Here is a 72,089-nt window from a genome sequence, read left to right on the forward strand (position 1 = left end):
ACAGCCAGAAGATTACATCAATCTGAATAGCAGTTACATGTACATGAAAGTGAGGGTGTTAGAAGCGGACAATACCAATCCAGAAGACGACAATAAAGTAGCCACCGTTAACAATTTCATGAATTCCTTGTTCAGCGAGGTAGATTTGTACTTAAAAAAACAAACTGGTCAGCAACAGCATGTATATTTACCCTTACCGAGCGAGTCATGGAAAACAATTTAACATACGGAAAGAAACCAAAACCACACATATGGATGCCTGCGTGGTATGGAAACCTTACAGAGCAGGCAAATTCAACGATATGGAAAGTCTAAATAAATGATTCGTCAAACATAGACTCAAACTGATTGAAGAGGGTAGTTTAGAACTGATGAATCATTTGCATTGGGACACGTGCTTGCAAGAGAAGTATTTGCTGAAATCCCTGGATGGATGTCTGAGACTGAATCTTAACAGTACCGCGTATTTGATGATGCTACCACTTACAAAACCATCATCGATGAAGCCAGACGCTACGTACGACGTGTGGAAGTGTTACATAAAGTGGAAAACAACATCAGTCACACTTTGAATAGAAATACCACCAAGTATCCGACACGACCATGGAAGTGAAGACTTCCACCATTCTCAAGGGTCAGCTATCCATGATCGAAGATCATCTATTCCATGGACAGTTACCCAAGCGTTTAGTCGTTGGTATGGTTGGCAATGCAGCCTTCAACGAAACCACCAAGGAAATTCAGTTTGAGTTTCAGTATTACAACGTGTCCAAGATCGAAGACAGTCGTGATGCAGAGGCCTGGAGAACCAGAATTTTCGTACCTGACTTGTTATTAATAATGATGAAGATGAAGACAAAAATAAGAAGACCAATTACTTGAGATCGTGCTTATCCCTGTACGGAACCGCCGGACATTAATCGACCAACACCACTGACGGCATTACGTACGAGGATTATGCAGAAGGTTATGCTTTGTGGGCTTTTGATTTCACTCTTGACCAAGAGAGCGACGAGAGACATTTCCACCCTATAAAATCCGGCTAGATTCATGTGGAACTTCAGTTTAAAGTACCGCTTAAGGAGACAGTGAACATCATCATGTATGCTGAATTTGATAATACCATATAAATCAACAGTTTGAGACAAGTCATTCTAGACGATTAGAAGCTATGGAAGACTGTTGTCCCTCTTTGAATAGTAAAGAATCTATGGCAATGGATGGCAGGATACCATGGAAGTAGTGTCACGGAATTAAATTATTTTGCTTATTGAATACATGTACTCCGGTTTCGTTTTTTGTGTACATCGATACCAGAGGTTGATTTATGTATGTCGTGTCGTATTTTGAAATACTGAATTCGGTTCATCCCATGCCGCACGTGCGAAGTGCTCTCGATGGCATGAACCGATTGTCTACAATGCACAGGCTGTGTATAAATACCTCATCGATGTATATTTATTTACAATACGGAAGAGTCTTGTCAGCCAGCAGCCTGCTTCAAGGACATGTACTACTTCAGATGTAACGGTATGTAGGTTTATTAATTTCTAATCTATCAGTTATAACTACTGTATTACCACGTTTACTTTTGAATGTTTGCTGTGTAGCTTTGGTGTACACAGTATAATGCACATATTTCTATTCTCGTTTTCGACTCAGCAAGGGATTTATATTAGTAATGTAAATATACAATTTTTAAGAACTGTTTAATATAATAGGATTTTTATAGAGCAAGTTTAGGTTTATTTTTGAACCTGTCATTTTGTAATTATTGTGCTGATAATGTAAGCTATATAACTTTCCGTGTATAACGTCATTACGTTATTATACCCGTGTAATGCATAGTGCACGGTATTGGATATATTTTCAGCTGTCTGTGATCAGAGTGTCTGTGTCTGGAGTGACCAGAATGTCTCTGTCTGTGTCTGTGTCTGGAGTGACCAGGGTGTCTAATATCCGGGGTGTCCGGAATGTATGTGTCTGGAGTGACCAGAGTCTATCATGTCCGGGGTGTCCGGAGTGTCTAATGTCCGTAGTGTCCGCAGTGTATAATATCCAGGGTGTCCAGATGGTCTAATGTCTGGAGTATTCCGAGTGTTCGAAGTATTCCGAGTGTCCGGAGTATGTAGCGGCTGTGAAGCTTAACTATAGCAGCCGTGGAGCTGAAACAAAGTGTACTGATGACCGAGTGTATCTCCGTCCATGTAATTTGTTAGCCGTGGGCTTATTTTGGGGTTCGTAAATCCCAGTGTATCTTTCAGGACAGTAAAGATAAGCTATATATCTGTCCCTCTTTTTTATCACTATAATTTCGCTATCTGAGTGAATGCATTTTACTACATGAGTAAAATTGTACATCCTTTAATACCTGAGTAAACTATATCCTTTGTTTTCATTATCAAATCGTTGCGAACCATTTATCACTTGTCTTTGTATTTGCTAAATTAATTTATTTGTATTTTTCATCATTACTTCTGTGTTCTTATGTTAATTAAATCCAATATTTGTAATATATATGCAAGCACATATTCATAATTAATTGCCCATACAAGACATCCATTATTAAACATTGTATTTATATAATCGTCAAAAGTGTTATGTTGTGAATCCGAAAATCACACCCGGTTATCAAGTAGAACCCAAAGACAAAGACGAAAAGGACGTAGTGATGCAGTCCAGATGGCCAGAACAGGAATAACATTTAGTCTCCTGTTTTGCCAAACACCTGACGGAATAAAATACGAAATTGATCAAGAACGATTGATGTGGATGTCAAAACGATCATCTCAGTCAAATTAAAAGCAAGAATATATGATGCTGAGTCAAGAAGAAACATTGGATAACTATCTGGATGAAGCTTGGAGTCTGATCTCCGAAAAAGCAGTGTTACATCAGTGGTATAAAAACGTGTCTGAGCATTCCTCTCCTTCACCGATGGCTTTAGAGATCCATCACATCAAAGCTCTCTTAGCTCAGAGTGCGGAGACAAAGAGAAGAAACGGATAATTTTCAGACACTTTCAAGCAAACATTCTATGAAAGAAAACGAAAACAAAACAACACAAAAAATCGATCGTACACTGCTTCTTTGAAAACTGTTATATGTGCTAAAAATAAACTGCCTCATTGCAAACCTCCATACCATCAAGCTTATTTCATCATCACGGACGGCAATCATCTCCCAGGAACCCACTGCGTATCCGTCTACATTTCCCGTGATGGTTGAGCGGAGTATTTTGATTTCGTATGGATTGCCACATTTGGAAAACATCGTTGACTTTATGAGAAGAAATGCCTTGACGACACGATTCAATAATGTGAAATTACAAGGTACATATTCCAAGGTGTGTATACAATATTGTGCGTATTCTTTCATCAACACAATCAATGATATTCTTTTGAACACTGAGTGGCTTATTGTGATCACAACTCTTCTAGAAACGATGACAAATTAGATCGAAATGTTTGTGACCATTATGGTTATATTTTGTCTTTAGCTAGAAAACGCTGTGTACATCACTGGCCCAATGACTTGCATCAGTGGAAGTCTAGATTAACTTCACAACGTTGTCATCATTCTCATAAACTTTGTTATCTGAAAAATGTGTTTGTTTTATTGTTAAGTCTTAATTATTGGTAGTGGGTTGTTTGAATAAAAATAAAAATGCTGTTTTAATTTTTTATCATGATATATGCTCTTTGACTCCTCTCTATCCCTTTCCTTGTAATTAAACCATCATAGCGTTCCGACTCTAAACGTTGTAGGGATATTTTATATCTCGTCCGCGCACGAACTGTATACCGTGAGGCAGTCTCAAGTCTGACCATCCATTGTTGACTCATCCTCCAATTAAGATGTGTGCAATACTATCCGAGCTGAACGAAGCTTACGTGAATTTATATCGTGTCAGGCATTGCCAGATACCGAAGTCTGAAGATATAGAAAATGTCCGAATATTGAACGTGACCGAAGACCTGATAGAAGAGCTCTTCAGATAGGAAATCTAGCAGGAGCAAGAAGAGTGGACTGGATTGTACAGACTTCACAAGCAAAGAGAATAGAGAGAACAGCAGAAGGAGCAACAGCAGGAGCCAGACCAAGGATTTGTTGACTGCCGTGTAGACATGAAAGAGTTCTCCTTCTCTATCCGGAGAAGCTGACCTATCCTTTGGGAAAGCCTGTCGCCAGACTGGGACACAATCTTAGACGATAAAATATTGCCATAACCTCCCGTCAACAAAGTCATTCTTTTTTTAGGTCTACTCCAATACTCTACAAAAGTGATACTAATTAATTTGCAAATTGTATGTGAGCAAGTTAAAACATAGAAGTGTTACCATAAGCACTTTGCTTCTTCGTTTTATGTTGAAATAGAAATGTATCTACAAGCACTTCGTTTCCATAGCTTATCAAATTGTATTTTCTTATGCAGTTAGTGACTGTAATTAAACCGTGAGTGTATGTTTCCTTTTCGTCCGCTCTTCCCATTTCTTGTGATAATATGGGCAATGTAAGTTTTATTGTCAGGGGATGTTTCCTTTACGTCCGCGATTCACATTTATAAGGAGAAATCGTTCGTCAGTCTGGATACCCACTGGAATCGCCGATGTTTTTTGTGGTGCCCTGCCTGGGAGGTGCCAGTACTAAGCTGGTGCATCTGAAATTTTGAAGAAAACAAAAACAGCCCTTTTCGGGCTAACCAAATCAAGTTGCCAACTTCAGTGAGTGTTGAGTAGTGTGTCTGTAAACACTCACTAATCTACTGGCGTGATTGTATGTATGTGTGTGTGTTTGCATGAGCTCGCGTACGCTTGTGTGGATAGCAGAGTGTGTGTTTGTATGAGTGTGCATACGTTTGTATAGATAATAGATTTGGGGGATTGTAAGCGTTCGCGTGAATAGTAGATATTGCGGTTTTCCTCCTTCCCGTGTGTCAATAGTACATATTTTTTATTCTGAATAGTAAATAATAGGTTTTTTTCGCGTGTGTGGATAGTATATTTTGGGGTTTATGATTGTATATTCTGGGTTTGTATGCGTTAGCGTACGTTCGTATGTATAGAAAATTTGTGGGTTTTTTCTCCTTCCTGTGTGGGGATATTATATATATGGTATTGTTTTTCCTCTTCTTATATGTAGATAGTATATATTAGGTGAAGTGCGTGTAAGGGATTGTTTCCTTCATGTCCGTGCTTGTAGTAAATATATCTTAGTGGTCGGCATTTGGCTACCTCAGCGTTCACTAGTCAACACCTTTGGAAACATGAATTTGTTAAACAACTTGAAATACAGTTTGTACTCGATGGTGGATGCAGCCTATGTAATTGAAAGGTTAGAACATGACTGGAGGTATCCAGTTACCAAAGACTTTGCGACAAGACAATTGACCAGCTTGAAAGTCACCAGGGATCTAATGAAAGGCAAGATAGAGGAGAAAGTGAATAAATTAAGAGGCTTCATTCAGCTTATCTATGCGAGACTGGTAACACTGAATCCGGTCCGTGATAATGTAATGAAAGTGAGGTGCTTTTAACAAGACACTGAATTTCACAGAGTGTTCGTTTGTAAAGTGAGAGCTATTTCAATTAAAGAAAGGGAGGAAAAACAATAAGAAAGGTGCTGGAAGAAGATATGAAAAAGATTAAAGAAAACTGTTCTAAAGAAAGTAAGGACAAAGACAACGGAAGGACAAAATGGGAGTTTGAACAAATGAACGATAACTGGATGAAGGTGCAAGAACCGTTAGATCGACTGAACATCCTGAATGGATACCAGACGATGACAAGATTACAATTAAGACATTTATCTGGTAATGATAGCAATATTTAGCTTCATGTGTTCCATTAAATATAGTGTGAATGTTTTTTGCCTATGTATGTTTTAATTATACTTCATACACATTATGAATAATTTATCTTAGAAAATTATTTAATAAATGATTTATTTTAGAAATATCCCTGCTGAAGTACAGTGAGGCAGTACATATTAGAGGGGAGATCAGTTTTACATGCCGTCCATGCAGAGAATTGAAGAGGGTATAATTTGAAGCAACTAAAATATAAGAAATCATGTTTACCACGTATGACCATGATAGTGGAAGGTGAAGACAAAGATGAACCCAACTTTGTTGTATATATAAACAAGTAAAAATATAGTTGATTAACTTCTCATAAAATTCGCGGAGTTTATCCAGAAATGCTGCTGACAAATCGTAAAACTAATTTCGTCATGATGAGCGTTTATTGAGGCAAATTTTGCATTTAATAAATATACCTTATTCATTTACAACAGGTTCTAGTGAACATTGCTGTATCAGATAAAGACCAGGACGAGCCAGTAGACACGCCTTTTTGGGGGTTAAGTAAGTGTTTAAACTTCATAAGTCAATACGAGGAATGGATGATTTTATTGTCATTTGCAATAAGGTAAACAACAGTAAATTGGCGTTGGTGTGGTTTTGATGTTATATATATACGTATGGGATGCCAACATCCTGAAAAGATGAAGATATTTATCAGAGACAGCCAGTAAATATAACAGTATTGACCGAAGAGAAGAGAACGTATTTATTGAAGCTGTGACATTACGGAATGTGCATAAAAAACGGCTGCTCTCCTGAAAATAGTAGGTCTGATTTGGTCTTACAAAGGAATATATGTACTTAACACATTGACATATTTTAGAAAATTACGAAAACTATAATTTATCGCATATATTGGAGAGAAATGTTGATATTTTAGCAAAACTAAAGTATGTATGTAATGTACATGAGTAAATGTATAGCTTGGTGTTATTGTACATCATAAAACATATATTTGTTTCCATTAAGTGTGATAATTAATAGAAATAAACAAAACATATGGTTATTTAGCATTCAGTGTCTCCAATATTTAAATCAATGTTATCGATTTTCCAAACATTAAGCATTATTTTCATTTTCTTTGAAATTTTATTTTGTGTTATGTAGACTCAAGCGAAATATTGAAAATTCGTGATGAATAAAGTCATCAGCATTTATAAATATTCATACACACATACTTATATACATACACAAAACAGTTGGTTTATTTGTAATTTTAAAGATAAAAGAAGTGAAACATTTGTCAATTTTTTGTGATACTATACACTGCATATTATAAAAGTAATTATCTATCAATATTACGATAATCTAAACTATCCAAGTCTTTATGATAATATAACAAAATGGTTGACAATTTGGTATCTGAAGAATACGTATTGATTGAACATCTGATCTCTCTAGAATATATTTTCACAATAAACCCCCCAAGTGTTATTGCTTGTGCAAATGTCCGTACTGAGGCCGCCATTTTCTTTACAGCTTTCATTCGATTTTGGTGATAGCATGGTTCCGTCAGACAACCAGCCGCATCGGCATTCGTCGTAACCACGAGCCACTGCGTCCTCAATAGTTTTCCTTGAAGCAATCGTTAAGCTGGCATCTGTGCATATCTTTATCGCATTATCGAAAGAAAATGGTGTACAGTCGATCGGTGCGGGAACAAATCGAGTTGTATTTGCTGCAAATAACAAATTTGAATCGGATCAAGTTGTTCTCAATGCCAAAATGGATTGCATCTTCATAAAAAGAGATATGCATAAAAGTGTATAATATTAGCTGTATATTCTGTGGTGAAGACAACATATAAATTAAAAATGATCCCTAGTGGGCACGGAAAACTGATTCAGTTCTCAAAGTCTGTAATATTAATGTTTTGCCAGATTACAATAGTTTTTGGTAGGCCTGGCAATACAAATCAGTGTATAATGTACTCGAGAAGAAACTTAAAAAAGAACATTGACATATTTCGCAGTTGGATCTTGAGAAAGAACTTCTGTGAACGTGTCTACTATCAAACTGTGGTCCGGTGAAATATCGTCCATGACATTTCTATAGTAAATGAGACATGACGGCTGTAATATGAAAATCATGTCAGCTTCAACTTTAGATAATATTATCCACACGTTTGCTACTTCCGTAAACAGGTACGTTATGACTTTCTTCCGGTTATTATTTTCATCCAATCGGGTACCTTCAATATGTTTTCGTTTAATACAGCGTTTAATGTTTCACCTCAAAGGGGTTGGTTCATGTCTTTGACCTGGAGTCAAATATTATTTTGACAATACGTGGTCATACTCAACAGCAGTGTTTGCAAGAAAAGTTGTGAAAACGCATAATCGACTCACTGTAACCCTTTTTAAGATATCAAACATGTTGTTTCACCTTCAATTCAATTTTTACAATTTTAATGAGACGTTGACCAAAAAACTGTACTTATGGTTTCTTAACCTTGAATAAAGCTATAATCTTGTACTTCTACCATTGGAAGACGAGATGTATCAATCATACATTGATGTGCTCTAATTTATTGCAGATTGGTTTTGGAAGACCTCCGGTATTAATTGCGCTGTTGACCATAATACATTAAACATAATTGATTGTGATATGGTAAGATGTTGTTTTCAGTCAATAGTTAATACAAAAATGGATGCTGTAAATAAAAGTATCTTAAGTTTGCACAACATAGAAATTATTATCAATATTTAGATGGGAAAAAGATAATACAACAAACGCGCAACCAAACAAACAAAATTTGAAAAAGGACATTTCATTCGTCAGGACTGGCTGACGAAACTGGTGAGGCGCGGTTGAGCATGGTTTTTACGGTTAATTTCCACCGGAAACTACCTTCTGTTACATATTGTATCTACTAAAGCTAGTAAAAAGATTTGAAGTAGTTAACTGACCGGAGTGATTGGCTTTGAACAGCATTTGTGTAGCATGGGGCTAACTTTACATTCCCTGTTAATTATTGTTTTTATTTTGATGAATTCTCAGAAGAAAGGTAGGTTTCATTAGCATATTGCTTCCATAATGTTACACTTTGGATGGAAGAGTACTTGAGATTGGCAATTTTATCAGTGTTATACATATTATCGACACTTAAACAGCATGTGTAGATGAGAAATTGGGTTGTGAAGAACAATAACTTTGAACATTTGCGTACTTGGAATAGACTTGGGGAGAGGGATCAGAAATTAAAGAGAGGATACTATAGAAGGTATGGTTAGACAAAGGTGCAAGCACAAACAAAGAAGGGCATTTAAGAATTTAAAGCTCGAATTAGACAATCACCTGGGACAAAGAAAACAAATAACGGTGTAATGTTCATATAGTTAAAATACAAAAATATGGAGAGGGAACACGAAGGGATTTTTATTTTTTACACATTACTACTGATACGAAATAAGAGAGTAATATGAGCAAGCAAATGATACAAAATTTACATCCGTGTAATGAGGATAGAGTTAATATGGCCAATTATATGCGCAGATTTGGATAATATGGTAATGTTTTCAAATGGAACAAAGATATATTCTGTTTAAGTCTTGTCCTGTTACTAATGTGCAAAGCTAAATGAACGTGACAAATTCCACTTTCAAAAAGATGCATGATTAAAGAGATTTCAGTAATGCTGCAATGTTTCCGGAACCAAACGTTTAAATATGGTACATCTAAGAAAGAAACAAAACACTCCCAACGTGTTAGCAGGACTGTAAATTATTTATAAATATGGACTAAGTTTACTAAGCTCTAGAGAACCACATCAGGTTTTTATAGGCTTTTTCCTCAGATACATGTTGCTAAACAATTCTAGGGATTTGCACCTGCTTCGGAAGGAGGAATCCTGCAAATAAATATTTGACATGAACACTGAAGCAGATTATTCAGACGAGCGTCACGAGCGTCAGGATCACTAAAAACATGATTGGGTTTTCAATAGTATAAAAACCAGAGGCTTGAAAGCCAAAAAAATTAGAAAGAATTGTTTGCTTTGAATTCAACTTGATATCAGAAAACGAAGCCCCTTTCTTAACCTCAACCACACAAGCACTATATATGGCAAAATCAATACAGGACTTAGCAAATCAAATGTCAAAAGACTCCCATATGTATCAGATTGTCGTGCTCCTATTCTTCAAATATTCAAAACTAGGTCACAGGCGAGAATGCGCGCGTGTGGGGGGTATTAGTGTCTGTAATTGGATTTTAACGTAGCTTTAAAGACATTTCAGTCATATAACTACAATGTCTGCAGTGTGACAATTTATTGTGCTGTCTAACACTGAGGCCTCATGCCGCAGACATAAAGAATGATATCCCACCCAGTCACATTATCCCGACACTAGGCTCACCTCTTCATGCTGAGCGCCACGCGAGGCCGCGGTTAGTTCCACTTTTTGTAAGTCATTGGTATGATTCTGCCGGGGATCGAACCAGCATACTCCCGTATCCGAGACCGACGTTCTAACCACTAGGCAACCGGACAGATGGCGAGAACGTAGAAACAGTCACTAATCAAATGTATTGTTAGGAAACCGGGAGCAATATATCGCTAATTTAGTTTATCATGGTGCATGGACAAGACGTGCACGTGAGCGTGACCGCGGAATAAATATTATCTGGCATTCATAAACATCCCTTTGATGTTTGAAATGTTAATGCACGACATAAATATTATAGATGGAATTTTCCTTGTATGACAATATACATTATTCCATGTGGTGGTTCCCCAGTTAAACATGTTATATGTACTTGGAGTGGTGCATTAGTCCATTATAAGGTACGATTTAGCAATAGGAAATACATCTAGGTGAATATTGGCCGAAATTATCTACCCTTGCGTAACAAGCGACTTGAGAGGATTGTGTAGTTAGTATGAATATGCCAGAAGTAAGTGTAAGAAAAGTCGAATAACGAACGTATCATTAAACAAAATACCTTTAAAATGTATGCCCTATTTAAGGTGACAGATCTTGCTATTTTCGACAACATATTTCCTGTTACACATCATAAGAAATATCAAAACTTTATTCTTGGGGATTGCGCAACTAAGAATCTTGAATCCGCATTCTTGCTAGCATGTTGCCAGTCCCAGCATGATAGAGGTATCTGAGTAGCTTCTCAATGACTGTGGTGCCGAAATTTATAAGGGTGTTTATCAGGAAAACGTCGAGCACAACAGTTATCAAACAATGTAAGTTTGGGATTCTCGTCGTTCAAACAGTTATGCTGCAGGACAATTCATGGTATTGCACCGATCCTGCGCCAATAATAGTATGGTAATGCCGCGGACGAGGACGTAAAAGCAACATTACATTGTCCACATCGACTAAGCATTATAGAGCACGTGTCGGAAGGCACAAGACGCTTCACTGCGGCTGGGCTCTATGTTTACAAACTATTACAAATGCAGAACGCGAAATAGGAAATTTAAATTAATTGTACGGGTGCCTGATTTTCTACCTACTAGCAGAAACACCTTATACATCCATAAGAAATGGCTCTATGAAGTGAAACAAGTCAAATCCAAATGAATTACACAATAGACAAGATTTATATATTTAGAAAATGTTTAAAAGGATATATGAAAAGGAATGGGTAAATGATATTGACACAGTTATTCGACTCATCATATAAGATGATTATTGAAAGCGAAATGGGTGGCGAGTAATGAGGACCCAAGTTCGGATATGTTTCTATAGTACAAATGGCGTGTAGAAACAATAAAAAGATAAGGTCTAAAATTATAATAAACTTTGGAGCAACAAATCTCTGAGATTTTTCATTATGTATCCGTATTTGCCTACGGAGAGTATAGGCCACACTGCGCTAGTAAATTATGAACTAAATTTAAGCACACCAGAGAAGATCCGAATTAATTGCTATCCAATACATTTTAATACACGTGCTATAGTCAACACTGAAGTACGTAATGAGTGCACCTTGATTTGATAGTACCCTTAGACTCCTCGTATTCTTACCCAGTAATACAAGTTCGAAAATGGAAACAATAAACCGAAATTAGATCTCACCAAAGGATATTCGCAAGTGCTTCTCCCTGATGCCTGCATTTTAACTGCAATCACAGCTAATGTGATATAAAATACTTTCAGGTACTGCTATTTGGTTTGATGAGAGTTATCTCATCGAGCTGTCGTCATATGCGCAAGTTGGTAAAATGCACGGAAAATGTAGATTATTTCGTTGCTATATTTTTTGGAATACGCTTATGTACCACAAGCATATCACGATATTAATTAACTAGCTCGACAACCTCCCCAAAGGCCAATTTAACAGCAAGAAAAGCCAAGTGTAGTAGTACATATTCTAATTTGGGATGATCATGCGATCCAGTAAGTTGATCAGAGCATTATAACAATTAACTGGACAAATAATAATAAGGCAATTATATACATTTTTAGACTATTTCTAGATTATTGTTTGTTAAGGGAATGCTTTCGAATTATGTTTCTATTGTTAGCCCGTAGACAGACCAGATACGAAAATGGCAGCTTATAAATAAGGAAAGGAAAAGCACAAAACAATTCATTGTTAATAATCAATGGTCAGTCCTTTGTTCAAGAAAACATATTAGTTTCCTGCAGATTTTGAATAGCTGGACAATTATTATTAGACATATCCCTGATAATTTGTTCCGATCTTTGTCAGATGTTGCAAAGCTCTTTACCTCATGTGTCAATAATATATAATCAAGCACTTTGTTGGAATTACCAAGCATACTTTACCCAAGAGATTTAACAATATATGGGCACGGTATGAGTGGCTGTTGCCATCAGTGATTAACACAGAATCAAATATATAACATTCTCTATAACGATTGCACAAATTTGCCCACAAAAGCAGATGATTAATTTTAATAGCATGGGAAAACCTTTTATTTGCTTACCATACATATGGATAATCACTTAAGTAAGAAGCAATAACACTCCTGATATCAAACAACACAATTATTAAATTTAAAATTAGCAATATTAATAAGCTCTCCTTCTGATTCATATTGATAATTCAACTACAGTATACAGCCGTATCTCTTCCAGGATAATTTATGTTTACCTTTATTAAGAAAGGTTCATCATTCTAAAGTTATATACAATTCTTAATTTATAAGAATTTTAAATTTGACATTTTATTGACATAATATATCCATCATTTTCGTCAGGACGCTTTAGATAGTTCTATGCAAATAATGCCCCAGCGGAAAAGACCAGGACTCTACGTTCTATTTGAAATAATGTTAAAATCAATGATTACCACAGAAAAGTCCTCTATATTTGTCAACAGTGCCCAACGGACAAGCATTACATTTGGAAAGTAATTCATCATAATACTCGTTCGACCCGCAGCACCTGTCATTCCCTCTGAGTGACACAGAGTCGTAAACATTCCGATTCCTTGTTTGCTCCACTGCATACAGATTCCTGCACAAAATAATTCAATTTTCATAATTTTAGCATCGATAAAAACATATTGCAGATTGTATTGATAGAAATGAAGTCAACAATATGCGATGGAAGTTTAAGCATGAGCTGATGTCATTTTTAACCGCTTTTAATTGTTATGTTAGCATACAAAAATTTTTCAATTAGATTGTCAAAATTTATTACTGACTTGCCAGAATGTAATGTGTTAATATACTTAAAATCCAAAATAATGTACTGTCTTGTGGGGAAGAAATAATTTTTGCGCAAATGTTGAACCAAATTTCATTGACAGCAAACTTTATGTAAAATAAATTGATCATGCGGATTTGAAATGCATTTAGACAAAGTGTACTGTAAAACAATAATAATACAAATGTGTTTCAGATTTGTTACAAATTAATTGTTAGTGGATTTAATTTATGTTATGTCTGAGAATAAAGATTATTCAGAATACCACCTTACTTCCAGTCATAGTAATCATTACTACTACTGGGTTATTCTATGTAAATAATCTTAACATCGATATATATATATATATATATATATATATATATATATATATATATATATAACATCAAAGACAGAATTGAAACTTTGTAAGTGAAAAGAGTATTACATACTTTGCAAATCCACTGTTACGTTTCTTCTTTTTCAATGAAGGAATTCGACATAGTTGCAACGCAACTCTTAACGATATATCTGTTGAAGGCAAGATGAGTATGTCCTTTTCGTAGCCAAACAATTTAATATTCCATTGTGCATAGATAGATGGACAGATATTACCTAGAGAACTACATGCATGAAACGCTGTAGAAAAGAAAAATAATTAAATAGTAACTATCAACACCAAACGAAACAAAGATGAATATATGAAATATACCTAATGCTGACCGTATGTCATTTATCAGAATGGAGTATATTGTTTACATAAATAACTAATACATCATATATATTCAAATAATTATTCTACAAAAATTAATTTGTATCTATTAGCAGAATGCGTACTAATCAATATAATTAATATATTGATGCATGCAAATTAGAGGTATAAAGGAATTTCGAAAAATATGAAAAAATGAAACGTAATATCAAAAAGCCAATTTTTTTCTCTCTCCCTCTCATATATATATATATAAATATATATATATATATATATATATATATATATATATATGTGTGTGTGTGTGTGTGTGTGTGTGTGTGTTTATGCGTGTGTGTATGTGTGTATGTGCATGTATGTATGCATGCATGCTAACATGCATGGATGTACCTACCCACGTATGTTTGTATGTATATGTGAGTGTGTGCGTTTGTGTGTCTGTGTGTGAGTGTGTGTGTGTGTGTGTTGTTTATCCGTGTCTGTATTGATACTTGTATTATGTATATCTAAATTATGTGCAAATTGATGTTATCGTGGATGGTAAATATCATTTAATAGCCAATATATTAAAGCCCATGTCACATTGTTGATCAAAACTTTATTTATTCATCTTTTATAACCAAAGTTTGGATTCATTGAACAAGCTATCTGAAATGAGCTCTTCTGCGAAATAATCAAGATTTTAAGTCTAAAAGTTCAAATACTCAGTTTAAAAGTAAAAGATGCCACCACTTAATTCGTTCCACGAAATAGCTCGTATTTGAAAAGTAGTGATGTGATACATTCGACAAATTCCGTTAGTGACAAATCTAATACCAACATTTCGTGCACGTTACGTCCACAATGAATCAATGGCGAATAAAGAGGGGCATGTCTGTTTTAATTTTAGCGTATCTTAGAGGAAAATCATGCATTAGATTAAAATGAGACAGGGTTTAATGTTGGAGATCAGCTTGGGCGCTGGAATATGCAATGAAGCACCAACGTGGGCTTAAAATAATCCGAGATAGTGAGGTTTCAGCTTCATGTGTTGGTAACGGTGACGTCATTAGATCTTTTGTTGCAGCTTTTGAACGAAATCGGTTGACTAAGGGATATAATTTTAGACCTACATTAATATTTTGTAATCTCTGCATTGCATGTTAACGTTCTTGTTAGTCTGACTTCACTGGCTTCGGTTTTTTATATTTTTTATTTGCGTCTTCTACGTTTTCACCAGCCCTATACGAAATAAAGTATTAGTTCCGTCGTCAATAATGGTGTTATTCTGGCCAATTATATCTTTTATTGTATGAATCTGTTACATTTCAGGCTAGTCCGTACAACAAAGATTTTCTCCTGTAAATTCTTGTTATATATAAGTATAAAGAGAGGATTACAATAATGTCCAAACATTTCTTACATTCTGTTCTGACAATGACCAATGCTGCTGTCTAACATCGCATAAATTCATATTACGCAACCCTTTAAAATGCACTAAATAGTCAAACTGTAAAATTTGTACATGGTTCCTCTGAATAATAATGTATATGAACATCAAATTGCATCTACGTTTCTTTATTGGTTTATTTACAGGATAATGCCTTTCACAATATGAGTTAATGTTTAGCTTGTTTCCTGTAAGATATTGCACATGTACTACTGTACTGAGTGTAAACATTATTAGCAACTAACCTACGAAATGCATTATGATTGTGTTCCTTGTCAAAGGAATAATTTGATTATGTACTTTGTTGATTCATGCAATGCCCTGTAAAACAAGATGGGTAACCCTTCACGGTAATCACTGTATTATATATTGCTGAATTAGAATACTTATCAAAATAAGATCCATTTTAGACACATTCATGGTGGCTGAGGTATAGCTGTGTCATACCTGTACCACTTGACACCTCAATATTTCTCCCTCTTGTGATTCAGAAGCAAATATATCCCGTTTATGTACTTTCAAAAAAATAGTCCTGACAAATCCTTTTATCTATCGATTTCGCACTAAAAGCACACGCACATATCAATTAAATATGTCCATTCACGTTATTAATTTAGCATTAAATATCAGGTGTCAAAAATATACGTTTCAAGGTTATGGTGAAAATTCATTTCTACTCCACAATAATTGTTAATTCTGATTTTCAATCTGTTTATATTACTGTGAAGAATATTTAAACAAGAAGGTCTCTACAGTTTTAGAACGTGTGTATTGGTGCGTTTTTTTTACAACTCTGTATACTTCAATTTGGTATATTCTTTCTCTTTCCTTACATGTCTCAAACAATTTTATTTGCACTCGATTTTTTATTAGGATTATATTTATGTTTGCTGGTTTTGCTTATAACATATTCACTTTCCTTGGTTTGCTTTTAACATAGAAGTGCTATTGCATTTTTCCAATCTAATATATTAGCTTTATGTCCACGTGAGCTCAGTTTGGGATTACACTACTTTCCCTTACATAATCAAAATATGACTCAAATAAATACAATTAATCAACTCGTTTTTAGTCCATTTTAGATGATTGTTATATTGACATTTTACATATCTCCCTTTATAGCATGCAGTGACCATTAGGCCTGAATTAGATGTCACATGGTAATAGTGGCATTTATATAGCTTCTCTATTTGTCATTTAATATTGACAAAAATCGAGTTCCACCATGGTACTTGTGGTTAGAGATTTGCCTATTCGTTGACTCATTGAATTAGTTAATTGTGAGGCAGAATTTCAGATATAACAGTCATCTTTGTATACAGAAAATAAAAAACATATTCTAATACAACTAGTGCACCATCTTTTAAGTAATACATTTATTGTAGTTATTTATATCAGTTTCAGTTATCTAGATCGCACGTTTAGTTTCATCATTTACCTGTTTAAAATTTACTTAGCTGCTCGTCGAAGGTTTTGTAAGACGATATTCACGTTCACGTTCACGTGCGAAAAATGGAACAAGCTCAGGGACACGATAAGAGAAACTATGGCGACCCTGTTATTAAAGAAGCGAATCCATCAAGACTGGTTCGACGAGAACAACGATGCCATTGAAAATCTGCTTGCCAGAAATAACAAAGCATTCATGGACTGGCAGAATGACACAAACTCCATCAACAAAAAAGACCGCTTCAAATTCTATCAAGCTGAGGCTCAGACGCAAATCCGCAAGATGCATGACCATTGGTGGGAAAAGAAAGCTGATGAAGTGCAAAGCTATGCTGACACTAACAACTCCAAAGAGTTCTATAACGGCATCAGGTCAATCTTCAACCACGCAAAGTCCAGCTCTGCGCCCTTGATCGCTGCAGATGGCATTACACTAATAAAGGACAAAAAGGATGGCATTAAGGAAAGATGGAAAGAACACTTTAGTCAGCTCCTAAACATGCCGTCATCGGTCAGCCAATCTGTTCTTGACCAAATATCTCAGCAGCGAACGCACTACCAACTGGATATTCCACCAACGATGGAGGGGTTGAGGAGGGCCATTAAACAAATTAACTGTGGCAGGACAGCTGGAAAGGATGGTATCCCAGCGGAAGTGTACAAGGCTGTCAGTGAACAGACTCTAAAGGCATTCCACGATGTGCTAATCAGCATCTGGACGGAAGAAGAGATGCAAACGAACTCAGGGACGCATCAATCAAGACCGTCTATAAAAATAAAGGCACAAGTGTGGACTGCAGTAACTACAGAGGCATCTCCCTGATGTCCATAGCTGGCAAAATACTTGCTCGCATCATCCTCAACAGGCTTATTGCAGCAGTGTCAGAAGATAACCTCCCCGAGTCTCAGTGTGCTTTTCGCCCAGACAGCAGCACCGTTGACATGATCTTCGCAGTGAGACAAGTCCAAGAGAAGTGCCCTGAGCAGAACATGAATCTGTATGCTGTCTTCGTGGGCCTGACAAAGGCTTTTGATACAGTCAACAGAGACGCACTGTGGGTAGTACTCAAGAAACTTGGTTGTCCTCAGAAGTTTACCAACCTCATTCGGCTCCTCCACGTTGACATGACTGGAGAGATTCTCTCAGACGGTGAATCCTCTGAGCAATTCCCAAAATATAATGGTGTCAAACAGGGCTGTGTACTTGCCAGGATACTCTTCAAACTCTTCTTCGCACAGGTACTGTTCCATGCCATCCGTGACCTTGACATTGGCATCTACATTAGGTATCGCCTGAATGGATCAGTGTTTGATCTCCGTCGCCTATCTGCAAAACTAAAGACACTAGAAAGACTCATCATTGAAGCACTTTTTGCAGATGACTGTGCCCTCATGGCCCATGAAGAGACAGCAGCAGGGAAGTTGTACAGACCAGTGCGTCCAGACCAAATAAAGCTTCCTACGCGAACTTTCTGCGTAGAAGCCTCGGATTTCATTTTTACAGCCTTCTACGGAGATCAATTTTCGTGCATTCCAGACCAAGTGCATCGGGTGGTCGCGCCGTGTGTGTTAGTAAATATAGCGTCCGAGACAGGAAAAATAAATGTCAGGGAATAAATTTTTTGTGTTATTTTTTTTGTTGCATGGTGGGGCTGCTTTGGCCCATTTTACGTCACATTAAAATGATATACTTGAAAATAATATGAGTTCGAAAACTAGCACAGTTGGAGAGCCTCATTCTGCTAGATTAGCGCGAGAACAATTAGCGGCACTAAAGAAACTTATTCCAGTAAAAAAATTATTCAAGGAAAAAGTTCGTGAGCACGAAGATACGCAATATGAAATTACCGAGATATCGTCAAAATGGTTAAAGCCAGTTACCGAAGTAACCGAAAGAGTCTTTTTTGGCGACGAGGACGATCCGGATATCAGGAAACGTGGAATTCTTCCCGTGTTGAGAGGTATCGAGGAACATTCACGAGTATTACCGGAACGACTAGCAATACTAGCACAACAACACGGGTAACAACCAGGAGGAGGAACCCCTGCAATTGGTTTTAAAATAAGTAAAGGAAAACCTGGAGGAAGAAAACCTGGAGCAGGAAAGATGCCTCTTTTCGAGAATACACGCAGAAATTTTACCGAGGAGGGCTGGGAAATGATATTACGGCCGCTATCGCTTTATGAAATAGATGATTTTGGTAGGAAGGCGGAAGATTATTTTAATGAAAAAGAAAGATATCTATCAGAAGAAGGATTAGGCAAAATGAGAAACCGCGATGATTGGTATAAAATGTTATATAGAGCCTATTCGGAAAAACCACAGGCAAGAAGAACGGATCCGCTTTTTAGGAGATTTTTGGTAGCCGCGGTGGAAAGAGAAAGATATAATGTGCAACAAGCGGAAGAAGAAAAGCAACAAAAGAAAGAAAAAATTCAACAAGCGAAAGAAAAAAGACGACAGGAGAAAGAAGAAAAGCCTAAATCTTCACGGAAAAGAAAAGCAAAATTAAAAGAAGATATTCAACCACAGGAAGAAGATATTCAACCACAAGAAGAAGAATTTCGACCACAGGAGTTTGAATTTCGACCACAGGAATTGGAAGAAGATATTCAACCACAGGAATTAGGATCTAAACCAAAAGAAAGAAGTCAGCCTCAGGAAAAAAAGAAAAAACCAAAGAAAAAAGATAAGAGCGACCAGGAACCAATATTTCATCCAAGCGACTACAAAAAACCTGCGGACGAGAGAGTTCGAGCATTAACTGAGGAAGAAATTGCATCTCGTTCAAGAAGATCAATTGATTATAGTAAATCTGCCGATTATTATTTGAGGGAAGACAATATCGATATACTCAAAGACGATTTTAAACGATTAGAAATTGCTGCGAATTATACCCCAGAAAATAGAAGATTATTCTTGCGAGAAAATTTCATTGATACAATCAGATCAGGAGATTGGTCGGCGATAATTTATTTTGGTAGTTTAAGAAAGCCGATAAATTACTACGATCTCGGATATTCAGATTTTTTAAAGGAGATCAGTGAACATAAAGAAAGGCAAATGAAACGATTATCATTATCACCACCACAATATCCTGGAAAAAGCGCGACACCATTTGGAGATCCTAGACCAGGTACGCCACCACCGCAAGATCCTAAAATAGGAAGCGGATATACCATTTGCCCTGACAGCGTCGTCAACGATGTATCTCGCCTCGAAATATTAATCGGAGGAAAGCGAGCCGGAAACAATTCTTCTGAAATAATCAACGAGGCCTCAGATATGGTGTTATTGATTCCCACATTTACAAGGAGCTCGTTGACGAACTCATCGATTAAAACAACATTAATTGAAATAACATGATTGTTCACAAACATCAACGCAGACCTAGACAGGTCCGCATAGTTAACTCTCGATTGCCCGTATATAAATATATTCACGGTAACGGATTAGGCGATATCGTTGGAAGCCTCGTCACGCGGGTAGTCCCTAAAATAGGACCCGCAGCCAAGCAAATTGCATCAAAAGCAATAGGAAAAATTGGCGAGACTGTCATTTCTGGTATTGGTAATTTGGCCAGTAAAGGCTTCGATTTTGTCAAAAGCAAAATATCAAATTTGATGGGCAAAAAAAGGCAGCCCGTCAAACTACCTAGCACCAGCGAAATGCCCGCCGATGTCAGTAAAGTTATAAACGACGCAGCAAATAAAAAAATAAATGATCTAGTACAGGAAGTTGCAAACACAAATCTAGCAAAGGAAGTAGCGAACACAAGTTTTATATCAGGCAGCGGTCTTCGTTTTAGATGAAATTCTTAATAATAAATGTTCGCACAAGTGTCAAACGAAGTGTTCGACATGGACGAGCCTGTAGGCAAGGACACATCCGTGCGTGATTTCCAGTATTTCTCGTACGACGCAGTTGAACCAAACACATCTAATCGCTTGGAAATTCAAGTTCACGATACAACAAGATATTTTCTTCCATCTGAGGCGTATATCGAAGTTGTTGAGGAAATTCTTAAAACAGATAATACCGCCTATGGAGCAGATTTTAGGGTCGGATTTGTTAACAATGGCATCATGGCATTATTCAAGAACGCTACTTACATGATCGACGGAACAGAAATTGAGTCAATTACTAATGATGTTGACTTAGCAACAACGATAATAGGCCTAGCTAGATACTCGGATGATTTTACCAGATCAGCTGGCCCTAGTATGATGTTTGCCAAAGATAATTCTGATCGCCCCGATAGTAGGCCGTATATCGTCAGACGACCGACTGATCGCGCCAATCCTCCTGCACCCGTTGGTGTCGAAGATATGATTATTAATACTAATTCTGATTATAATCTCGGATTTGCCACGCGAAAACTCACGCTAACACCAGATCCCAGAAGATTCTCCTGTGCTATTCCGTTATCCCATATATTCGGATTTTGCAGGCATTTCAGGAAAATTATCTACGGAGCGAAACATACTATTATGTTTGTCAGAAAAGGAGATAGCGATGATGCTATCTGGCGAGAAGGTGCTATTGATTACGCTACTAACGTGATAGATGCCAATGCCGATCCCGCAAATAGAGGCCAGGTAAAATTACTCAAATTTACCCTGTGGATGCCAGCGATAACTCCATCAATAATCGAGGAAGAAAAATTATTATCGTTCATGAACCAAGGCGGTAAATCTGTCATGTCATGGCTGACAACAACAACAGATTCCATAAATACCAATATTGATGGTGATTTTACCTGGCGTATTGCATCGCAGCAAGGTACCTCTGCACCTAGGCATATCTTTATCGCTTTTTTGCACACGCGAAGATATCATCAATTATACAGCCACATGATATTTGATAGTATTGGCGCAACAAACGTGTCATTAAGGATAAATGGGCAACAAGAACCATCGGAGGAAATATCGATTGATTTTGCCAACTATTCTACGGCCCGCGCGTATCATCGCTTGCTAAGTTTCATGGGTCGTGATCAAAATATCGATACCGGATTGCAAATATCGCAGCTAGATTTTAATAAACTTTATCCTATCTATTACTTTTCTCTGGAACATCTCGATTTGGTGAAACAATCTGTCGTTGATATCCATTTCAAAGCCAGAATTACCACGGGAGGTGCTTTGCATAAAGCAGTCGCGGTGATTCTCAGCGATAGAACAATGATCCTGGAAGGCATCAGCGGCAGAATGAGAATCATCGACGCTCCTGTCGAGAAAATGTAACAAAAACCTAGATTTTCTAAATTTAGATTAAACGATTATTAATATGCCATACGAACACGTCAGCGTAACTCTGACCCCGGGTCAGATGAAAAAACTTCAAACAGCAACAGCAAAGCGATGCGGTGTGAAACTAACCCTGAAAAATGATCAAATTCAGGGTGGTCCTAACAAACTGTCGCTAACTAAAAATCAACGTGAACGTTTCACCAAAGCCAAATCAGCGAATTCCGGCGTTCATGTGAATCTTAGTATAGGCGCCATCAGAGACATGGTCAAAACAGGTGTAATTTTCCCTTTCCTAGCCGCTATTCCTGGATTATTATCCGGGGCTCTTCCGGCAATTGCAAAAGCGATAGGATTAGGTGCGGCCGGAGCTGTAGGCGACAAACTAGTACACAAAGTAATGGGAGGGCGATATGGTAAAAAAAAGGGAAGCGGCCTTTATCTAAGACGCGCCCCGTACGGATCCGGCCTAAGATTAGCACGCCCTATTCAAATTCAGATTTATTCAACGAAGCAAAAAATAAAAAAATAAAATTTTTCAGAGGCGTATTTATGCGGGATCAACTACCAGAAAAACCAAATTCCACCGAGACAGGAATAATAAATCTCGATTCAAATACTGGCCCTGGCACACACTGGGTCGCCTACGCGATTAATCCTCGCGAAGTTGTTTACTTTGACTCGTACGGATTAGCTCCACCAAAAGAATTTATCGATTACGTGTCAAAGTTAAATATTCCAATTTGGTATTCGACACTTCCGACGCAGACGTTAATGGATCCACCGATATGCGGTCCTGAATCAATTAACGTCCTTGATGCAATTTCAAAATCATCCGGTCCGTATCATAGAATCGTATTTGAATATGCCATAGATAAATATCATGGTTGATATTTACGGGAGATTCCTCTACAGGAAGAAGGAAGCAGAAGTGACTGACGTCGATCTATCAAAATTCGCAACCAGGGATGATATTAATAATCTTCTATCGCTGTCAGAGGTAGATCCTGGCGAAGTTGCTGTTTTTCAGAGCCGCGAAGGAAGATTACAAACAAGCAACGTCAAAATAACTGATATAATCAAGCGAGACGAATATAACGATCGCATTAATCAATTTACTAGCCTGTCAGATTCGGTATCGAAATCCATCGCTGATATCGCAGATATTATAGCGAAGTTGTCACTGAAGGCCAATATCGCGGATGTGGAAAAAAAGGACAACGAATTATCAGCAACGTTGCTTCTGAAGGCCGATAAAACATTATACGACGATCTTCAGGACAGAATAACAAAAAGACTTGGCAGGCTAAATAACGATCTTAAAAAACTCGACGATACCTTAGCTAAATTTAGCAAAAAAATCGAGGAAGATATAAAAACATCCGTCGATAATATCTCCACCACCGCAAACGAGCTAGCAAAGAAAAAAGTCGATCAAGCATCGCACGATGATCTTAGCGAAAAGGTAGAAAAAATCAACAGCGACATCACTAACGTTCTCGTTGATATTACCGAGATAAAAACCGTAATGAGTCAGAAAAGCGATAAAACATCACACGACGATCTCAGCGAGAAAACAAAAAAAATTAATGAGGATATTACTAAAATCAACGATGATATTAACGTGGCACGTGAATTGGCGCGTTAAAAGATCGACATATCGGTGTACGACGGAGAAATTCGAGATTTCAACACGAAACTTAATGACGCAGCTACAAAAATTAGCGATATTAGCACAAAAATATCGTCAGTGAATCTTAAAAAACTAGCGCGTATTATTACACCATCGGAGGTAGAAACAGAAAAAATTGATTGTTATGTGCCATTTGTGTTAATGAAACAAAAAAAAACAGATGGTTTCCCGAGAATAACACATTTAGTTTTACTTTTTCGATTGCTGGTGTATATAGAATATATTTTATCTCCCCGGTAAAATTCAAAGTAAAACCCAGAATTCGTGACTCTTATGAGTATCATTTCGGGTTTTTAATTCTTCCGATATACGAAAACTATACAGAAACGTTTACATTAGAACCGCCAGATAGAACGTTTCAGATGACAGTTGAATATATTGTAATTTTCGAATATTTATCCGAACTTCCACAATCAATTGATTGGGCAAGTTAACTAATAAATGACTGCATCGGACTACCGATACAATCAGGCGCGTTCATGGCAGGATTCGTTAAAAAAACTCCTCGACGAATATCAAACAAAAATAAAAAAATATCAGCGCAGATTAGTTGCCATCGATGTTGCTGTGTACGCGGTAAGTGCAATTATCGCCGGCGCAGGGATAATCTTATCCGCGGTAACAACAATCGCGCCGATCGTAGCAACGATAATAATCTCGTCGACAACGACAATCGCCGGTGTTCTCAATATTATCGCAAAAAAATATCCTCATGCACAAACGAAAAATTATCTCTGTACACGAGTAAACTATCCCAGGTCAACGAGGCGTATTCGAAATTATCATCGCTGCTTTCTGAGAGTCTCAACGACGGCGTTATATCCGATCTAGAATTTTCCATGATGGTAAATATCTATTCTGAGATTGAACAAATGAATATCAATAATGTCGGAACTAGCTCAAATCGTGACAAACACGACACCACCGATAACAACGCTGATATCGGCAAGTTCAACCAAGCCAGAATTTAGTATCGATTTTCCAACACCAATTAGCGTTAAAGAAATTGCGCTGTCACAGTTACGCGTCTATAACAGCTGGCCCAATGTTAGATCAAAACCATTCGGTAGATTATCGCCGAATAATTCGCTTGTTTTTGCCAATAAAAACCGTCCCGATGGAACTCCCGATTGGATCGTCGTTGGCATACCAACAGGCAGTTACGAAATTGAGCAAATCGATAAGGAACTTACCAGTAGGATATCAAATATAACCGGCGATGCTAAGCCAGGAATAAAAATATTAGCACACGAACCAACGCTGTCATCGATAATCGAGGTAAAATCGCCATATATCGTCGATATTTACCAATCATCGATTAGGACAGTGCTAGGTTGGCCTGAAATCCCACCTCTGGAAAAACCAGAAAAACCAGATGTTTTTATTCCAGGTTGGCACGAGGAAGCTCCTCCAGAGCAACCGGAACCAAAAAAATCTGATTTTACTACTGATGAGGGATGGTACGGAGATATCAAACACAAGTCTCTAATCCTCACTGCCATCGGCCTCGTGAACATCCACAAATTTAACATGTTGATGTTCGCTTTTACTTTTAGGGACGAAAGAATTCTCTCGTGGTTGGTTCTTCCCCAAATTCCCCCCGGCGTGAAAATCTTCGACGCTACTAACATTAACAGGACAATATTCCCCATAGAAGGCATCATGATAAGAAAAACCATCAACGAATTTAATCAAGAACATAAATTACATTTAAATTTATTGCGGGAATCCTTTCATGAATGCATCTTAAATAAATCAGGTTCATGCAGCGAAATTATCGGACGTGTGAAGATTTTAAATCAACTCGCGAATGATGTTGAATATTATCACGACATGTTCATTCGGGCGATAACCGATGATATATCAATTGCCGATTATGTTCTTCCTATTAGCAGCTTCACGTTGATCAGAAATTCAGGAGAAAAACAAAAATTCATGAGAGTATTTGGATTAACCGAGGAAACGCTACCAAATTTCAAATTTCCCGATTATGACGTTGATAAAATGAGAAAATCTGTTACTGATACCATCGATGAGTTATTTCCGAAATTACACGCCGCGTGGGCTAAAAAAATACAATCAGAATCAATTCTCAAACACAATAATGATCAAACGGAAGGGGGACGGCATATCTCGCCAGGTATCGTTAATATAACAGAGGTTATCGCGATTTATCTTCACGCGGACGTCGTTGAAGGTAGCTATAACGCAGATGCGTCTGTGTCAGAGCAGGTGCAGCAGGGATTTATCTTATATTCGTTTTCACCTAGCGCATCTCCGGGTTTTTTGATAATAAAAGAGCCAGTAAATCCGTTTTACCTGCGATGCCACAATCGATTATTATCGGACCAGAATGGAAATTTGCTTGATATACGCGGGGAAACACTGAGTATCAACTTGCTGGTGAGATCGTAAAAAATCTGCCCGCCAGAGAAAAATAACCAAAAAAATAAATAAAAACCAGGAAATTTTTCAAAATTAGTAAATTTCTTAATTTTGATGGGGTAAATACCCGTCAAATTGAGTAATTTATATAATTTCGTAAATCTGTTGGGGTAAATACCCGTCAAATTGAGTAATTTATATAATTTTATGTTTTTGATGGGGTAAATGGTAGTCAGAAACAAGAAAATTGCACAATTTCAGTAAAATAATTAAAAAAAATAATAAAAATTAGAATCGGAGATTCTTGAAATTTTGTTTTTTTTTTGTTGATAGAAATTTTTAAGAATCTTCGATTCTAATTTTACTCTCATCAACCAGCTTTTTTAGCTGCCTGACGCGCGAGCTGGTAATTTTTCTTGACTCGTACTCGTCTGATAAACTCGACCTTACTTTTTCTACCAGCGTCGATAATTTAACGAAATCCTCGATTTGATCATCGCTGACATACGCAAGCGATTGGTACATGGCAATCTGGATTTTCTTTATAAACTTATATTCGGATGGTAGCGTGTACCTGTACTCGAGTTTTCCTTGGACGATCGTTTCAAATTCGGACCGGATTTTACCTGCGTCCAAATCCGAAGATAAATTTATGTTTCTGTTTTTCAGATCCTCGATAGCTTCGATGATGTTGTTTACGTTTTCCTCGTTCATTTATATTTATATTTGTAATCTTCAATTTCAAAAATCTTCGATTTCACTTTCCGAATCGGATATTATTGGAATATAATAAAATTCGATCCATGAGCCGAGTTTGTAGGAGAATGTCGCGTTGATTATTTTTTCTGTCACACGTTGCACCGATGCTGGATTAATACTAAAATATCTTGCAGCGGCATTCATCGATGTGAATACAATTTCCTCATTTATTTCTCGATTTACTGATTTAACTGCCTTAGCTGGTCGCCGTACGCCACCGGCATTACCAAATTTGGAATTTTCACTCGGAGTTACCACCCGAAGATTTGACAGTTTGTTGTTAAGTTTATCTCCGTCGATGTGGTCGATAACAAGACCGACTTGTATTGGTCCGTTGAAACATTCGAATACAAACTTATGAAAAAAATAACTTGCGCATCTTCGTTTTTTGTTTTTGTTGATGGTAAAAACAAGATAACCTGAATTACAAACCCTACCGATCCGATTCTTCGTCTTAATATTCCTAACGATACCATCGGACGACGACTCGTATTCCGTGATCGTTGGATGAGATTTAAACTCGCATGTCATTGTTGTTTCTGGAATCGTTGATTTTGGATTCATATATGATAATCTATATGTCTAAATCGTTATTTGCTTTGAATCGATTAATATAATCTTCTTCGCATGTTATCACCGACGAAGATCTTTTTTCGTAATATCTCCGCAATTCCCGATAATTCTTTCCTCCACATGCCAAACACAATCGAGTTTTCCCTCGCGTGCCAACTTGACAAACTAAGCAACGTTGTGGTCCTTTACTGCCACGCCGAATCGCATGTATATGAGCGCTGCAATAATCGCCTCTGCAAGATTTGTCACAATTATTTGTTGAGCCGATTAGTATCCATTTGCAATGCATATAATTTAAACATATGTCTAAAATATAATCATGGATATATTTGATCTTGATGATGCAGAATATATTATTCCTGAGGTTGATCGAGCCAAGAAAGAGTTCTTCGATGATGGAGCTGTTCACACTTGGTCGACATGGAAAACAAATTCTATTGATGCTACGATGAACCTGGAGCGAGCTAAGAAAATAATCGAGCATATAAAAACCGAACACAAAGAAGAGCGATTTATCTTTGGAATAAAATTTATCGCACAAATGCCTGATGATACCTGGATTATTCGCGATAAGCGAGATCCTGTGCGTGGTGGTAAGAAAAACGTTGTTTTTGATAAAAATTCTAAACCCGGATTGTTACTGGGAATCGATCGCCCTTATTATGCTAGATCCTATCCAGCCAGCGCTGTTGTTTATGGAATTTATCGGCTGAATAACAATCCGGACGTAAAAAACCTACCTGCGATGAAAGAATCACCGATGATAAATTGCGTGGCTGAGCGTGTTATCGAACATATGAAAAACGCTCGACGTGGATCTGGTTTGACACAATTAAGGTTGGATAAAATTAACGCGTGGGCGAAGACTGTCGCTGATGGTGCATCGGTGGACGATGTAGCTGCGTTGAGTAAAAAACTTAAATTTCCAATCACGGTGAAAACGTTATCGGGAGAAATATTATACTCGTCGCCGTACAGATCCCGAGGAGCACCAATCGAGATTATCGATCATAACTCCCACGCGTGGTCGCATTCGGTAATGATATTTCCGCGGGATCGTGTGGTTAAATTTTATCCCGTGGAATTTTCCACGGCGGATGTTGCGAAAGATAATTCCGATGCCATGTTTAGATTTATCAAAAAATTAAGCGCATCTGATCCAATATCGATATGGATGTTTTCGAGCGAGGAAAGATACGATCAATTTATCCTACCATGCGGTGATATTTACAGAGACGAAATATTACACGAGTCGATGAAAAAACTCGCGGTGAAATATTCTTCGAATCCCGATCAATTATTAACAAATTGCTTTAATTCCGTCTGTTGCTGCTCACGCCGCTAGAGAGAAAAACTCGTGGAAGCCTACGAGGAACGAATTCCTCGCTGATATTCAACTTAGTTGTATCGAGTATGGCCATGGCGGATTGTGGAATACCAAGTACGATTTCGAAGATATGATCTCCGTTGACATGAGTGCGTGTTATCCTGGAAGTTTCCTTGGATATGGCAATTGTGCAGATTATTTTGCTAAATTCGGCCATCCTACCAGCGAGATGACAAGAGTAGCAATTAACGGACCATTGCCTGATTTTGTCATGACCGGATTCGCTTGCGTTACGTCATTCGAGTTTGCTGAAAATCTACATAAAATCTGCTACATTTGGTTTGGCAAGCATTTCTCTCAGCGCCGTTGGGTCCCTACGGTGTTATTGAGATATATGCTAGATTCGTCGATGTTAGTGTCGTTGACGGTGAGCGAGGCGATTGTATCTTACAGAAAACAGATCGAGGTGTGCTTGCCGACGGACTGTGACAACGCGAAAGATATAGGAAGAAAAATAATCGGTAAATTTACTCAAGGTGGATCCGTTGATCACAAACATCGACACGCTAGATTATTTATCAACGACGCCGAGATGGATTTTATAATCGCAGATACGGTATCACGAGGAATATTTTGCAACAGAGAGAATATTATCATTGATGGAGCAAAATTAGGTACCGTGATTAGTTACCTTGACGGAGAATCAGCGCAATATACGCATTTGCGGTCGTCGATGCTCGCCTATGTAAGTATAAATTTACTCTCGATGATAAATAAATTTTCTGATATCGCAGTAAGGGTCGCGACGGATTCGTTTTATATCGATAAAAAATACCAAGATAGGTTGGAAAATTTAATCACCGATGGTAGCTCATGGGGAACCTGGAGGATAAAAAACGAGGATATCCTAGATTATTGTGAAGACGCCGATGTCGAAGATTGCGATGAATTTCATCGGGGTAGATTTGAAAAATCTTTGATTTTGGAATCTTCGGCGGCCGCATCTGCGTTTGACCCAATTTCACGCAGCAAATTCGTTTACCTAAATGGACCTGGTGGTAGCGGTAAAACAACGCGAGTGATAAATTTATTTGCAAATTCTGACATGATTGTATTAACTCCGACACATAGATTAGCACGAGAAATAAGGCAGCGTGGCGTTAATTCTTGCACGTATCACAGTTATTTCAAGTATAGTGGCGGATCATGGGATTCGGTGCGTATGGGAGACAAATATGTCAACAAAATCATAATATTTGATGAGATTTGCACAGTAAATTTAGATATTTTAAAATCGATCTTGACTTGGCTGGAAGGGAAAAATACCGCTGTGATAATGTGCGGTGATCACGGCCAACCTAATCCTATTGATGGCGAATCGCCTCACAAATGGCTCAGAAACTTTGTTGACTATTATGAGGAAATCGACGCTGATTATAGATCTACAGATATTTTGTTGACCGAATTCAAAAAATTGATTCGATTACAACCGAATAAGATTCAGTGTGACGTCATGAGGAAAATAATCGACGAGACTCCGATGAACGAGTTTCTAAATTTGTGGCGTCCCGATCATCTGATTGTCGCTAGTAGGAAAATTATTCGTGATATTATTCAGGAAATGTTATTCAAACTACATTGCGAGAAATTTCCAACGCTGCAGGTACCGCTATGCTATAGGCCCACTGATACTAGGCGACAAAATATTAATATTATTTTGCCATGTGGAGAGGAAAAGATTTTGGTCCTGAATGATATTATCTTCGTTGATATTAATCTCGTTAATGACGCGATAAATGCAGAAAAATCACCGTGGAAATTAGGCTACGCAACAACGATACACTCGTCACAAGGATTGACCGTAGATGGACAAGTTTGGATCGTCGATGACAGAATTTCTTGGTCAAATTTGGTATATTTGGCCGTGTCGAGAGTAAGAAAATTATCTCAGTTAGGACGAATTCGAGTAAATTATCTCAATGACGCTGGCGGTAGTTGAGTATCTTCGGGGACTATTTGTAATTCTTCCTTGGTAAATCCGCGTTGAGGCGCTAACGAATCTAGGATATAAATCACTGGTCTTCCTGACGATCTTGTTACGGCGGATATTTTGTGAGTTGTGACGCTCCAGGTTGGGTCGGTTGCTCTTTTTCTGCCTCCTTCAGCCTCGCCTTCTTTATACAAATATCTGACTGTGACGCTACCTAGTACAGGCTGAATTGTGGAATCTCGCTTTAGGGGTATATTCGATTTTGTAATTGCAATTGCGGGTTTCATTGCTATTGTTCGAGTTACTTCGTTATTCAGAGCGTTAATTACATGAGGCAATCTTGATACCCAATCGTGAGATCGATTATCCTGAATAAATTCACGCGCGTATTGGTATCCGAATAATCGTTCTGCGAGAGTTTTATTGAATCTTTCGACGATAGCTTGATTGTGATGAACACCTACGATACCGCGTCGGATTTTCACATTATTTTTTTTCATCAATGAAGTAACCGCGCCAAGAAATTCTCGACCTGGATCAACCTGAAGAAGATTTGGCCATGTCAACGGGGATCGTGAATAAATTTCATTAAATGCCTTAGCAATTTCCGTCGCTGTTTTATTCGATAATGGCTCTGCTTCCTTGTACCTGCTGGTGATATCGACGATGGTCAAAACGTATTTGTACGTGACGCCGTCAACGGTATCGTGAGGAAGAAACATAAGATCAGCCTGATGGACCTCATTAGGGACACTGACGGTAAAACTCGCGTATGGTATTTTTTTAGGCGGAGGGAGATATATTTGCCAAATTGCCTGTTTTGATAACCACGATTCTGCGAAGGATGATTTTACTTTAGCGGCTTTAGCGAGTTTGGCAATCGCTGATTTTCCTCGCCAAAATCCTCGCGGAGAATAATATATCTGCTCCATATTATTTACCAGCACCGAATACTAATTTGCCTTTCATAGCGCCTTTTATCAACCAAGTTGCCAATTTTTCTTTGAAACTTTTATTAGGAATCGCGTCTAGTGCGTGAATTAGCTTGATATCAGCGAGATGCCTTTGTTGTAAATCTCCGCTGCGATATGCAAGATCGTGGTAGTAACAAGCTTTATCGATAGAGTTTACCGGATCTTCACCTTGCTTTGGTTGGTCATTATCGTCGAGTCTGATATCGAGCCCCGTTCCGGGTCCACAATAATTATACCCTGGCAGATGCCTTTCTCCGGGATATTTTGCCCAGGGGGTCCCAGGTAGATTTGTCAAGGAGGCTGCGATATGTCCTCCGGTTCTTCTATTTCTTTTTTTACAAATCTGAACTTGCGCGTCTTACAAACTTCGCATTCACCTGAGATCGCATTTCTGTTGTTGCGTGTAACGATTTCGGTTGGATTTATCGTAGCTGTGTGCGTGCGGCACTTAACACAATATAGATCCATGTATTCTAGTAACATGAATGTAATTGATTTTTCAGCCACGAAACGACGCGAGCAGGTAAAACATCATGCGGAATTACCGAATTCGATTAGAATGATAATCATCGGTCCATCTGGATCTGGTAAGACACAATTGTTACTGAATTTGATCATGCGATGGCTAAAATGGGACAAATTGTACTTGGTTGCACCATCCGTGGACGATCAACGTTGTTATCAAGTGTTAAAGGAATTTAGCGACAATACCGACGAAGGCACAATCGAATTCATCACAGACATCAATGAAGCTCCATCCGTGGAGAATTTGGACGGCGATATTAATAATCTTGTTGTATTCGACGATGTTATGCTGGAAAAGCAGACCAACCCGGCTAGGATATTCTCGCGTGGCAGACACAAGAACACCGATGTTATTTACGTAACACAGAGATATACGCAGATTCCGAAGGTGATTAGGGACAATTGCAATATTTTATCGGTGTTCAATGGCGTAGACACGCACACGCTGAGAAATATTCATCAGACCTGGTGCAACGGTGACATGGACATAAATAAATCTAAAAATTTGTTCAGTCGCGCTCAGGCAACGCCGCATGGTTTCATCACGATAAATCTTCATGATCCACACAGTCGGTATCGAATTGGTCTTGATCAAATTTATTCATGAAAAAGCAGCCCCACCATGCAACAAAAAAATTAACACAAAAATTTATTCCCTGACATTTATTTTTCCTGTCTCGAACGCTATATTTACTAACACACACGGCGCGACCACCCGATGCACTTGGTCTGGAATGCACGAAAATTGATCTCCGTAGAAGGCTGTAAAAATGAAATCCGAGGCTTCTACGGAGAAAGTTCGCGTAGGAAGCTTTATTTGGCCTGGAAGCACTGGTCTGTACAACTTCCCTGCTGCTAGAGACTCACCTACAGACAATCATGGACAGATTCTCTGTGACGCCTCCAACTAATTTGGACTCACAATCAGCCTAGGAAAGACAGAAGTCCTATTCCAGCCCGCCCCAACCACTGTCCCCTCACAACCCTGTATCACCATTGGCGACACGTAGCTGAAGAATGTGGACAGTTTCAAATACATTGGCAGCACAATATCTAGTGACGGATCACTGGACAAATAAATCACTGCGAGGATCCGAAAAGCCAGTCAAGTACTAGGACGACTTCGAACCAAAGTTTTGCAGCACAAGGACATACGCCTGTCAACAAAGATGAAAGTGTACAATGCAGTTGTCCTCACGTCTCTCTTGTATGGCTGTGAAACGTGGACACTCTACCGAAGACATATCAGTCAGTTGGAACAATTCCACCAGCGCTCCCTAAGATCCATTTTGCGGATCAGGTGGCAGGACCGAATCACCAACCAGGAAGTCCTTGACAGAGCCAACACAACAAGCATCGAAGCCAAACTAATCCAGGCCCAGCTTCGTTGGACTGGCCATGTCATCCGCATGGATCAAAGCAGAATCCCAAAGCAGTTGTTCTATGGCGAGCTAGCCCAGGGAAACCGAAACCAAGGCCGCCCTCATAAGAGGTACAAAGACAACCTCAAGATGAACATCAAATGGACAGACCTCCTACCCCGACTGCTCGAGATCGCTGCCTTAGACAGAAGCCATTGGCGAGAGCTGACCAGAAAAGCCTGTTCTACCTTTGAGGATGACTGCCGCCAGCGTCTTCCTGCAATTCGGGAGAGACGTCACAGAACTGTATCACAAATACCACCAACCACCGGTGTCCCATGCCCCACCTGCAACCACCTGTGAGCATCGGAATTTGGACTCAGGAGCTACATGCGCGTCCACCGTTGAATGAGATCGCACAACTTCTCTTCCTCGGCTCGAGAGACTACCATTATTATTATTATTCACGTTCATCTATTTATATATATTTTCGTCTTTTCCAAAGTTACTTCTACAGATGATGAATCAATCTTTCTCCAAAATTGATCTTATTACCTCAAACTTATTTTGCAACAATTGACCTAATTAGGATTAAAAGCTTCCTTGCAAAGTATTCATCCCGATAGATACATGACTAAGTATACTTCACAAAGGTATAAAAAGAAGAGAAATTTAATATAACTCGCAAGACTTGTGTTATAATTGTACAGGCAAAGCAGGAAATACTGGAATTGTATAAGATAACAGATGGAATGTGGATAGATATTCAGCTTTTATATAAAAATGTAAAGGAAATCTCAAGAGCATTGATTCAAAGTTAGCTTCTCATTTGGTGAAAGTTAGAACAAATCATTAAAGAAAATGTACAGCAATTGATAGCACATTTCAAAGCTTTAGGCGTGGTAAGTAATTTTAGACCTATCCATAGCAATGTTTGCAAAAGATTTATACAAGAACATGCAGTGGTATTGATGAGCATAATTGATAAATCCGTTTTAGGACGAAGTTATATGACAAATTTTGCAAACTGTTTGCTTGGTTTAAATACGAAATTAGGAAAACAACCTATTTATTTTAGAATATTGATGACATTTTATTTAATATACAAATATTTAGCTTACCTTGAGCCTGCAAGTGTAGTAATGGTTTATATTTCATTTCGCGGCTACAAGGATGCAAAGGGAAGGACTTAGAGGGAAAATATTATCTCTTTGAAGAGTTATATTGTACTATACAATACAAGCGAATTTGAATAGGTAATATTACTTATGTATTCAGCTAGATAAATTTCCATGTCATGTAAAATGACACCACATTATTGGTGGGGAACGTTTGCAACATTATTGTGCAATAGTTTAAATAATTTTTTGTAGACATGCACTTTTTCTACCGTTTTCTTATAATTGTATCGGTTAATTAGCACAAAGTGTTGTTTATAAACACTTAAAACAAAAATAATGTAGGCCATCAAATTAGTGTTGAAAGCAATGAGCGTGATGATAATGTTCTGTGGTTTGAGATATGTTTATAAAATTGAATGTGGGATTAATGCAATGCTTCAAGTATATTAGAAAGCCACTGTCTCAACCCTTGATTTTATGAGCCTTGTTTCATTTTGGTGTTGAATGAATGGAAAGGGGGATTTGTCTATGAAGTATATAACGAAAATATGTAAAATACCTGTTGTCACTGGACATATATTCGGCATATCTCGGCAGTTATCATTGTAAGGATTAGGAACTTCGCTCTGCCGGCACGTCCGACTACTTTCCCCTTCTCTGTAGGTATATTCGAGTTTCACTCGGGGAGATAATATATATTCCGTACCGTGAGGCGGTCTGAGCTGATTTCCAACAGTTGCTTGCACATCAACGTGAACCTTGCTCATAAAAAATGTATAGCATATTGAGTTCCAGAGGGCTTAAATCGGGTAATTCACCTATTTCGAAATATATATATATGTTTAAGTTTGTCGCCGTCGATACATTTCCTTCTTTGTACTATTGTTTGGCCACCGTGGAGCAATTTATTTTCCTTAGAGAACAATATGGTGACCTTTGGATGAAAGTAATTGAAATCAAGTGATATTGAGAACATATACTTACTACTGAATCGGATAGATGATTGATAATATTACCTCTACCATGATAATAGTACCTCTACCGCATCAAGAAAGACGATTCCATCCTTATAATGTTCTGATCAGTTTCAGGCTTGTATTTCTCTATTCTCTTTCTTAAATCTGTTTCACAAGATGTCTACTAGTAATATTCCATTTGTACAGGAACAGGGACACTGCTACGATCAGTCCAAATCAGCTGGTAGACACAATGAGAAAATAATGGCTTGACCTAACATCACTTCCAAAATTAAAATTATTGTTTGTCAAAACGAGCGTAGTGATTGTGTCTGTAATAGATGCCTGTTATTATATTAGCATCAGCAGCAGCAGGGGTAGTAGCAGTAGTAGTAGTGGTAGTTTAGTTAATTAACTATAATGGAGATTTCACCTAAGAAGTATGGAAATGGCATGTCATGGAAATGTGCTATTCTTTCAATCTTTTTGCAATTTTCAGTCTCATATTTGAAATAATACTGCCAAAATTAAATGAAATATAAACAATTATAGGATATGTAATTCTCCAATTATATACTACTATATTCACATATGTAAATCATCATAGTCATATTTATATATTTGTACCCCAACACCGCTCTTATAAAATATAAGTGAAATGTTTTTTAGTTCAAACTTCAGTTGCTCCATAGCTTCTAATCTTAATCAAATGTTTCTAAAGAAGTCATCCAAAGACTTACTGAAATCTTGTATGAAACGTTTATCTCCATATAAAAAGATTTAAAAAGAATATTTTCACATGTTGTTATGACATATAGGTATCAAGTAAAGGAAAAATGACTTTTAATCTTATAACGTGAATAATATCTCTCAATACGCTTCTCCGTCTAACGTATAAAATGCATTTTTGGTGGGACAAAGATAAAGTTCATGACATATACAATGTTGATTTTCGCAGTCCTCTTCGCCGACTAAGCTCTGTGTTGGAATTTTCTTCTGACAAACAATGACGCCTAGAAGTATTAGGTATAGAGCTATGGGAATGTATTTTAGCCTTTATTTTTATGTATATCCATATTTGCCAACATTGTTATTAAAACGATACACTTTGTACCGTGCTCGATTCGTTTGAATTGAACTTGAATAATGTATAGTATTTAAAGCGAATATTATCGTATACCTTGGCAGAATTTGAACAATTAATATAAATCTGGTGTTATCATAATTTTAAACATGAAAACCCGACTCATCTAAAACACAAGAATGTTTGTATCTCGACTGTGAATGTTATGTGTACCTTCAAATAATGAGGACGATGTGCTATCATCATGAATTCATATGAGAAACATAATAATTAATGAATGTCTCATTAGAACCTGACGATTATGTCATTGTCCGACTACTGTATATCTAGGCACTTTTCGCTAGAATTTTGTAAACCTTGTATCGACTGTTAAAGGTGCAGAAGGCGGAGGGTGGAAATTTCTAAACAACATATATCTCTTCATGGGTTAGTCCATGGGTTAGTCCACGCTGAAACGTACATCCGTGAGATATTATGTTTTTAGTGTGGGTGGATCATTGATTTCGGTGTGGTTAGATAATTAGACAAGTTGGTTGAATTTGTTGTAGTTGTTAGTTTAACAGCATTTTTTAGATCATGATAGGCTATACACTGCGGACAGTATATGTAGTAGAAAAAAACAATCCGGGATAGCCCTGCAAAGAACCCCCTATTGACGGGAAGCTCCTGACAAGTTTCCCACATTCGCAGATCACGAGACTCGATCCCTCTTGAACAGATGAGAGATGTCCGTGATCTGTACAGGCCTTATGCCTCTCGGTCACACTATTCCCTCGAGGTAAAGACACTAGCAGTATTAAGAGTATTTGTTGTTGTTATAGGGTTTAACGCCATTTCTCAGCACAGGATAGGCTATACATGGCGGCCAGTATAACTGGTGGAGGAAGAACCCTGGAAAACCCAGGGAAGAACCACCGACCCACGAGAAGCTACTGGCAGGCTTTCCCACGTACCCACGCTAGCCGAGTCTTGGACTCGAACCCACGCAGACAGAGGTGAGATGGCAGTGATCTGGAACGGTGAGCGCTTTAGACCACTCGGCTACTCGGGGCCCCATTAAGAGTATTAATTATTTAATTAAAAGACAAAGACAAACTAGTCCTGGTGCAAATAGCGACATATATATATATATATATATATATATATATATATATATATATATATATATATATATATATATATATATATATATATATATATATATATATATATATATATATACTACCCATCATTGTTATTATTATTATTATTATTATTATTATTATTATTATTATTATTATCATCATTATCATCATCATCATCATCATCATCATCATTGAAATGCAAGTATTGCTCTTTCTAAAATTATAGCTGAACAATACCTGTTTGTTTTTCTTGCTGACAGCTGGAAGATAAACCTCAAATCGTTGAACAAATATCTGATCATATTGTTGATGCGGTGCAATCCATTCGTGCTCTATTAACCACAGACTGTCTGGAATCTTAAATGTAACAGTTTTCCCGGCATAAAGATCATCCAGGTTGATATATGCTTTATCTCCCGGCTTCGAAGGCTTTGTAGGAATGCTCAGATATTCTAAAGAGGTTATGCATGTGAATTTATTTCTACTCAGAATAGATGTTATTGATTTTTTAGCACCAATGCACTCAGGTGGTACAAGCCCTTCTTTATATTCTAATATATCGCATAAAGAATCTATGGCAGATAATACAGATATTTTGTGGGATATCATTGAGAAAACTGATTGCAACTCCAGCATGGCAAGTATGTCAGGGTTGTCAGCATGTGTAATCTTTGTTGCGTCTAAGTCTGAAGTTATCGCTTTAGCCGCCTGGAATGATGTGAAAGCCCTCATACAAGCCGAAAGGCTGTCCAACAGTTCAAACTGGTAATCGTAAATCTCTTCATAGATGGTGATCAACCTTTTAACCTGTACTTTTGCATTCGGACAGGTTCTTTGTGCAGCCAATATTGTCTTGGTTATACCTGAAGCTATCCCAGAGGTTGAGTCTAAAATGTCACATGCTTCATCAACAAAGTTCTCCCAACATGCACTTATTGCACTTAAGTCTTCTTTTGCAATTGCTGGCTCATAATTTTCGTAAAGCTCAAAGAATGTATTTATTGGAGCTTTAAGGTCACCTGATGACGATGATACTAATGCAGTCTGCAGATTTTTTATCAAATGGGAAATAAGGTTTAAATATATGTCATTTTTACTGAGTTTTTCAACATATTTTCTGGTCTCAATGATGAGGCTGTCGAAAGCCTCTTTTAGTTTGGCTGCTTTAGCAACATTGACCATGGCCTGAGAGACTTCCTTAGTTGCATCAAGTATGCCAGTTGCAGTTCCACCTGAAAAGATTGCTTTCAATGGATTACATGCTTCTGCTATTGCAAAGCTTAATACTAGAGCGGCTTCTATCTGGTCCCCAATCGCTGCCGCCAAGGCTGCATTCAGTATATCGTTCATAAGAATGTCAAGTGTTTTAGATGATTGTTCTGATGTAGTTTTGTACTTTACTAATGTGCTAGTAATGTCATTTATATCAATTAGAGCCTGTGTCCTGTCGAACTCTGCTACTGTTTGGAAATAGTTCCTGAGTTCTGCAAATTTATTTGTCATCGCTAATTTAAAATGTTGTGCCACAAGTGATAAGGTATACTGTGTTGTTTCACCAATATTTAAAATCTGCTCAAATCGTTTTTGTTTTAGGAATGCCTCATAATCTATGCTTGTGCTTATTATCTTGGTATTAGTCATGTTGTTTTTTCCTGCAAGATACAATGATAACGAATTTACTATATTGAAAAACGTACACTCAGTCCTGTTCAGCGATAGGAATTCTGCAGTATCATCACATGATAGCACACTCTTGTAAGGCAGTAATTCTAACACTGGACGTAGAGATTCAATATTATCGTTTTTAAGGGAATCAAATAAGAAGAGGGTGATCTCTTTAATCCATTTCTTGATATCGCTATCGAAAGCAAAAAGGCGTGCCATGAATATCTCTGGTTTTAACATCGATTTCATCTCGTCCATCTGTAATGATTGCAAATATATCCTCATTGCATTTTTCAGCAGTTTGGAAAAGCTGTCTTCCCATTTATCTCGTTCGGCATAAGTCAATAATATTTCGATTTTATCTGCTACCTTCGTCCATACCCTCATCATGCAGATATTTTCTGTAGATGAAACCGGGCAGATTCTATCAATTTCCTGTCGAAGTCCTTTCGCATTGATATTGTCATGCAATAACTTCATCGCAAAAAATTCATCGAATGACGTCAGATTGGAGAGCGCTTTTAAATATCTCCATAATGGTAGCAAAGGTTTAGAACATTCAAGTTTTGCAATACGAGGATGCATGCGCCATGGTCCGATATAAAGACTAAAGTAATTCGGATAAGAGAGGGACATGGAACTAAACGTATTTTGTATTCTTAGGAGATCATCCATAATAAGGCTGCCAATGGTAACAAAATCTCTGAATGCACATATAGGCTTATCGTCACTTTTTGTTTCTTTGCAACTGTCCTCTGCGATCTTAAGTTTCTCCGTCATATTTAAAGAGCGATATAATGTCCTACCTATCGTCTTTAAATACTCATCCCATATAGCTTTAAAATCGTTTGGATGCATAGTAGCATTTATTCCTGGAAGGTATAGACTAAGGCAAGCGAGTTTATTAGAGACCGTTTGGAAATTTCCTTCATCGCATAAACACATCAGTACCACAAGCCAAGATATAGAGTACAACCTCATTTTTGTTCATACAAATATGTCGCTTACTTCAGCAACTTCCGGTCGGTACTTTCCTTGAAGATAATGACGTTCCGAATTTATAAGCCAATGGAGGTGCTGAAAAAATTAGAAGATATACAGTATCATTACTTAGATTCTTCGCTTAGTGGATTTTAATAATTTCAACAAGATGTTAAGATACTATATTATATATAATTTGCAACCATAATCTCTCTTAAGAATAGTGTTATGTCTGTCTCTATCACACAAGCAAACACGTCTGGTTGGTTTAATTCCCGCATCCCATCCAGATCTAACCACGTACTGCAATAGTTAACGGTCCTGAAAATCTTTATCATTTCATCTCTATCAAGAATATGTACAGTGCAAATAATACATAGGTTTTTTTTTCTTTCTTCCAAAAGCAATTAGTTCCACTGTTTTTCTCATCTGATCACATCCATTTAAGCGTTAAGAGATTGCGAACTAGATGCAATATAGACATACATCCTCCCTCCGAAAGTATGCAAAAGCATGTGTTACTATATTTGTATACAGAAATTTACTTACTTCAAATTGACATCAATGCACATATTATATGGACAATATGAAGTTATTACAGTTAACAGTATATAGCATCCATCCGTTGGACCAATTTGCTAGTCTCGTAGCTTACATCAACCCCAGCGCTACTATAATACCTAAAAGTATAGAGTAAATCGTCAGAAGCTATCCGTTAGCACAACCGCCAATGGTACGATGTGACATTCAGTGTATTCAAAGTTAGGAGAAATTTAGTAACGTATATATTAGATGCTCTTATCATCCACTTATCACCGTATATGTCGTTCCGTTGAAATATGGCATTTATAAATATATAAGTAGCTATTATCATAGTAGCAATTATATATTTTCCTGAGAATTCGAAAACACCAAAACCTTAAAATTTTTCTCTGGTCAAGAGCTCCGTCAAACGTTTCTACACATAAAACTCTACATTTAACATAACTCTTAATTGATCAGTTACTAATTGAATAGGTGATATATCAAATTCTTCTCAGTTAATAATTTCAACCATGAATGAATATGTTCCAACAATACGCGTGTGGATGGACAGAATCACGAATCAGCAGCCGACAAAACAAATTATACTCCTGATCAAGGAAGAATTACACATCAAAATTAATGTCGACATACCTGCAACGATGATCTGAATATAAAGGTAGATATTTTATGCTCCCTTCTAATGTCCAATAGCAATTCGAAAACAATGTATTAAACTGTGGTAGTGGCCTGAAAACATAGCAACAAACATTTGATGAGCTTATCATATTTTTGTCTCACTTCATAAGAGTTTATTTATATTTTCTAATAGGACACAAAATATTCTACAGATGATATTCTTTTAATAAAAGGAGTATTATTTTAGATTATGTGACTAGATAAAAATGGAATCCTTATGAGAAAATGGATAAGACCGGGTATACGTGCTGTTGACAATTGGTCGGTGAACTATCACATCTTTATTTCCAAAGTCGTTCAGACAGAAAATAATTCATTTCACAGTTAATGTAAGGATCCATGGGACTTATCACAAAATATTTAATAACTTTTATCGGCAAAAAATTAAAATTGATGTTTGCAAAATACTGCGGATCTTGCCACACTTGTCAATTATATGAATTCCCAATCAAAAATACATGGGTCTCATCCTTACAACCTATTCCTGCATTTAACGGACCATTAGAAGAATTACGGTAGATTATGTCAGTACCCTATATAGGACAAATACTTGTTAACCATAATATGTGCGTCTTCAAGATTCCCAGAGACAATTCTTTTCAAGAATATTAAAACTAAAACGATAGTGAAACCTTTGATTAAACCTTTTACATAATTTGACATTCCACTTAGTGTTTTTGAGCATTCTTCAAACTTTTCTTCAGAGTAGGTATCATGGTTCCTCCAAAGTTACCAAGAAAATGAGTTCCTTACATTTCCATATTAGTTCTCATGGAAAGGATACATATTAAAGGAGTACCGGTTTGTTGATATAGATAGCCATGTTAATCATGTAATCAGTTTAGTTGTAATTCACCCACACAATGACGTTTAAAGAGATTTAAAGCAGTCGGACTGTAGTGACTATGTAGTAACCAATCTCCGGAATTCAGAAATTAAGAATAATAAGGACCAAAACCTTTTAAATTTAAGCGACAGGAAAAGAATGAATTAAAACGCCGATTACTTGAATAAGAGCACTTGACTCCAGATGGTCCTTAACGAACAAATAAAATCTACCACAACACCTGTCCAATACCATTCATACAGGATGTACCTTCTCAGACAGGAATGCTTGAAAGAAAAACTGCATTTTGTTGCTAGAGAATAATGTCATATTACCGAATAAAGGTGATTAGCCTAGAAAATTGTGAGCTTATAGCGATGATGCCATCATCTACAGCGACACCTGGAAGAGTCACTCAGCGAAACATTCAAAATTACATGACAGACTCATTGATGCGAATTTTGATAATTAATATCTCAAAATGTGAATTTGTCGTGCTTGTATTACATTTCTAGGACATATTGTGGAACATTAAAAAGTTAAACTTATACATGCTAAGGTTAAGGCTATCCCTGAATTTATTACTTCTATCAGTGCCTGGATATTATAGGACATTTTGTAATATTTTCATAATTATTGAACCCTTGAAAACTGTATTGAGTAACAAAGCAAAGATACCTTGATCCGGAACATGTCAGGAGGTTTTTGATAAAATAAAGCAAAAGACATTATTTAAGTGTGCACCAGCTAGTTAAGCTCCATGTTTTAGTCAATTTAAAATACATGTTGATGTAATTAATGTTTGGGTCGGTTCAGTATTGATTCAAGAACGCACATATTGTACAGATCATCCAGTGTGCTAAAATTCTCATAAATCAAATAAACTCCTTAGAAAGCATTACTCAATTAACAAAGAATGTTTGGCTCTGATATGCATACTCTGCAAAACTTTGAACTGTATATTAGTTCAGCTCCGTCTCTGATCATTGTTTTTATGAGTCACAAACCGTTAACATTCATTGGCAATATAAAAAAATCAAATTTTTATTAAGGTAGAATTTGATATTGCGGGAAAACAATATTTACCTCAAGTAAGGCAAGGAATATACACTGTAATAGCAGATGCACTTTCACGTGTATAATAATATTATTAAATTTTCAAGAATGTTTTGTGTTACTTTTAAGATTTAATTTCTGTTTAACGTTTTGTCATATGCATATTTTAAGAGTAGAGGAAAGATAGTTGTGTTCCATACATCCTATAAAGGTAAGGTGAACTGTGATTGATATTTAATTTTCATTGTATTTTAGGTCTTCTAAGATTCATCGTATAATATTGTAAATGTAATATTGTATTATGGACTTAACCGTGTCCAAAATCAAGTTTAGGTTCTCCTTCGCCTGAAATATTGATTTCTTAAATTCTATATGCAATAATACGTAGTTGAAATATTATATTTTCTATGGGTTTAACGTGTGCGATCATTATTCAAAGAATCTGAGTCTTAGTCAAGGTTATAGGGATTTCCCTGGCATGTCTAACACAGTCCATGCTCTATATTATAATGTTAGTTACATTAAGTCTAGTTATAACTAATAGCGTTTTTGTAAAACATATATAGCCTTCCAGACTGAAATTTTCCATTAGTTTGTTGCTTTGTTTTTAGAAAATGCGAATTGTGGATTGTGGTCAACTAGAGTAATATATTATATTTCGACTGGAAAACAAAATTCACTCGTGCCTTAAAATATATAAGAATCAATTGCATTTTTGTTGCTTTTTTGCGGGAGTCGGAGGCTTTCATTTGCACTTTTAATTCTAGAGAAAATAATGTTTCTTGAATTGTATAAAGCTTGTTTGCTTCTCCCTCTTTTATATTACTTAATTCAATACAAAAGAGCCATACTATACTATTAGCATTTTTGCGATAGTGAAATGCGTATATATTTGTGAGAAACAATGGAATTTTTCTAAAGACCTTACCGTGACATTGAATGAAACTAAAAACGAAACCTGAATATAATTATGATATTTGAATATAATTATGATATTTCTCTTCCCACTACGGAATTATGTTACTGAAATGTGCTTTGGCAATAAAAAAAATCTAATAAATTATTAGGTATTTGGAGATTAACTAACTTAGTTATATGTAGACATCATATTTAAATTTATTTCAATGTTAAACAAATGTCTATTTCTCAGCCATTGGTATGGAAACTTAGAATGTGATACATCGCAATATTTAGATATATATCGTATCTAGAATATAGCATAGTAGCATGATGCAAATAAAATATAGTAACAAAACACCATAATTTTAAGTGTGTGATCAGGGCTAAATGTGATCAAATGCCAGAGTAACACGTAACTGTCATATAAAACAGTCATATCACTGGATTTTCGAAATAGCACCACTCAGCTGAAATATGTTTAGATCTGAAGTAAATACGAACAGTATTATACACTCCTCTTATTTGGCAGTTACACGAGCTATTGTATTCGTCTGTATACGCGAAACACATATTGCGCATATTCACAATAACCAAAGCTTACACCTACAAACTCTCTTCAAGAAGCTTCATAGGACAAACAATATCAAGCTTTTTATAAATTGCGGCTTCTTAAAGAGCGCTACCTTGTCATAGAATTAGGCAAAGAAATAACTTGGTTTTGTCTTAAAACTATTCGACTTTTTCTCGTTGTACATGCGTACAACATTATCTAGGGTGAATATTTGTTTTTCCAGGCAAGCGACTGTATTAACATGTACCTAGCCAGATATTAGTTGTGACAAGGTAACATGACTAACATGATATGCACGGGTATTCTACCCTGACTTGTACTCACTCTCCTATGGATTTAAGTAAGATCAATTTCTAAAACCACACTGGTCGTTTTTGGATCACGTCAAGGAATGTACGCTCTCCATTGTTCTCCAGCCATAGGGTAAGTGTTAAATTTACTACATTTTCATTTGATATGCGAAGCTTATTCGGTTTGTAATGTCTTATCGCGTAATAATGCATTTATTACTACGCAGATGTGAACTTTGAATTACATGTCACTGTTAGAGGTTAAAGTATTATCATATATCTAGAGATTATACAGAAACTAATATGACCAGTTTGGTTTTATTGTAGCTGATTGTGACTGTCGCTGTGATTATGTCTGTCGCTGTGAAGTGTGATTGTAAATGTGAATGTGAATATGACTAGAGCTGTCTGAAGCTGCCTAAAGTTGTTTAGATTTGTCTGGAGTTTCCAGAATATTTAATGATGCGTTCTGTCGATACGAATGTATGTATGAATGTATGTACGTATGTCTGTGCCACGGACGTAGACGTAGCAAATTGAAAAGGGTGCTGTATGCTGCCTGTACGTGTAACGTATGACTGTACTCGTGGTGGATTCATAAAGGGTGCGAGCGGCCGATAAGAGTGTGGGCCAACCCAAGGAATCGTGCAACTGTACAAGGGATCTAGAAGCATACGTTTGGATCAATTGTTGTTCCATTGCATTTTTATATCCATAAGATTATTTTGAATCTTAGTTGTGTTCAGAAGATTATTTTGAATCTTAATATAATTCATATTCGAGATTATGTGAATCTCTCTTATGGTGTAAAATACTTGTTTGAAGCGTATCTACAGTCCATGAGGTTTCCTGGGTCTGTACATCATATTGATTTAATATTTTTGGTTTATGTTCGATGTGTGAATGTTGTGTAGAGTGATTTGAGTAAATCGTATGTTGAGAGCGTGAGAGAATCATTGTACTTTACCTCATATATTTTTTTTTTATTAATTCATTCATAAATTTCCATCTTTCACACATTGTGTTTGTCTTATTCATTTAGTCCAAAAACACTTCGGTTTCTATTTTGCGACAATGGTGTCAGAAGTGGGGTCTTTGGATTAAGTGAATCGTCATCACATTGTTTGTGAAAGTCTATATTTATTGTTTATATTTGTGTGTGACCTTCTTGACAACATAATCATCAAGTAGGTGTTTATTTTGTTTAGTAGTTCTAGGTCTGTGGGTCTAGTATAAATACTTATTCATTTTTGTTTTGGTTGCCTTCATCAGGAATAGTTTCTTTTGTTAAAATTAAATTTGTTTTGTTACTATTAAGCATGTCATCCCTTAAGGACTTGGTCGCCTTAGGCAACGAACTTGGGTATGAGGGAGAAAGTTTAAGGAAATGTATTAAGGAAGAACAAGCCCGGGAGAGGGATGAAATGGTAAGGGCGAGTGAATTAAAAAGAGAAGAACATGCCCGGGAGAGGGATGGAAGGGTAAAGGAGATGGAAATGACCAAAAACTTGAAAGGGGAAAAAGGGAAACAGAGGAAAGGTGGGCAGAATTAGAGAAGGAAAAGATAGAGTTAGAAAAACAGGCCGAAAGGGAAAGGATAGAATGTGAAAGGGAGCTGAGTGGGAGAAGATAGTTAGAAAAACATGCAAGGTTAGAAGCTTTGGAGGTAGAAGAAAGATTAAGGCAACGAGATCATGAGCGTAAGGTAAAGTTGGCAACAGCTAGAAAAGGAGAACACTATTCTGCCTCTAGTAAATTAAAGGGTCCCAAACTACCCCCCTTTGACAATGAAAAAGATAAGATGGATAGTTATCTTCGTCGGTTTGAGCGGTATACCGAGAACCAGAAGTAGAGTCGAAATGACTGGGCACTGCATCCCAGTGCTTTATTAAAAGGTAACGCGCTGTGTGTGTACACGCGACTTCCTAGAGACTATATGTTCAAATACGACGTCCTGAAGGAAGCACTTCTAAAAAGGTACGAGATGACTGAACAGGGTTTTCGTAAAAAGTTCAGGTATAGCAAGACCGAGAAGGGAGAAACCTTTGATCAGTTCATCGTTAGAATGGCGAACTATTTTCAGCGGTTGATTGAATGCGGAAAAGCGGTGAAAACATTTAACGATTTGACTGATTTCTTGCTCATATATCCATTGTTGAACACAGTTGGGCGGGAACTGTCAGTTTCCGAAAGAGATAGTCTATTCAAACGTACAGGATATGACTAAACAAGCCGATTTCAATGCCGATACTCATAGGGGAACCCAGAACGTGGTTTCAAAAGATTTCAAGTCTGAAAACCAGTCTACGAGACCGATGCCTAGGGAGCTTGTGAAATCAGCTGAGGCAAGTAGGTCAGCTAGGGATACAGGTCTTCAGGGTATACAATGTTTCTTGTGTAAGGAATGGGGTCATGTTCAAGTAAAATGTCCTAAAAGAAAGGGACTTGTGCATAACGTAGCCGTGGCTATACAGAGCAAAAGTATGTCTGATAATGTGATGCAGGTAGAACCAGGTATTCATGCACTAGGCACGTGTCTTTTTCCCTAAGCGCGATTACCAACCAGCGCATTACGTGACACTGGTTGCATGACTGTAGTGATCAAACGTAGTCTCGTGCAGGATACCATTTACTCGGGTGGGAGTCCCCATGTATGTTACTTGATTTAATGACTGGTCACATTCCCGTAACAAGGATCACGATAGAAACACCTTTCTTAACAGGAACTGTAGATGCCCTTTGTATGGAAAACCCTATTTACGATCTGACGATCGGCAATGTTGAAAGTTCCCGTCTTCCAACCATGGCAGATTTCAGGATACCTTTGGCCCAGCCAGTCAAAACGCAAGCACAAACCAGGCGACAGAAAAATCGTTTCAGAAATTAATAGTCCCTAAATCGATCTCTGGAATTTCGAGTGACGAATTCAAACGAGAACAAGAACGTGACGAATCCATCAAAACTGTTATTCAGGAACTCGCGTCGGGCACAATTAGACACTGCAAGGGTGGGGACAGCTCGAGATTCGTTCGTAGGAACGGGCTAATTCACTCAGGAGGTACTGGCAAGTGGTCGTAACCCAGAGATACAGATCTCAAGTACTTACGGTGGCCCATGAGTCTAGCATGGCAGGACACCTAGGTAAGGCGAAGACCACCAGTAGAGTAGTCGCTGATGTTAATGGCGATGTCACACGGTTCGGTAGGTCTTGTGACGTATGCCAGAAAGATATATGTAAGGGAATGGTTACAATGGTGACCTTAGGACAGATGCCATTAATAGATACACCATTTAAAAGTGTGGCGGTGGATATTGTAGGTCCAATACAACCAGTTACCGAAAGGAAGAACCGGTATATTCTTACCCTTGTGGATTACGCAACCAGATATCCCGAAGCTGTAGCGTTACCAACTTTGGGTGGCTGAAGCATTGGTTGACATCTTCAGTAGAGTAGGCGTACCAGAAGAAATCCTTACTGATTGTGGTGCCCAATTCACCTCCTACCTCATGGGTAAAATAAGTAGGCTGTTATCAATCAAACAGCTAAACACTACCCCATACCATCCGATGTTCAATGGACTGGTAGAGAAATGTAATGGTACCCTAAAAAGTATGCTACGAAAATTGTGCGCGGAATGTCCGCAAGACTGGGACCGCTATTTGAACGCGGTTCTGTTCGCGTACCGTGAAGTACCGCAAGAAAGAAGAACAGTTCGAGGCCCGATGCAAATACTACGCGAACTATGGACAGGTTTTGTCGCGAGCGAGGAAATAAAAACTACCTGCCAGTACGTGTTAGATCTGCGAGAGAAACTGGAAACTACATGCCAGATGGCACGCGACGAATTAATGAAATCGGGACGCAGATATGCCAAATGTTATAACTGCAGAGCGCGAAATATGAAATTTCTTGTAGGAGATCAGTTTTTATTGCTTCTTCCTACTAGCACAAATAAGTTACTAGTCCAGTGGAAAGGTCCCTACGAAGTTAAAGACGTCAAGAATGACATAGACTATAAAATTGACATAGACCGTAATTTAAAGACATTCCATGCTAACATGTTTAAATTGTACATCAAGAGACAGAGTGACAATGTAGGAAAAGGTGTCTTGAATGTCGTTTGTGCGGCAGTCATCGACGACTACATGGGAGAATCAGAATATGAGGTTTCCCTTGAGTGTCCCTTGTGTGTTGCAAGGGAAGGGGTAGATCAAGTCGATGTGAGAGCAGAGTTGACCAAAGACCAGCGTCAACAAATTAATGCACTTTTGGTTAAATAATCAGATGTATTCACCGACAGACCAGGTTGTACAATCTTGGTAGACCTCAAAATTAAACTGAATACATCTGACCCCATTAGAATCAAAGGTTATTCGCTACCATACAACGCACAAGAAGCTGTGGACAAAGAGGTGAGTAAAATGTTAGATCTGGGGGTGATTGAACCCTCCAACTCGCCAGATTCATCTCCCGTAGTGCTAGTTATGAGACGAACCGATTCTGTATCGACTTTCGACAGTTAAATAAAATCACGGCGTTCGATGCAGAACCAATGCCAGATATGGAGGGTCTATTTGCGAAGTTGTCGGGCAACCGATGGATTCCCAAATTAGATCTCTCCAAGGGATATTGGCAGGTTCCCATTGTTCAAGAGTCCCGTACATTGACAGCATTTGCGACCCAGAAAGGATTATATCAATTCAAGGTAATGCCACTCGGATTAGTAGGTGCCAGTGCCATTTGTTGTCGTTTGATGCGCAAGTTGCTAAATGGTTTATCAAGCATTGATAGCTTTGTAGATGACATATTTATGTACTCGAATACTTCGAGTGAGCACGTGTCCGTCTTGGGGGAACTCTTCGATAGACTCCGGAGAGCGTACCTCACAGTGAGACCCACTAAATGCAGTACCTGCTATACAGATTTAGTTTGTTTGGGTCACAGGGTCATTGGTTCGTATCAGTTGAAACCTCACCCAAGGAAGTGGAAGCGATTATGAACGCACCTAAACCAAGTAACAAAACGCAAGTTCGTTCATTTTTAGGTCTAGTAGGGTTTTATAGAAAGTTTATACCAGCTTTGCAGCCTTTGCTAGCCGACTGTCTGATCTGACAAAGATGGGGTAACCCAACAAAGTAGAGTGGATAGCGCTACAAGATAGATCTTTTTGCGCGCTGAAAGAGAAACTAATAAGTGCACCTATATTGAAATTGCCAGACGTTAGCAAACCCTTCATTTTAAGAACAGATGCCTCTGAAACTGGGTTGGGAACAGTTTTACTGCAAGAGCAAGATAACAATAAGTTACCCGAAGCTTGCTAGAGTAGAAAATTGCTACCCAGGGACAAAAACTATTCCGTGATTGTACAAGAGTGTTTGGCCGTAGTGTGGGGAATTGGGAAGTATCATGCATATGTTTTTGGGAGAGATTTCATTCTCGAGACTGATCACCAATCCATATTGTATTCAAACAAGGCCAAGGTCGATAACGTTGGGAGTTGACACTATAACCCTATCGCTTCCGTGTAGAAGCAATAAGAGGAGTTGAAAATATAGGGGCAGACTACGTGAGTAGGGCATGATTGGAAATTTGGATAAACTTTTACCCATTATAGAAAATCCAGATTGCATTATCACCGGTGTAAATAGTGTAACATATCATTAGAAGTTATTTTTCTTTTATTCTGTGAGGGGTTTTAAATAAATGTGTACATTTTTTTCTCTTAGGAGGGAGGTATTGTCAAAGAATTAGGCAAAGAAATAACTTGGTTTTGTCTTAAAACTATTCGACCTTTTCTCGTTGTACATGCGTACAACTTTATCTAGGGTGGATATGTGTTTTTCCAGGTAAGCGAATGTATTAACATATAACTAGTCAGAGATTACTTGTGAAGAGGTAAAATGACTAAAATGATATGCACGGGTATTCTACCCTGACTTGTACTCACTCTCCTATGGATTTAAGTAAGATCAATTTATAAAATCGACACTGGGGGTCCCGAGTGGCCGAGTGGTCTAAAGCGTTCTCCGTTACGGATCACTGCCATCTCACCTCTGTCTGCGCCGGTTCGAGTCTCAGATTCAGCCAATGTAGGTATGTGAGAAAGCATGCCAGTAGCTTCTCGTGGGACGGTGGTTCTTTCTGGGGTTTTCCCGGGTTCTTCCTCCACCATTAATACTGGCCGCCATATATAGCCTATCGTGTGCTGAAAAATGGCGTTAAACCCCACAACAACAACAACAACAACAATAAAACCGACACTTGTCGTTTCTGGATCACGTCAAGGAGTGTACGCTCTCCATTGTTCTCCAGCCATAGGGGTAAGTGTTAAATTTACTACATTTCCATTTGATATGCGAAGCTTATTCGGTTTATAATGTCTTATCGTGTAATAATGCATCTATTACAACGAAGATTTGAACTTCGAATTACCAGTCACTGTCAGAAGTTAAAGTATTGAATGACAAATCAATGTTAGAGATTAAAGTATTATCATATATCTAGAGATTATACAGAAACTATTATTAAGACCAATTTGGTTTTATTGTAGCTGATTGTGACTGTCGCTGTGATTGTGTCTGTCCCTGTGAAGTGTGATTGTCAATGTGACTGCGAATATGACTAGAGCTGTCTGAAGCTGTATGAAGCTGTCAGAAGTTGTTAGAGCTGTCTGGAGTTTCCAGAATATTTAATGATGTGTGCTGTCGACACGTATGTACGTATGTCTGTACAACTGACGTAGACGTAGCAAATTAAAAAGGATGCTGTATGTTGTATGTACGTGTAACGTATGACTGTACTCGTGGTGGATTCATAAAGGGTACGAGCGGCCGATAAGAGTGTGGGCCAACCCAAGGAAAAGTGCGACTGTACAAGGGATCTAGAAGCATACGTTTGGATCAATTGTTGTTCCATTGCATTTTTATATCCATAAGATTATTTTGAATCTTAGTTGTGTTCAGAAGATTATTTTGAATCTTAATAGAATTCGTATTCAAGATTATGTGAATTTCTCTTAGTGTAAAATACTTGTTTGAAGCGTAACTGCAGTCCATGAGGTTTCTTGGATCTGTACTTCATATTGATTTAATATGTTTGGTTTATTTTTGATGTGTGAATGTTGTGTAGAGTGATTTGAGTAAATCGTATGTTGAGAGCGTGAGATAATCATTGTATTTTGCATCATATATTTTTCTTTATTAATTCATTCATAAATTTCCATCTGTCTCACATTGTGTTTGTCTTATTCATTTAGTCCAAAAACCCACTCTGTTTCTATTCTGCGACATACCTCTTGACACATTTTCCGCATATATTTTTTATAACTTTGAGACAAAAAGAAAAACCGTACAAAATCGCTTATTTAGAATACATCTTTGAGTTACAATCGTCCTTTAAGCCTAAAACGAGAACCGATGCATGATAACAGTGTACCCTTCAAATTTCCCATTTAAGTTGCTTGGAAAACCCGCTTTTCTCGAGCAAGAATCTGTCACAGTGAGGATTAAAGCAAGCATGCATTGCACTTCTGCACAAAATATTATTTAGCCGTTTAAGTTTCAATAAAATGAATTACTCTGCCTTTTTAAGGAAACGACGACAAGACTTGTCACGAGAGGGCAAATGTATGTGGAAAACAGCCTTTCTCACAACGGATGTATGCACGTGATTGCTGTTATCATACTCCTAGATACGATAAAAACTACTAGATCAATTAAGCTGGAACAAATAAAAACGCCACTTACATCACCAAATTCCACCGAATCCCGCCTAGTAGGACTATTCCTTTAGAGAGACTGGCACGTATTCGATCGGATATCCAGTTAGAGGATCTGTAAGTATGTGTACTTGAACATCATCTTCACGTATGTTATGGGTATCAAACAACCATCTATTTATAGCCAAATACAGTGTAACGTACCAGTATCACAAGACCAGGGGCAGAGCTTATCGTCCAACAGGGAGATTGGTAATCATAAATAAATAACAAAGCCAGTTGTAAATGGTGTTGTAAATAATAGGATTCTTTATGTCACGATTAAAGATCAATGTACTGTTGTTTTCTGTTAGTAAATCAACAAACCTACACCTGTAGTGATTCATACACTTTTTATAACTCCAATCAGTTATAACTATTCCACGATATTTTCAGCTCACTTTCAATTAATACTGAATTTATGCTTTATTCTTTAGATGTCGATTGGAAACTCATATTATTTATGAATGGTTTCTGAAATAAGATATATCTTGCGAGAATCAATGACACTGCATTTCTCTGTTAATTATCATTTTATTTTTAGGATCTTGTATTGCCCAGGTAAGTGTCACGTACATGTTAATGTTCGGTTGAAATATTTGCTCATATTGTTAAAAGACATACACAATCAAAAGAAGTTGCATAATTGGAATATAGCATATTTTACAAACAGGTCATTAACAGCCTTCTTTGATTATTCTCTGATACTTCTTCTATACAGTTTCCTATCTTAAACAAAATATCCTACGCGTAATTGCAAACCGTTTCCCATGAATATATACATTTACTTCGTCATACCATTGTTAAATCATTGCCATGTTAACCTATCTATACTGAGCATAGTACATTAATCAAAGTCAGGATCATGTTTAAAAATTGATTGACACAGTTAAACTAGATTCCTATAGCGAATGGTTTCATCGAAATAACAACTTACTATAACGAAACTTATTTAATAATGAACATGCAAGTCAATACACAAATTCTACAACGATATATTAAAATGTGTCAACGGCTATTAATTGAAAATATGCAGAGAAAACTACGACATTAAATAAACTTGGAATGACCCAATGGGGCGTTATCGATACCTTATCTGGTTGTATGATTTTCTTCCTTCAAAAATTTACTAGAGTTAGCGAAATCGGTATAAAAGCCCACATTAATTTAAACTGCTAACGGTGAGAAAATACCTTAACACCACAGCATGCTGTTAGATCAAATAGCAATACTATTGACGGTATGACGAAATCGAAACTGACCTGCAACAATTTTAAATTGCACATCGTGACATAAGATACGTCAAAAGAGAGGCAAATACATTAACGATAATGTGCACAAGAAACGAAACTTGTTTAATTCTAGTTGTCACAGAATCAGGCAAAGAAATAACTTGGTTTTGCCTGAGAACTATTTGATTATTTCTCGTTGTACATGCGTACAACGTTATCTAGGGTGCATACGTGTTTTTCCAGGTAAGCGACTGTATTATAATGTACCTCGCCAGAAATTACTTGTGACGAAGGAACATTGATGACATGATATGCAAGGGTATTTTACTCTGACGTTTGCTCACTTTTGACTGTCGCTGTGATTGTGACTGTCGCTGTGGTTGTAACTGTCGCTGTGATTATGCCTCTGTGATTGTGACTGTTAATATGACTAGAGCTGACTAGAGCTGTCTGAAGCTGTCTAAAGTTGTTTAGATCTGTATGGAATTTCTAGAGTATTTAAGGTTGTGTGTGTGTGTGTGTGTGTGTGTGTGTGTGTGTGTACGTATGACTGTACGTGCGGCCGATAAGAGTGTGGGCCAACCAAAGGAATCGTGCGACTGTACAACGGGTCTACAACTATACATTTGGTTCATGAGGTGAATTTACAAGCAATTTATATATATTTCGTCCGCAAAACAGAATTCATTATGGCCTCAGTTTTACACAAGCAATACAAGACTTGGAATCCAGTGAAATAAATTTGCGCAATGTGTGCTACTCTTAAAATGTATGTTGCATTCTCTCAACATAGCGGCCAACTACTCATAATGAAACGAACCGAAACTTCTCACGATTATTTATGATACCCCATCACTACATTATACAACCTGAACAAGTCAATATCAGAGCCGATTTACAGGGTTCAGGAGACACGGTACTAATTATACGGATGAACTGTTAACCACTCTAGAAATGAGTGAAGAAATAATAGAGTATTTACAGGTTTGGTGGGCCATAATTTGTTAATATTGAAAATTAAAATTTTAGTAAAAACATCTTTTGAGAGCTTATTCTATATGTAATTTTAAAACTATATAGACATATTTCTACTAATGCAATTTTAGTCTTATTACAGGCTTGACTCAGGAGTACTAAATAATGAAAGTAGCACCTGATTCATCTGGTGCAAAATCAATACCATGTGTTTCATGCACATGTATGTAAACAAAATGCCGCGGCTCATATGGTATTCTCCACACATAAGCTTGCACCAAGGTTAGATGTGCATGGAGAATTATAGGTCTCATCATCAGCTCCCAGAAATTTTAAGTTATTGAATTTTGAATTTGATGGTGTTTCCATATGTTTGCTATTGGAGTTGAATTAGTACCGTGTGTCCTATATGGCACCTATACCATAATAGGGGCTTGTTGTTTACATGGTTACCATGTGCATCCAGAGTATCATTTTGGTGGGTTTTGCATATGACAATCATAATGGAGTCTCTTTTCCATGGTTTGCATGTGATTTTGGAGAACAAATCTATACAAAAGTCCCATGGGGATGGTTTTATACACTGGACAGTGACATTAGATAGCTCAGGACATGGGGAAAATAACATAGCATGGCCTGATGGTAGAATTTCATATGAGGACACAGATTGGCCTATATGATTAAATACCATTTAACACATGCAACAATTAACCAAAAGGAGGTGGGGGAAGATTTTATATGTACGCCACTTATGTCACAATCACTTAAGTATCAATACTGATCATTTAACTTTAGACAAACATTCAGCAGATCAAAGCAGAGAGCATTGTACAAATCAAGGACTGTGCACAAAACTGCGCATGCTGCATTGTCTCAACCTGTAAACTGCATCATTATATGTCGAGTCACATTGTGTATCAATTATATATGTCTTATTTCTTATCATATAATTAAACTCCTTTACACCTTTTCTATGTTCAGCATGTTTCTCATATTGGTACATTCAATTTGTTGGCAAACAGTATTGGATCTTTTCTGCATCCCTTTTGTTGAGGGAGCAGGGAGAGACATTTTCACTTAAAATAATAGTTTTCAACCGTTCATTCTCAATATAAATCTGCAAAAGTCCTATATGTATTGCATTATTTACACAGGCAGTTTTTCTTCCACAACCACTCTTCATACAGTTGAAACATTCTTGATGTATAACTGCATCGCGAACATATTGCTCTCTCCCACCACAACAGACCTCTTGAACCAAGTCCCATGATAGAAAACCTTTATAGTCAGGGTGTTGCAACTGGTGCTCTCAGAACACATTACTCCACATCTTAGCCTTTGTTCCTGTGTGCACTAAGCGATATCTGTTTTGTTCACCAGATATGTAGTTGTGAATAGATGAAAACAAGCTTCATGTCAGAAATATGGTTTCATATTTGAAACAAAAGCTATTTATAAAGCCAACATTGCTCTGCACTTACTATCAAGTAATAGTAAGGAATCATTTAGTGTAAATTAGAGCTTGCTATCTGGTTTGCAAAATCAAGGTGCATTACCTCCCCTTTGACTATAATTGAGTGATTGCAAGGTTTGCTTTGTTTCTCTTTTGTTCAATAATTTATGCATTTTATTCAGCTTTATATTAAAAAGTAAGTAATTTAACACTGCTTATATTGAAAGTACCCACAGTAATGATTTTGAGACTTTTTCTTAACTTTGTATGAGTTTTGGGCAAATGAAGACATAGATTTATGTATTAGACAACTTTAATATGCAATTCAATTCTATTACTTAAATTTAACAAGTAGTTTATGCAGTGATAAGTTTTATCAGTGTCTGAATATTGCATAGAGAGATGGACTTGTCTTTGCATCGCCAAGTTTTTTCACACATTTCTCCACCTCCAGCTTACTTAATAGCTTGAACGGCAACACAGTATGTACATACACTTTCTGTCTCCAACATCAATATCAACATTATAGAAACTTTGGATAGCTTTTTCAAATTTGTCTCTTGCTGTCCTTATGTAACAGACCTCATGTCGCTGTGTATTTTGGGTTGATGCACGTTTTCCTTCTTGTTGTGGGGAACAATACCAGGCTTGAAGAAATTCCTGTCTATTATTTGCTTCCTCATCCTTCCCCATAGTTTTATACTGAAAAGTAGCACTCTGTTATTTAATTATTCAGTATAATAAAGCTTATGGAACGTTTCTTTGGTTTTTATACCCTTTTCTTAAGATTTGGGGTGATGAATCACATGTGATGATAGCTTAAATAAGTTTGGAATGTCAGCATCTCTTGATGCTTCATGTGGGTGTATTTGTTTTAGTCACAAAAGGGCAATGGCCTCTTATCATTTTGACATATCATGTGGCACACTTATTTGATTTGTTTGATTGATGTGAATAGGGATGCACTGCATCTTATTTCTGTGAGAGTCAGCAAGAAAAGTAATGCAATTTTGAAATTTAAAACATTTACAACTTGTCTTATAGCCAGTGAGAGATGAAAATACAATGCGTTATGTAATTTGATACCCTGTGATGTCATACTTGCTGATGTCAGCATGCTTGTGTTTCTTATGTGCAGCATGCTTGCCATAGAAACATAACATGAAAATACAAAGGCAGAAAACAATTATTTTAATAACAAGAATAAGCCACTATTAAGTACAATACAACACAGCAACATGTAATGCGGATGCAATTTAGCTATAGACATTGGTATCACATAAAATGCTATTGCACTATTATCCATGCACAAGCATGGCCAATTCTTTCTTATAATTATGCTCCAATATCAATGAGTAAAATGGAACTTTTTTCTAAAAAATTGAAATCTGGTTATAGGACACACGGTACTAACTACACGGATGAACTGTTAACCAGCCTAGAAATGGGTGAAGAAATAATAGAGTATTTACGGGTTTCGTGATCCATAGTTGGTTAGTAATGAAAATTAAAATTTTAGTACAATTATTTTTTGAGAGCTTATCCTATGTGTAATTTTTACAAAATATAGACAAATTTCTACTTGTGCAATTTTAGTCATTTTACAGGCTTTTCACGAGTACTAAATAATGAAAATGCACCTGATTCATGTGGTGCAAAGTCAATAACATGTGTTTCATGCACATGTATGTAAAAAAAATGCCACAGCACATACGGCGTTCTCCACACATGAGATTGCACCAAGGTTAGATGTGCATGGAGAATTATAGGTCTCATCATCAGCACCCAGACATTTTAAGTTATTAAATTTTGAATTTGATGGAATTTCCATATGTTTACTATTGGAGTTGAATTAGTACCGTGTGTCCTTCAGAGGTAAATTGGTACCAATTTACTCTAAATTATGACACTAACATATGAAAGCCTTGAAATCAACATTTATTCGATAGTTTATTAAAAATAATATAAATAATGTATTAGTCATCGGTACGCATTATTTGTTTACAATATCAGCTTTATATAAGCTTATCAAAGTCTCATCACACATAAAATCATAAAATTGAGTAAATAAATATCACTATATTAAATTGTGGAGGATTGGTGGATCATACGAAAACAGAGATGTAATTAAATAAAATATACCTTCTTCAAGACAACTGTTTTATGAAAGTAGATGGGATTATTGCACTCGTGATGCCCGGGGGATGTGAATATGTATCTCTTAGTTCATATTCTACTAATTCAAAAGGTGTTGGTATATTACTGAATAAGAACTTCCATTTCACTTTGCAATGCATACAGATGCCAATAAGTGTGATAAGCTAATCACTGCACAACAATTGGAAAAATCAGCTTTACAGTTATTAAATGTGGATGAAAAGATCTTGATTTTGTACTTGAGATACAAAGAATATATTGCATTTTCAACATTATTTTGTCTTAATTGACCAGGATTTAGTCTGATGATGGATGAAAGAATTTCAACTTACATCCACTGCCATTAAATTAATGAACGACTGTGTAGTACAGTCGCATACACTGTAGCTATGTAAGAACAGAATAATTAATGAGTGTAATTATGTGTCTGCAAGTAAATGTAACGAAGCCTTAACTTCAGTTTCGTGCAACGCATATCCATCATCGAGAGTTTGATGAATATCACACGATATCAGCATTAACACAAGGTACACGTTATGACCGAGTGTCTTCATGGACGGAAATCGCAGACTGAGGTCAAGTTATTTACGTTATGAAAGTTATTTACGTTGTGATAAACAGTGTCCTGTGTCAGAAAGGTTCAAAGGAGTAAGCTGAGGTGAATTTTTCACTCGGCATGATTTCTTTCCTTCGGGTTATTTCTTTTTTCAACATTAAGCTGGCATCATCTACCTGAGTCATGAACGTACTGTGATACATTGCTGAATCAAACTCGCTCTGTGGTCAGATATGAGCATGAAGTGCGACAGATTAGGTCAACCGATTTCTTATCCTGTATTATAACACTGATAATTATATGACCATCTTATGCAAATGAGGTCAATTTACAAGCGGAGTGTGCTTTTTGCAGAGGAGTGGGCTTAATTTTCTTAGCCTTGATTCTGGGACAATTTTGGTATACAATAAAAAGAAGCATGTATTATCCTACGTCCATATGTAATATATTTAATGATGTGATATCACTACCTCTACTGTTGCATTCAGACATGTTTTAATTATCTAGACCAATCACCTTTATTAGCTACCCTTACATTATTCTCCAACAAACAAAATTGCAGTTCTTCTTTCAATCATTCCTGTTTGAGAGGGTACTTCCTCTATGGATGCCAATGGACAGATGTCATGGTAGATTGTATTTGTTCGTTTAGGAACATCTGGAAATAAGTGCTCTTATTCAGGTAACAGATGTTTCAATTCATTATTTTCGTGTTGCTTAAAATCAAAACGTTTCTAATCCATATTATTCATAATTTCTGAATTCCTGAGAGTGCTTACAACATAGTCACTATAGTCCGATTGCATTATATCTCTTTAAACCTCAAAGGTGTGGGATAGGTATAACTAAATTATTTACATGATTAGCATGGCTATCTCCATCAACAAACCGGTACTCCTTTTATTGTTAGATTTTCCAGGAGTACTAATATAGACAGTTTAAGGTACTCGTTTTCTTTGTAACTTAGGAAGGAACATAATACATACTATGCACAAAATTTTGAAGAATATGCTAAAATAAGGAATGCAAAATTCTTGGAATGGGGACATAAAGATAAGTCACAAAATCAACAAGAATTGACACATATCAAGGACAAAATAGCACGCACATATTATCTCTTTAACCTTAAAATTTCAAAAAAGATGTAAAACAGAAATTTTGAATGGAGTATATAGAGCGTTAGGACGTCGAAACGAGAAAGAAAATGAGTTGCAAAAAAAACAACTAGAAAAGGTATATGAAATCATTATAAATGTCAGAACTACTAAATAATCCAAATCATCGTCATATGTCATAATTTATAATCTGCTTTCACATTTATTCAAATAATTATCTAATTTACTTGTTCATCAAATGAAATATATATATATATATATATATATATATATATATATATATATATATATATATATATATATATATATATATATATATATATATATATATATATATATATATATGTGTGTGTGTGTGTGTGTATCGCGGTAGCCTAAATTAATCCCATCCAACACATGGGTCAACTCAGTTTAATCGGCCAAATGCTTTGAGGGAGGCAACAATTCACAACTTAGGTCATACTCACACAATCAATTGCATAGTTTTGAAAACGACGCATTGAAATATGACAGTGATATTTCTTTAAGGGCTACAGATGAAAGTGTGTTATGAAATATGGTCAGAATGAATCAAACGGGTCCTGTGTATATATCAGTTGTTGTGGGGATTTCCTAGTGACACACGTGTACTAGAGATAGCGACATCAGCATTAATATGTTATGGTTATGATATAGTGTTTCACAAGTGGAAAATATTAATGTCTGGTCCCGATTTGACAAGTTAAAGGAGGCTAACGGGATGATTAATAAGAATGTCGACATCGCTTACGCTCTGAACCTTACTCAGATTTAAGCATCTTTGATTTAAAAAAAACAAAAAACAATTGATGACACAGTATATTTAATCCTACGTCCAATTTATACACCGATAGCAAAATAAATCAACTGCATGAAAATGTAAAATAACAAAGGACAAAGCATCCATGCAGAGTTTAACTTCGTACTAAATCAAATTGATGTACAAACATGCAAGACACTAGATAATAGCATTTCATGCGAAGATCCGACAAAACGAAAAGAAGCTGACAATAAATTAACTGTTATTTAGCAGTTTGACATTGACAGTGTTAACAAAATCAAATTTCGTATGTACTAAAATAGATTGCAGTAAAAATAAAGAGACATTTAAAGCTTAATACCATTTAACACAGCCCTGCATTCATTTAGGAAATGGACAAACACTTTATCTAACGTTATAAAGTAGTTGCAACCAATGAATCAAAACATCAGTGCTGTACTTAATGCCTGATGCTAGTAGACAGAAACAAATGACAAGTTTTCCATGTATGGTCAGGTGCCATTAAGGAATTCCATTAATTATGTCAACAATTTTTAGGCAATTTTTACCCCCTCCCCCCTTGTCAACAACTGTCAAACTTTCAGTGACCCTCCCTAATAAAATCCCCCCTACAAATTAACAATATTTTATACGGCTGGCTTTTATGCTAAAAATAGAATTATGGAAATTAAAAGGTCTACAAATAAATTTTAATACATTTTTTGTACTTGTTTAACAGATTTCAAATTGACTATAACACTTTGAATTCATGAAAAAATCGAGAGTTTATATTCTAGCTTCAATCATCTTTCCATGGGAAGCCAAATGTTCCTCAATTTTTATAATGGGCATATTGGCTGATTCATTAATTTCTTGTGGAACCGATACACTCGACAAGTCAACATCATCTTCATCTAACCATTCTGCGCTGAACATCTCTCCATGAGCAATAATTGCCATCAGCTCTCTCTGTCTTTTGGTAGCCACTCGTATTGGCCGAATTCTTTGCGGTTGAGGAGTATGTGGTAATTGCCTAGGCCCAAGATCGTGTTGTCGGTGCTGTTGAACCTGCTTCTTCAATATGACTTGTGAAGCAACATAGAGGTGACATATTTTGCAGATCCGTTCAAGCAACGACAACTGAATGGAAGGACAATATAGATCACATGGAAGAATTGTGAATGCCTTTGCCGATCGAGGTAGCATGTAATCAACTTTCAAAGACTGATTGAAGAAAAGAGATGGAAATATGTGGGCTGTTGACGGGCGAGCGAGTGTGTGCCATACCAACGCACCGGCCAATTTCCTATTTTTTGATTTATTAAATTTATTGTAAAAAATAACATTGTTGACGTCAATTTATCTGGAACTCCCCCCTCACCCATGTCAACAATTGTCAAACTTCTTCAAACCCCCTACCCCTTATTTTGTTGACATAATTAATGGATGACCCCTTAAACTTTTCTACCACTCTTTATCTTTGCATTTGCCAAAAGGATATTCATTTGAATTTTATTTTAATTAACCAATAAAGCATTTTATTTATCTTTTTATTAATAATTTGCTTATTCTTATATCGTATTACGTTTGGACTGAGCACGTGTATTGGCAGAATTTTCAGCCTTTTCTAACCTGCATTACAATACGCTCGCAATGTATGCGTGTATATCGGTGTATTTATAAGTGACGTGACCGCCTGTTCAAAGGTTTTGACCGGTGCATACTCGAAGCACGTAGATTGCTACAGAATATCCTAAATCTCATCATATATAACTGCCTTTAATATATTCATCCATTAAAATCTGAAATACACATTTAATGGAAGGAAATTTCAAAGCGTACCATCTGTAATTTATACATTGTTTTCATGTCATTCCATGAGTTTCTTGCAAGGGTGACTATGTCTTGCAGACATAGTTTCTTTTTGCCGAACAATGAAAAGACATGAAATTGATTAAACGTGTTTTCTGGTGAACTTCCTCAAGGCTATACAGCACAAAACTAAAATAGTCAAATGTATTAGCCAATGGCCACTTATTCTAGTTGTGACTGCGATTTCAATGATCGGATTCCAAGTAATAACTTTGTTTTTATTCTGAAGGAGAGAACAAGTTTAAAATAACATCTATACCAAGGAATAAAAGGAAGCACTTTCACCAAACTGTTTACTTTCCAAGTGAGTGGATTTGCCCTATTGAAAATAGAACATCATGATTGTTGTTCGGAACAGTGCAAAACAGCCTGGTAAACAAATACAAATATGAGAATAGCTATGATGAACAATAAGATTACAAATCTTATTTGAATTTAGTACCTGATGTTCATATGTGTGTTGGATGAATTGAAAACGAAAGTGTCGACTTTGTTTGCGATTGTGATGTGAAAGATATAAAGAAAACAATATTTATAACTAACCATTTGATCGAAAGAAACATTGTATATAAAGGTTATGTTAAATGTTCACTAATAAACAATACCAAGACGGCTAATAAACTATAATTTATACTTTATGACCATCAAGAATAAAATCAGATAAAATATATTCTGTTAGAATATAACATTATAATCGACTTTACATTTTACAACTTCGAAAGTATTCAACTTATAGCCGAACTTCAGTCAAATGATATACTTAAAGAGAACTTACAGAATAGCATGATACGACAAAAGTTATTTGTTATAATCAACTGAGCTGAACATCATAATTCTGTACAAATTTATTTCCACAATTTCACATAAACCTTTAAAGACAGCTTAGTTTTTGGCACGACTCAATGGGGATTTATAAAACAGTATCATACCATTTGAATAATTGATAGTATATTGCATCGATTATCTTTTAAATACTGAACTAATGTATTTAACTTTCTTCTTTTGGAGGATTTTCCGAAAGTAAATATGATCTGTAGTTTTAAACTGGTATTTAATGCAACATTTTATCGGAACGAATAGTTGACACAATGTTTTGAATATTTCCATATATATTTCTCTAATAAAGAACACTCAGTATTTTCTTTGCATGCTACCCGCCTGTCATCTGGATTCTTTTTCAAGTACTGTACATTATTTTATTTGTATTATTGTGTCATTTCACTAGTGTCAAAATTAAATGCGGCAGATCCTATAGTAACATATATCTTACGTTCGTCATGGGGTAATTTACTGATCTTAATTATTTCTGATATTGTACCTTGATTAGTTGTGTTATTTGTATTTAGCTCTCATCAATAAATACGTCTGAAAACTGATGTTACAAACAGAACATACGAAATACGACTTGCTGAAATTGTCCAGCTCGACAGACATATATTTAATGTTCCTACTAGCTAGGGGACACTTCGCAATATCCCACATCGCCAAAGAACCCATTAAAGAACTAACCCATTCAATGGGAAATAACTTATTCTCCTAAGAACCAACTTGGCCCCACCAGCCGGTGAGACATTGCCTCAAAATTACCAAGAGGTTTTATTATTAATGTTATTATTACTAACGATCATAAACATCTACATCAAAAACCATTGATACATCCCGCATAAACTACTCATAATATCGTAAAGTTTAATTGTACACCCATGTACAACATAAGCTATATAATATCTTAAAATTAGATCATCATTACAATTTTTTGTCGTGAACAAAAATTACACATACGGTAAACACCATCATGTACCAAGAGTCACAAAAAAGATAATATATGCATGTGTTCTAACTGAACGTTGTCATCATGCCTGACTTTCTATCAGCAATCGTTAAAGAGGCATGCTTCTAACAGATGAAGTTTACAAACCCTCTTCTTTAGCTTTTTGATCTTTATGACGTAATTGATTTTGACTTCATGGTAAAGAGTTCGATCTTAGTTTTGATATGCACTTCTAAAAGTTTGTCAGGTCTGTATTATTATTGTCTCCGCCTGAACATGTGCGACACATTACAGTTTGTTGTGTTGCTATTTGAAATTTAAAAAGTGCACATTTGTCAATTGATTCTGCTAAACTCTGAACATTAAGTTCTGAATTTCAAGGAGATACCAATACTAATACCAGATCAATACATGTTAAGAGAACACAGACAGTATTGTAATTAGTTAATTGTATGTTTCCTATTAGTGATACAGACAAAATGATGATGAAATGATAATGTTATACAGTCTTTTAAATTACTTCGACACAATCAATTTTAAAAATGTTCTTGAACACCTTTTAAAACTGATACAGTTTGAATCTTTAAAACATACTTTCAAAAGTTTGAGCGATTCAAAAAGACAAAGAAAGAGCAAAGTTGAATTAAAAATAAATACTTTATGAAAATTGTTTTCTATATTTTGTGTCATAAGTTTTACAGGTGATTATTATTTCGGTTCATTGTGAAAGGTAATTGTAATCCCGTTCATCTTCAATAAAGTGTTTGCTCTTGCATATTTCTTTATCTTTTCTTTCTTAATGTTTTTGTCGTTGACTCTGCATGCATGTGTTCTACTTCAGCGATTCGTCATCTTCAGAGTCTTGCTGTTGCAATGTAAAGAGTCATGCCTAAAAGATACAATGTTTTTTGTGGGGTTTATTTTCTGCCGTGGTTTTCATCTAATTTCATAGTGTTAGCTACGTTCTATTCTGTATGAAGAATTGCTTGCTTTTCTAGGTCGTTGATTCATTTAGCTCTGTGAAGTCTTTCATCATTTACTATGCTGGTTTCCAGCGTTAGCTACGTTATTAAGTCTCAAATGCGTTCGCCGTTTGGCGTGTCTGTTCCGGAAAAGTAAAACTCTAATGTGAGTCTACTTCAATCACATATTTAGCCTTCTACGTTAGATTAAATCAATTAATCTGGTGAGCTGAGGAAGCGACGACAAAAGGTTTTCTAGAGATGAGGAGAGGTACAAGGGAAACATATTTTTCCCAATGTAGCCAAGAGCATGATTATTACGTTTGTCCGCCAAGATACGTCAAACATAAAAAGATTAATTAATTTGAATGAAAAGAAGGTATTTTACTTTTTCACACTGCCCTGTTTATTATATGATATGGCTGTTCTAGAATATTTACCATAACGTGTTTATCATATAGAATAAAGGTATCTAACCATTATGTTGTAGCCAAGAAATGTGCAATGGTACCAATAGCGATAAACTCAAGGTGTGTGGTGTGTGTGGGGGGGGGTGGGTAGAGGGAAAGCTAAATGTGTATGGAATATTGCATTCAGAAATAAACAAAAAAACTAGCTGTGATTGGTCCATTAGGCAAGAATTTTAGTTCTTTCGGGATTTAAGCTCTATAACCTGCTGTGAACTGATCTCTGTAGTATGTGTTTTCTCTTGTTAAGTCAAAATACCGACAAATGTAGGAATTAAAAACTGTTAAAACCCCAATCAGTAATATTGATGTCTTCATAATATTTTCAGCACAATTTCAATTAATATGGAATTCTTAGAACTATAACAAAAATATCCATATCCCCTTCTCTGTTTAAAGTCATTAAATTTTCATTGGCAACCCGAACAATTTTTAAAATGAGATACATATTGCTAGAACAAAGGATAGCAGGTTTTTCCGATCGCAGAAGGAACTGAGTAAGTTATATGTATTTCTTCCGCAAAACAGTATTCGTTATGACCTCAATTTTACACAAGCAATTCAAGACATGGAATCCAGTGAAATAAATTTGCGCAATGTGTGCTACTCTTAAAATGTATATTGCATTTTCCATCTTAGCAGCCAGCCACTCTAAAAATTACTAACCGAAATTTGTCACGATTATTTCTGATACCCAATTACTACATTCTACAACTTGAACAAGTCAATATCAGAGCCGATTTACAGGGTTCCATGGTCAATTGGTGCCAATTTACTATATCTTATGACACTAGCATACGAAAGCCTTGAAAGCACTATGTTACCATTTATTCGTTAGTTTATTAAAAAATAATAGAAATAATCTACTCGTTATCGGTACGCATTATTTGGTTACAATATCAGCTTTATACAAGCTTATCAAGATCTCACCATACATATAAAATAATAATACTGAGTAAATAAATATCACTATATTAAATTGTTGGGAATTGGTGGATCACAGGAAATTTTTTATGAATATAAGGTATATTACTGAATAATAACTTCCATTTCACTTTGCAATGTATACAGATGCCAATAAGTGTGATAATCTTATTATTGTATAACAATTGGAAACATCAGATTTACAGTTATTAAATGTTGATGAAAAGATCCTGATTTTGTACTTGAGCAGCAGAGGGGGCGAATCGGACATTTTGTCCAATCGTCATTTGGCTTAATTAATACCTTCTGCACTCAGCGGATCCAGCGTCGTCAGCGCCCGGTAAAAAAAAAACGACGTCGTTGTCGGGGGGTAAATCGAACGTCATTTAGTTTAATTGATACTTTCTGCACTCAGCGATCCCAGCGTTGTCAGCGTCGGGTAAACATAACGACGGCCGCGTCGATGTCATCGCCCCCTCTGCTGCTAAGAGGTTATTTACAATGAAAATCTTTATGATCTTACAAACAGAGTGATCACTAACTCCTCCTCTTGTAGATCAATTAGGTTATTTGACTGATCGGTAAGTCTAAAATTAATTCTCGTTAAAAACCGATTATGGCATCGCATATAGACCGGATTAATTGGACTCTCAACGATTAAAAATCCCGGAGGGGCTGTTGGTGAGAATGAATAAAGGATATACCCCTGTTGAGCCTGATTTGATTGCTTGGTATCCACCTGGTAACTCCCTTCGATAACATCACACACTAGATTGATTGCTATCACCGATGCGATATTTACGTTGTATGGAGCAATATGCCTACCACCCTCTCCGTTATCGTGTCTGAGGATAGTTGATGGACCGAGAGAATCATTAAGAGATTTTCTTAGTTCTGGCGCGTTGTATCCTGGAAACTTGAAATCGGGTAAATCGGCTTCTGTGATATTATACTCGGTTAGGAATTTTTGTTTATTATTATCGCTGTTAGCAGATATTGTTTTAACGATTCGCTCATTAATATATTCCATGTCTGATATAAGTTGATTTAACACCTCAACGTGTTTTCGTGCTTTTGTTTTCCGTAGCTGTTCTAGTTGCAATTGGTAATTACGATTAATCTCGATAAAAGCACTAGCGATATCATTTAAATTAACTGTGACCACGGCGGACGATTCAGGAGTTTCCTTATACGGAAAATACCATTGCATGGTATTCCTGTTTTGAAATATAAATCTGTTGGGTAATAACGTGTTTTTTATAATAGACAAATCATCTCGATACCCGGGATTAATCTCGTGATACGATTGCGCATTCGTGTGCAAGTCCGCGGTGATTTCATGAGGTGGATTCTTAGGCCAACCTAGTATGGTTCTTATTGAACTGTTATAAATATCAACCATATACCCCGGTGTGCTTATTTCAATCGTCGACGATAACGTCGGTTCATGAACCGTAATAGCGATTTTTGATTCTTTTCCTGTGATCGATTTTATCCTGCGTTGAAATTCTTTATTGATTTGTTCTACTTGGTATGACCCAGTTGGTATTGTAACCTCCTTCCAGTCTGGGGTCCCATCGGGTTTATTTGTCCATGCAAAAACCAGCGAGTTATTAGGTTGTTGTCCGTTAAATGCTTCCGCTCGGATATTAGGCCAACTGTGATATACTCGCAATTTTGCCAGCGCTATTTCCTTCACTGGAACCGATGATGTGAAGTTCACACTGAATTCTGGCTTGGTTGATGTTATCGATATCATACTTGTTTGTACCGGAGTGGTGTTCTCCGCGATCCGTTGAAGTAATTGAAACCCTTCGGGGTTCAGCGACATTATTGTTATCGGGTATTTTGTTTTCAATTTCTAATTTTGACACCGCGGAGTTATACAATTGCGTTATTGCGGAGAATTCAACGTCGGATATATGCGAGTCATCAATCGCGTTTGAGATCAGCTCGGATAATTTCGAGTACGCGTTAAATACTATTTGATGTTTTATTGTATAATCACGGAATTTTTTCTGAGAACACGATGATAGTATTTTAGTAATCGCGGTTGCAACCCCGGCAACTGTTGTCGCCGCGGAAATCGCAATTGGAATTGCAATCGGGGCAATCATTGTAACCGACGATAGTATAATGCCGGCTCCGGCCATCACACCGGACACCGAATATACGGTGACGTCAATCGCGGTTACCCTTCGATGGTATTTTTTTATTTTTCTATCGTATTGTTCCAAGCGTGTTTTTAGATCCGCGGTGTATACCCGTACAGTATTGTATCGGTAGTTCGACGGAGAGTCCATTATCAAATATGTCATTGTTAAATTAATCAAAACCTGGTTCGAGCTCATCTCTTGTAAGACGCGATATCAATTCTAAACACCATGCGATCTTTGCTCTAAACATAGTATCTTTAACCGCCCTGAACGTAGTAAGGTGTGTGTAAGGTACATTGGCAAATATTAATAGCGTGGGGGAGGTGATATGCACGTTTCCCGCTCCTAGTATATTAAATTGTTCCTTAGCAGTCCACGATAGTCTGTAGATACCTGTGACCCCATGGGCACTTATGACAGCATTAACATTAGTGCCTCTTGTCCAATCTAGAACACCCCTGTCAACAACATAGACGATATTTTTAATATGTTCGGGATATACATGTGCAAATTTTAAGTATGAGAGCTGTTGGTCGATGTTAGAAAACGTTTTAATTTCAGCGAGGGGTGTGTTTCCAAAGAATTTATCAGCGACGTCGCTGGAGGTTTTTTGTTTATCCATGAATGTTTTAATTCCAGCGAGGGTTGGGTTGGCCACAGGTGGGTCCCCAAAGAAAGCCGGTATAACCTCATTGACCTTAAGGCGTGTTTGATCATTAATATGTTTGTCGACTGCTTTTATTTCCCGTTCGTGCACGTCTACACTATTCTTGATCGCTGCAACATCAGTTTTGATTATTCTTATTTCCCCCCTATGCGCGTCTATATTCACTTTGTTTACTACAACATCAGTTTTGATCGTTCTTATTTCCCCTGTATGCGCGTCTATATTCCTTTTGTTTGCTGCAACATCAGTTTTGATCGTTCTTATTTCCTCTGTATGCGCGTCTATATTATTTATGATCGATGCAACACTAACGCTGATTGTTTCTATTCTCCGTCCATGCGCGTCTATATTCCCTTTGTTCGCTGCAACATCATTTTTGATTGTTTTTATTTCCTGTCCATACGCAGTGATATCATTTATAGTTGTTGTAATTTCATCCAGCTTGGTATTTTTTTTAACAAAGAATTTATCAAAGTTGTCATCGATCCTGTTAACATTTTTTCGTAACGCGTAAAATTGGCCCGACAGCGTTGTAAACTCCGAAATAGTATTTTTTATCCCCGCAAGATTTGGTTCGGTTACCGTCGGGGTCCCAAAAAAACTAGCGGTAGTGAGTTGCATACCTGTGACAGATTTTTCCACCTCGGCGAATTTATTCACCTGCGCGTCAAGTTTGGTCACCAATCTATCTAACCTTATAAAACCGTCTTGGATTAATGTTACCCTATCCGTTATCGTCGATAGATGTTCACCCGGTTTGAGTCGTCCGTCGCTGGTATACAACGCGATAGTGTTCTCGGCGGCATCACGCTGTCGTATTAAAACGTCATCCAGCGACACATTACTGGATTTTAATTTACCCTGGCGGTCTTGAAATACAACTATTTCGTCCGGGTCAACACTGGTTAAATTTAACGTATCAGCGATTTCATCCTCGATTAGTTTTTTTATGTCATCGGTGGCGGGCGTTTCCGTGGGTTTTTTCAGCGCCGAAACCGGTCGTCCCCAGATATCAATCATTATTATCTAATGTAATTGTCTCTAAATTTCCCACTAGTGTATTCGTTTACAACCACATGAGGTGGTTTCCGCGATGATGAAATCGCAGCGAGTACGTTCAATACCTCACGGCCGCATATCGGTGGGTCACTTAATTGCTGTGTTGGCAGCGTGGAATAAAAAACCGGGGCTGAACACGCCCGGATATACCGCATGAATTCGTTCGGCGGGGCTAACCCGTCTGAATCAAAATAGACGATCGCACGCGGATCAATCGCGTATGCAACCCAATGAGTTCCCGCTCCGGAGGATTTATCGAGGTTAATTATACCGGTTTCAATATTCCTTGGTTTTGTGGGTAATTGATCCCTCATAAAAACACCTCTGAAGTTTTTTTATCGCTAACGCGTTTGCGGCATCTATTAAATCAAAATTGGACATAGGAGTCATTGACTCCTCAACCATAGACTCTTGCGTTAATAAACGGTTCCCGGTAGTCTTAGACCCTTCCCCGAGTACCATGAATACGGGGTTCCCGGTAGTCTTA

At 37.0% G+C, this 72,089-nt stretch overlaps 1 protein-coding gene across 1 annotated transcript; it reads right to left on the reverse strand.

Annotated features, from left to right (window-relative positions):
- Positions 1-7,192: 7,192 nt before the first annotated feature.
- Positions 7,193-40,695, reverse strand: LOC149795848 (uncharacterized). The gene is made up of 5 exons (XM_089964146.1): positions 38,429-40,695; positions 35,587-35,785; positions 13,932-14,118; positions 13,142-13,308; positions 7,193-7,541 (listed from the first exon to the last, which is right to left on the reverse strand). The coding sequence occupies exons 1-5, from the start codon at positions 40,634-40,636 to the stop codon at positions 7,261-7,263; spliced, it is 3,042 nt and encodes a 1,013-aa protein (XP_089820272.1). The 5' UTR covers positions 40,637-40,695; the 3' UTR covers positions 7,193-7,260.
- Positions 40,696-72,089: the final 31,394 nt, after the last annotated feature.

Source organism: Sinohyriopsis cumingii, chromosome 7 (assembly GCF_028554795.1).
Source record: "Sinohyriopsis cumingii isolate HCF-2022 chromosome 7, ASM2855479v2, whole genome shotgun sequence".
NCBI classification, from domain to species: Eukaryota; Metazoa; Mollusca; class Bivalvia; order Unionida; family Unionidae; genus Sinohyriopsis; species Sinohyriopsis cumingii.

Excerpts from the sequence above, each read along its gene's own strand:
- LOC149795848 (XM_089964146.1), bottom strand. The coding sequence starts at position 40,636 with ATGACGGAGAAACTTAAGATCGCAGAGGACAGTTGCAAAGAAACAAAA. Across the intron at positions 13,309-13,931 it reads CGTAACAGTGGATTTGCAAA|GAATCTGTATGCAGTGGAGC; the intron begins GTATGTAATACT and ends TATTTTGTGCAG. Across the intron at positions 7,542-13,141 it reads ATATAGAGGACTTTTCTGTG|CAAATACAACTCGATTTGTT; the intron begins GTAATCATTGAT and ends TGTTATTTGCAG.